This window comes from Barbatula barbatula, assembly GCF_947034865.1.
Source record: "Barbatula barbatula genome assembly, chromosome: 13".
NCBI classification, from domain to species: Eukaryota; Metazoa; Chordata; class Actinopteri; order Cypriniformes; family Nemacheilidae; genus Barbatula; species Barbatula barbatula.
The window spans coordinates 10,398,384-10,470,472 of NC_136776.1; the positions used below are offsets into that span (position 1 = coordinate 10,398,384).

The 72,089-nt window shown below is 38.5% G+C and overlaps 1 protein-coding gene across 7 annotated transcripts; it reads left to right on the plus strand.

The window, feature by feature from the left end:
• Positions 1–13,708: 13,708 nt before the first annotated feature.
• Positions 13,709–56,166, plus strand: ephb3b (eph receptor B3b). Of its 7 annotated transcripts, none has more exons than XM_079471159.1 (16): positions 13,709–14,291; positions 35,461–35,525; positions 38,832–39,504; positions 42,272–42,427; positions 42,651–42,986; positions 45,073–45,197; positions 45,577–45,739; positions 46,065–46,173; positions 46,974–47,026; positions 47,137–47,259; positions 48,267–48,514; positions 48,894–49,109; positions 49,201–49,350; positions 49,574–49,767; positions 51,662–51,817; positions 53,095–56,166. In XM_079471159.1, exons 1-16 carry the CDS (start codon positions 14,228–14,230, stop codon positions 53,201–53,203), a joined length of 2,940 nt encoding a protein of 979 aa, XP_079327285.1. In that variant the 5' UTR covers positions 13,709–14,227; the 3' UTR covers positions 53,204–56,166. The 7 variants fall into 7 exon arrangements, with proteins under 7 accessions (XP_079327285.1, XP_079327282.1, XP_079327284.1 ...); XM_079471156.1 differs by having other exon boundaries at positions 13,731–14,291; positions 47,125–47,346; XM_079471158.1 differs by having other exon boundaries at positions 13,731–14,291; positions 47,125–47,259.
• The last annotated feature ends 15,923 nt before the right edge of the window (positions 56,167–72,089 follow it).

Sequence of the window (72,089 nt, forward strand, 5' to 3'; positions counted from 1 at the left end):
GAGAGCAGAAAATTTACTTGACTAGGGCCAGCAACAGAACACATTAACAACTGCCTATCAACCACACAGAATACCCTGCCAACCGCATAGCATCACTATAGGGGCCACACACAAATACTAGCATAATGGCTGGAATGACTGCAAATAGAAAACATGTATTTCATAGTATGATCACATGTACACATGTGTGCTCATAAAACTTACAGTATGATACTAAATGGATCTTTTAATAAAGAACCATGTCAAACCAGCTAACACACACCCTTGTGCTGTTTTTTAACTCATGGTTGTGCAACAATTACTCAGTGCAGGATAGTTTATAACTCAACTGTTCATTTTGATTATATTAATTATGTTGTAGTTCCAATATTTCAACTATTTCAATTTCAGCTTTTGATTTGTTTCACTTTTTCTGCCAATTACACAAGGATGCATTTGTGGCCACAAATTTAATTAGGACCGGGTGCAGGGAATCTTGGCACCCAAAATGTAATTTTGCTTCCCCGTCCTGAGGATCGGAAGCAGGTGCCACTTTAACCACTTTGAGTGGGCACCTCTCAATTTGGAGGATTACCGCCACAGGCCACCGTTGAACTCGAATTTGAAGGACAGGAAACCCAGTGCACCCAGTGGCCACTCCCATTCACTTCCAAATCTGATGAAACTAATTATCTTTGATCCCCTTTACCAATTTCACTCCATCTCTTATTCCCCAACTACGCCACCCACACATTGGAGATATAGGCTCTTCTAGTTGGCCACCTCAGAAGATTTGACAGTGTAAATATTCAATCTGCTAAAAGTTCAGGAAATAGTGAGAAGCCAGTCAAATGGCAATATCGTCATTGGGTGAACGCCTAGTGGATGACTACAATCCTTGTGGTCTCTTAATAGCTGAACTGATAGAGTCGCTGAGATCCAAATAAAATACTATGTGTGAAATGAATGCGAGTAGGCTAAAAGCCAGATCTCAATTGCAGCTGTAGAAGTTAACATTATATATACACACAAGAATTAAGGAAATACCATGAAAAACCTTATTTGCAATCTACTGTAGGCATGGGCTTAAAAATAACTGCTGTCAACTTGAAAAGAAAAAAAAATCTCCCAAACTGATGACTATTCTCAGGTGTTAGTGAAATATCGCTGTCATTCAGAAACCTTGTATCTCCATATTTTGGGATTTTTCTTTTTTGTCATTAATCATTATTATTAGTCACCCCTTATGTCTATCACTGCATTTTGCAAATATCTAACCAATATAAAGCATTGTGCTTCTTAACTTTGACAACACAGTATGTAATCATTTTAAATGTTTTTCCATTTCCTGAAAAGCAGAGAATTTGGACATACGAGGTTTCAGAAGGATAGTGACGATATTCTAAATAGCCAAGAATAATTAGCCCTAGAACACACTAGCACGTTACGCCACTGCTTCGAATAGAGCCAACAGTGCGTAGCACACAGACAAAATGAACTCCGACCAACATTAAAAAAAAACACTCGACATTGCCTGACAGCCGACCATCTGGTTAGTGTCACAGGATGAAGTTAGAATTAGTCAAGACACAGAACTTTACAATTTTAGCCCTGGAGGGTGGTTTATTGTATATGCAGAGTGTTGTAGATGACTCCCAGAGAGAAGGCCGTCCTCAGTCCGGCAAAGTCATGTGAGTGCTCGTGCTTCAATGTGGTAAGTCGTGGAGACGTTGTGTAGCGCTTTGCGCCGACATGATGTGCAGCGCTTCTGACTACCTGAGTTTGTTTCCCGGCTTCCAATTTCCTCTCTCTCTTCCCATTATTTCCTTTCTCACTCTCCACTGTCCTGTCCATATAAGATGCAAAAGGCCAATATTATTTGTAAATATTTTAAAACATTGTAAGTAATTGTTACAGTAATTTTGACGCATGCTTCCAACTGTTTGCAAATGGTGGCAATAGTTTCCAGCTGCAGAACCACAGCTCCCCAGCAGTTTCTGAACCGCAGCCACAGATTAAAGGAAGTCGTGCCACCAACAGTTTTGAAGTGGGATTTGCTTTTGTTACACACGAACCTTCAAACTTTTAAATAAGGCCAATTTTCAGTTCTTACATGTATAAGTTATAGTAATTAATTATGGGGCAGTACAAAAAGCTTACATACCCTTAATCTTGGGTAATAGGCTTTATGAATGATATTTTCTAAAACTGAGGAGCTGCGGTTCTGAAGCTGGATGTATCTCAATGGGGGTTTCATTTCGGAAAATGTATCAACTCGCCTTGAAGCGAATGCATTTCAGCATTTCCATCAGCACGGTACGCTGAAGTGTAATACACTGTTACTTTGATGTCATGTAATTTAAACTTTTAAACAAATTCTGGGTTAAGAAAAGCCATGATCCAAAAGACAGCCATGCCCTCACGCCAGTGTTATCTTCATTTTAACACCTCATTTTCCATACACAGATGATTGAACGAAAACAACACCCTTAGTCAGGATTATATAGGGCCTGAGCTCATTTTTACTAGTTAGCACCAAGGAGTTGGAAGTATTAACAGGCAGAAGGATAGGATAGTAAGACACTGTCAATAGGGTGTGAAATTCCGACAGAGACCTCCATCTGGCTAATAGCAGGAGACTCGTCAGTGCGTCTGCCCCGCCATGTGGGTTTTCCTCCCCTGAGCAGGGCCTGAGGGTTTATCTGTGGGCACTGTTGCCTATCGCGCCACAGATCCAAAGCCATGACATCCGGAACCACACGAATGACTGCCCGTAGGCACTTAGTTAAAAACAAGGCTTCTTGTCCATTGTAATTGTGAGGTCATTAAACATAAGGTCAGTTAAGTTTCTTCAATTATGGGCACTAATAATCAAGACTTCATTTTCAGGATAAAAAACTATTTGTAGTATACAATGTGACATCTCAAAGAAAAATAATAATCGCTTTGTGTAGCCAGACCTTTGCTTTTCATCAAATGAGCCACCCACTTTGAACAGTAAAAATGGGAAATGACATGAAATAGCAAACGTCAACTGTTTGTTTTGATGTACTTGCTGTTAAGTGGTGGGTAAACCTGAAAAATGATAATCCAAAAATAGAATGAAGTTAAAAGGCACTATGACACAAATCCTAATATACAGCATTATCCATGAGAATTTCAAGAGAAATTTCAGAGACAACATTAAGATGAATATACAGATCTGAAGCCGACTGCAAGACAATCCAAAGTGATAAAACAATTTGTAAAGGAATATTTCAACAAAAAATTTTAATTGTTTCAGCTTTTACACGCCCTTGTGTTATTTCAAACCTGTATTTCAGAACACAGAAGGTGGTATTTTGAAGAATGTTGGTAAGCAAACAACATTGTCCCCCATTGACTTCCACTGAGAAATTTCTCAAAATAAATATTTTTTGTGTTCTGCTGAAGAAAAGGTCATTGTTTTGAATGATATGCGGTTGAATGGTGGAATGATTCTCTGAATGAATCAAACGAATGGGATGATTTACTGCAGAAGGCGTCAGTCTATACAATATATTAAGAAGATATAGCGAGTGCCAATATATTACCTGAAAGTGATATATAATAAAAAAATTTAAGTGATTAGATGATGACAGAATTCTTCGCTGAACAATCCCTTTACAAGGTTTGTTGCAACATTTGCGCTAGATCATCTAAAGGCCTCAAAGGAAACCTCCTAAATGAAGTCTCTCCTAAAGGTTTGATTCTATAAACCTGACAAACTTTTGCAAATTTAGTGGCTAATTATTCATGAAAAATGCTTTTAAACTGATTAACAAAACCATGTGCAACTTTGACTCCAGGAAGTGGATTTTATTTTGGAAAGATTCCTTCACTCTTTTTTTATAATAAATAAATCATCTCAATGCAATTTTTTACTGGGTCATTTCAGCCTGGTGCTGCGATTCATTCTGACGTAAAATAGCTTCTTTCTGCCGTGTAATAGCTAAGGATCTTGCCCTCCAGGCTGAAGATGTTAAACCAATTCACAAAGATTGTGATATAAACATTCATTAATTATCCGCTGAACGCAGTGTTAAAAGATGGGACAGATTCTTGCCCCAAGCTGGCCATCTTGTTTCATTTGAGTTCACTCAATATGAAAAAAATCTATTTGTTTCATCAACTGTGAATTCAATTTGCAGTGTGTTTTAATACAGATACACCTTTGCCCCCAGCACCGAGGAAGGGTTTGTCCTATTCTAATTTGATGAAATGAAAAGAGAGAGAAAGAGCAGGTGAGAGAAAGTGACCTTGATATCAGATCAAGCTTGCACAATTGTGAATTTTTACAAACATGAAACACACTCTAAACAAATAAGGAATTTCTAAAAGGTACTGTTCTAGCCGTAATCTTAGGAAATTTGTCCCAGTGTTGGATTAAGAATAAATCTAACATCACAGGTTTCAATATAGGTCATTTTGATTTTGTTACTTTTTATATTGAATACAACATTACTGTGTAAACTTCACAGAATTTCAACTTCTCTACTGGTATGAATTTCAATCTCAACAACGCAAAACAACTCTGAAAAGTTCACACTTCCTTAAGTAAATTGTCAAATTAGGACCTTTAGGACATGATAGTGTGGACTATGGAAACATACACTTTTAAAAAACATATGTTTTGTCATGTGATTTAGGCTTAGTTGTTTAGGCTGCCCTCCAGTTGTTTTGTCTGTCTCAATTTTGCATAGGAGATATTTTTAATTACCTTTGCAACTTTATAGGATTGTCTAGCAGCCTGAAGAGCAAAAACTCTGTTTTCAGACGAAAACTTATTATTGTGGATAAGGTCTAGTGGGGGGGGGGGGGGGGGCACTTCACACCAACACCCCACCCCCGTCATTCCCACCCTTACAAAGACTATTAGAAAACAGGATTTCAACAGGTTCCTACAACTATCACACTGCATTTGCCAATTTGCAGTTGTTTAATATGTTTTTGTTATTGAGAGCAAACATTGCTGTCGGCACTTGTGGCATTTAATTTGGCTCTATAGTTTGTATGTTGGCAATATGACAAACATTTTATCTTAGACAGATAATGCTTCCAAGCATTTTCTTTTTGCTAAAAATATATTTTTTGGTGACACTTTACTTAACGCCTTTATGTATAATGCATTACAAAGGGATATTAAAGAGTATGATGCATTAAAATTGTTCATCATATGTGTTGTAATACATTAAATCAAATAAATAATGCAAAGTGTAACAATTAATTGATAATTATTCTATTGTTATAATGTATTAACTGCAGTTACAATTATTCATAAGACATTACCATGCATTATACGGTGCATTACAGTCATAATTAAAACATTAAAACTACTTTTATAATGCATTATACAAATATGCCTGAAGTTAATGTTACCTTTTTTTTCATTGTGGTCAAGACAGTTCAGTACCCATCGCATGGCTCAGGGTTGTTGACCTCCACTGACCAATGAGTTATTCACAATTAAGTGAAAAATATCTGAATCTGTGACTGCTATCTTGGAAGCACTTACACAAATTGATGAATAACTAACTTGAAAGAGTTTTTGACAGATTTTTGTGATGTTAAAGAAGTTAGTCTCCACTTATTTAACTGTGGGTGGGCGTGGAAAGTGTCAGAGCGGAAAGCAACCCCATATTTACTCACTGCATGTCAACAGTGAGGAATGCCAAACGCTGAACCATTCAATCTGTCATGTGACATCATACATGTGAACTGGGCCAAAAATATACCATGTGCAACAGCTCAGCAAATACACCCAATCTACCGGGAGAATGATGTATATTCTGAAAAATTTAACTGTATTTGAAGGCCTCTATTTCGTCTTTCAGGCTGGCACAGTATAATAATGTGTGAATTTGTGATTAGTTTTTATATGGCTTTCTTTATAGCTGTTTCTGGTAAGCCTCTTGTGTTTTTAAAGGGGTAAATATTGAATATTAACTGGCAGCTTTAACATAATTACAAGCCTGTATTTCCAAGGATAATGACGACAGAATCTATCTTGAGACCAAATGCAGGAAGTCTCGGTCTGTGGTAATCTAGTGGTGTATATTATCTAGAATTTAGACTAAACAAGGGACCAGGTGAGTTTTAAAAATGCCAGGAGGGAAAAAGCACATATAATGCAGTCCGTCTGCCTGTTGACCATCACAGCCGGGGTTCACTTTGAAATACCAGGTGCTCGCTTGTTGACGCCAGGCATCCTGAGTGTTTACATTTCAGCAAAGGGGCTGAGAGAAACTCCAGACACCCTTGTCATGCCGTTTGTGAGACCTGCAGCAATGCTACACCTTCCCTAAGGTACCACAGAGGGGATGTCTGAAGACAAAAAGGCCACAATGCCCTGAAAGTGATGCTGATCTTATCCAACACGCTGCCAGAAAGAAATGCAAATGACCCCACACAGCTGAGGCTAAGGTTGCAATTGTCACCCACTTGATCTCAGCTTGGGAGGTGAAAGTATGGTTTAGTTCGTGTTTTGTATTTGATGAAATTGTCATCGTCAGTCTCATTTCCATCACCTGTAAGATGTACAAAACAAGACTTGTTCTCTGATTGCTGGTTTGGCTGGTGTTTGCACTTTATGGGTGCGAGTATGTGTGAATTACCTTCTCTCACAAGAATTTTACCCTTTCTTTGGTTGGAGCTCTGTGTCACAACATGCTCCAGTGAGATTTAAACGCTACACGTTCTACAGCTGAGATGAACCACAGTTTCTATTCACAGCAAAAGATTCTCATGAAGGATGAAACATGTGGCTAAATCAATATATATTTAAGAAGGAGTGGCATACCATTTTTCAGACAAATCATGTAGCTATACAAATAGTTGTATGTCCAATTTAATAGGGAAATCCATTATTGACATGGAGAAATACTGATCAGAGAAATTGCTCACTTTACTGACAAAGGGAAATTTGCATTTGCACGTGTCTCCAGACTTGTTAGTGATGGTTAAACCTTGTTATTTGCCAATATAAGCTCGACAGTTATTTACCAACACCTGCGCTATTTTTCTATTGCACTTTCAGTGTGAAGATTCATATATTATATCTCATTCTTTCATATTGGAGCTGTGATCCAGGTAGGAAAGGGTCAAGCATGTGGAACACTGTCTGCATTTCGGTTGCGTTAACCATTGCTCAACATCTCCAGGTGTTTGCTATGAAGTGAATTTTATAAAGATTCATGAGGTCCCAAAACCAATGTGACACTTGCAGAAAAAGAACAACGACAAAGTGTGTAGATGTTTTGTCATGTCAATATAACTTCTTCCTAAGCACATGCATCAGTCAACAGCCCCCTGCTCAGAAGATTCCAAACATCACTCGCATTGAGGGCCTTTGTGCATTCCAGGTTTGAACAAACATCAGAGAGCACTCTGGTTCCCATTACCCATAAGTTCTTGAGCTGAGAAATATGGGTGGTTTCATCACACACTGCACAACAGTAGGGGACCCATGTTAGTGGTAGCTTGCCCCTAATTCAAACCAGACACATTTGTGGCGAGGAGCATAGCAATAAATACTAAAGAGAGCTTTTCACCAAGGTACTTCTAGTATCATTCTCTGCCACTAGACTGCCGTAGCACTGAAAATTTTAAAAACATAAAGCTAATTAAATCGGATCTGCAGAATCGCAAGGGGCTTGAGACAGATGGGCTTTTAATACTCATATTTGTAATGTACTTTTCAGGATGAATAGACCTTTGGATCACCTCAATCCCATAATAACAGAGTGATCGTATCCGCCATGCATTTGAAAATGAAAGTGAATTCCCCCCTGACCCCTAATGGCTTTCTTCCTCTGGGGCTTAAAAGCGGTGTTGTTGACATTGACCTACGGTGATCGACTATTAATAGCCATCGGCACAGTACCGCCGTGGTGCAGCTGGATATGAAGACAGGGTGAAAGGTCAAAAGAGGAGACAGAATGAGACTAGGTAGACTGTTCTTTGTATTTACATTGTCTTCAGATTCTCTAAACAAAATAGTTTGCCATCTGGATGATAGTCGCTATTTGTTATTGTGTTATTAGGTTACGCAATGATTTTACAATAATTTAGTTATTTTTGATCATTGTGCTTTTTGCGAAGGCAATAATAATAATAATAATAATAAATTGAATTTATATAGCGCTTTTCATAACTCAAAGTCGCTTTACAGGTAGCTAGATTATAAGGTAAAGCAAAACTGGACAATACAAGACAAAGCAGAAGAAAACAAGACAAAGCAAAGCAAGATACAGTCACAGACGAAAAGGGGGCTACAGATAGGCAGAGGTGAAGAGATGGGTCTTGAGGCGGGACTGGAAGATGGTGAGGGACTCAGAGGTGCGGATCTCTTGGGGGAGGGAGTTCCAAAGCCTGGGAGCTGCCCTGGAGAAGGCTCTGTCCCCAAAGCTGCGGAGTTTGGACTTGTGGATGCAGAGGAGACCGGCTGAGGTGGATCTGAGGGACCGTGTGGGTTGGTAGGGGGACAGGAGGTCAGTGAGGTATGAGGGGCCAGAAGGTGAAGGGCTTTGTAGGTGAGGACCAGGATTTTGTAGGTGATCCGGTGGGAGATAGGAAGCCAGTGGAGTTGTTTTAGGACTGGAGTGATGTGGTGCCAAGATTTGGAACGGGTGATGAGTCGGGCAGCTGCGTTCTGGACCAGTTGGAGGCGGTTAATGTTGGTAGAGCTGATTCCGAGGAGCAGTGAGTTGCAGTAGTCCAGTCGGGAGGAGATGAAGGCGTGAATGAGTCTTTCAGCAGCGGGGGGTGTGAGAGAGGGTCTGATTTTGGCAATGTTGCGGAGGTGAAAGAAGGAGGTTTTGATGACATGGCGGATGTGGGGCTCAAGGGAGAGGGTGGAATCAAAGATCACGCCAAGGTTTCGGGCCTGGGGAGATGGGGAGACAATGGTGCCGTCAATGGTGAGAGTGGGGTTATTGGTTTTGCCAAGTGTGGATTTGGAGCCAATGAGAAGGAATTCTGTTTTATCACTGTTGAGTTTGAGGAAGTTGTGTTGCATCCAGGTTTTGATAGCTGACAGGCAGGAGTTGATGTGGGAGATGGGAGGATTGAGGGGGGATTTGGTGCTGGAAGGCAAGCACCATTATAACTATTGCTCAAAGTATACAACCCTAACACTTAGTTTTGTACTTTAGCAATGACAAGTCAGACAAAATATATATGTATCACTAGAGAAAGAACCAGAGACATCCAGAAAATATCACATGAAGTGGCAGCCACATAGCAATGCCCTAGCAACTATCAGGAATACCTCAGCAACAGCATAGAAATGCCCTGATGACCACCCAGACTACCCCAGCATCATTCGAATGGCACTACATATTTTTGTAATGCTTACTGTGCAAATATATAACTTTAAATTTAAATCAAACTTAAATATACAAGTATTCAATTATTATAAAAATGTATGTTTTGGTCCACTTTAAAATTATTTATTCATTCATTTACTTATTTTGCCAGAAAAATAGTACTTAGAAAATATTCAGTGTCTGTTGTACCACTGTTGTCTTTGGCATGGTCAGAATGCTCAGGGCAGTTCACAATGCTCAAGGCTGCAATTACATTTTGGTTCTTTGAGACAATGTATTTCTAAAGCCATAAACTTTCTCAAGCCCTATACTTAAAGTGGGTGAAACCTGTCAACCGACATTTCACGCTTATGACCTTATTTACATGAGTCCATTCATGCCAGGTGAATGGACTCATGTATGTTACTTCTTTAGCTATATTTGCGAGGGCCCAAATGTCCTCAGGAACAGTGAAAATCATTACAACCCACTTTTTACTGGTCCTCACCACTGGTCTTTAAATGACTAGATTGCTCATGACGTCATTACACTGAAGCTACCGCGCCACCACTTTGGTATGTCCAAATACTCCATTAAATGGATAGGGAGTCATCATATATTAATGATAAAACAGTAACTTACCAGTCCATGTTTTATATCTAGAGTCTCACAGTACATGATGACAAAGCAAACGTCTTAAGCATGTAAATGGTTAATTATTTAAAGTCGGGAATTTTCCCGTCTTATTAGATAAAGTTACGTAAATCTTTATTACAGTAGCGTACATATCAGATCAGCAGACTAACCTCAACATATGACAAATGTGCTTATTCTGAAATCTAAATACAGATAAATACAGTGTCCTTTAAGTCATAAAGCTTTATTTTTAAACATTTACACATATGCCATTACAACAGTTTGCAATACACACTCACCTTCTATACCTCGCTATTCTGCCTAAAATAAACATTAACATTGGAAAAAAACAACAGAAGTAACAATTAATTAAAACACACATGTGAACTAAAAACGTATCACACGCCTAATAAGCTGGAAAAACAGGTTAATTTATAATTAAGATCATAACTTTGACTGTAAGTCAATGCCGCTTTCTGTCACCTGGGCGCGATTGCTTCCGGTGGCTTCACCTCCTGCCATTGGTCTAGCGTTCTAGGTGCAATCCAGTCATTTATATAGATCAGTAGTCCTCACTAAATAAAAGGTTTAAATATTGGTCAAGTCATGTTTTCTTTATATTTTTAGATCTAATGTCTTGCACAAGTGTGTGTGATGGTTACATTTAGGGGTAGGTTTAGTGGATAGAATGTATTATATTTTTCAGGGGAATAATGCTAATTACATAGCTTGCCAACAAAACAATATGCCACACATTGCCAAGTCTACAGGTTTAGCATCTGAGGTAAGACGTAAGAGACAGGGAAATAAAGTAACCATAATAACGGTGCAGCGTGTCAAATTAATGGGGTGTCCATCACCTGGCAATGAATTGTGGCACATCGAGTGCTTCCACTGTTGATTATACTCTGAAAGTCAATTTTCTATAATTCTTTTCCTATGTAGGGTTGCAGGGAGTCCTGGAGCCTATCCCAGTATATCTCAGGCAGACGAGAGGGAAACGCCCTAAACAGGTGGTCAGGCCATCATAGGCCTAACACACACATAGACAGTGATACATTCACGCTCTCACTCACACCCATGGGCAATTTAGAGTCTTCAGTTTAACAGAACTGTGGGGAAAACCGGAGTAACCCAGAGGACACCCACGCTGGCACAGGGAGGACATGCAATTCACCCAAGATGGTCCCTTCGGGTCACCCGAAGCTCAAGCCCAAACCTCTCACTATAAGGAGACAAGTTCTGAGAAAACAGATTTCAGAATATTAAAGGGGTGTATGTGTGCCATTTTCTTGCCCAGAACAGCATTTTCTTCTATCAAAGAACACAGAACAGTCTCAGGTTGGGTACATCCTCTACCCCTAATGCCCTTTTGGTGAAAAACAAGTATGTGTTTCCCAGACTGCAGTAGATCTCAAAATCTTCATAGATGGCACCACCCACCACACTCAGAGCAGACACCTAGAGGAACACAATATTCTTGTGTCCATATCGCATTAGCACTGCTGTTTGTTGGTCCAGCATGAAAGCTGGGGGTAAGCCGAATGGGAGGGGGGATGCGGGGAGCTAGCAGGCAGGCCAACAGTGGAAGGGGATCGGGTGAAAGTTTGAGAAATTTCCACATGTCCGCATAGCAATAAAATGTCTGCCACTTTACTTATTGAGTTTGTAATGAACGCCAGGTGTGCAGTCTGTTTTTTTGTTAGGTACTTCATGGACATTCAACAAAAGGAAAAGAATCCTGCCGTTTGACTAAAAACAGACTTTTTAAGAAACTATTATAAAATATAGAGCACAGCTATTACCGTTCAATGACACAATTAAATCCAACGAACATTCTCTTTAGAGAAAATAACATCAATTAACACTAAAAACAGTTAAGGTAAAAAAAAACATTAATAAAGTACTTGCTAAATCTAAGTTCTATTAGACAACCAGTCTATTAATTTCAATGCATGCAAAGTTAGTCCCTTGAGTTTTGTTTGGTTTAGGATTGACCCCATATTTATTGTTTCATGGAAGTACAAACTACATCAAATTTCAAACCGATCTTTCAACAGTGGAGCAAAGTCAGACTTATAAATAAAAGATATGACAATTCCAAAGTTCTTTCTGATTTGAGAACCTCATAAGTGCTGAAGCAGTCTTGCACTTTTTCATTTAGGCTTTCACTCAACATTACTAACATTAGCATTAAAAAATTATTTCTGATGTAAATCTGCAGTATATTTAATTGGTTATTTAACATTATATATTTATCATGTTAAACAGTTTAACGAAAGTTTAACAAAGTTTAAAGTAACCTAAAAATAATTTGTGGATTTAACCTTATTTATAGTCCCAAGCCCCTAGCCACACTGATTTTTATGAAAAACTAAACATTTTATCAAGTACAAATCACCACAAATTTCTTAAGAAAATACAATTACATTTTTAGTTTGAATAAAGTAGAGTGGTATTGTTACATCACTGATGCAGCTCTAGTTAAAAGTAATGAACTTGTCTTGAATATGTTTAAAACAAGAACCAGAGCTAAAAAACATATTAATTTTATTGGCTATAAGAGCTCAGCTAAAACTGATTTAAGGATATGTGAATGTTTGGGGTAAATCACAGAGCCTGTTGACTAATAGTATATTTATATTTACAGTCTATACTCCATCAGAATAACACCAAGTCCCACTTATGAAAAACAGGTATACATTTCTAGATAACATGGTTTAATGTACATCTAAAAAAATGCCACACAACTTTCTACATCTTAAATGGGGACAAATGAAATCCATAAAGAGTAACTGAACAAAACTTTGTTGCACAGACACTTAAAACAGTACTGCTGAACCCAGCTCATAACAAATAAATCCCATTATTGAAATATACTGTAGACATTAAGTGGAGTTTCTCTTTCAAATGACACATGTATATTGATGCATACTTACTAATCTTTTAGACTGGACTGCAATCTACTTTCTACAGTGACTTTGAATAATTTATGCAATCCCTCAGCTGTTTTACATACACAAACCTTTGACTGCCACAGTATATTTGCAAATGCGAAGCTGACAAAATTCTCATACATTCACAAGCAAATAATCATAGACTTGACCTAAAAAACTCCTGCTAAAATACTCCTGCTAAGTTCAACAAAATTTTCCGAACAGTTGTTTCTGTGTATTTAGTGTAACATCAAAAACTGTATTATACCTTGACAAAATATGTTAAATTTAACACATACTTTATCAGAAGTGGATTTCAGAATTCAGTGACATTTGTAATATAATAACATAATATAATAATGGGATAACAACATAAAAAAGGGAAACTGAATAACAACATGTGACCAAAATTTACTGCAAGAACAATACACTCTTAAAAATAAAGGTTCCAAAAAGTTTCTTTTTTGAACTGTAAAGTGACACAAACGTTTGTCAAACGGTAGGCTTATAAAAAATGTCTCCTTCTAAAAGAGTAACCAAACATTTTGTTTTAATGGCATCGCTGCGAATATGTAGCACGTTAATTTGTATTATGGTAATTCATAAAGACAAGCAGCCTATTTATTAATGCAAAAACTGAACTGTTTTAACGTGTTAAAAAATAAATGTGTTCTGACATAACTGCGAGCTTCAAGAGCCGCAGAGGGGCGCTCTCACCCTTTCGAGCTCGCCAGATGATTTCGGGGGAAGATCCACAAGAATGACTGACAGCTGGTTTTAAGCATAACTCCTCCTACCATACGGCTTTCTCTCTCCGTCTTTAACTCTTTTCTTGGTTTCAGAGCAGCCGATCTTCATTCCAACGCACATGGAAAGGCAGAGGAGCTGCAGCGATCCGGGCTCAGATGGTGAAACTCGCTCAGGGATTTTACGCGTAAAGCCACAATAAGGTGATTTTACGGGACTTACACTGGGACCGCTCTGTTATCGGACTACAACGAAATGCTGTTTGAGGAGCACTTGACATTTAAACAACTATTGTCCGAATAAGGATTTCACAGAGAAACATATTTAAACGGACACGCATGTTTTCCACTAATGAAAAATAAGGAGCGTTCATTCATTGGATAAATTTTAATCCTCCATCAACGCAGTTTCAAATATTTTGCACATCTGCTGTCGGATTACACGGACTCAAAAGTCTATGTGTTGAGAGCGTTGTGTTTGTGGAAATATAGCTGAGAAGAACAGATCTGAAGTTGGAGAAGAAGGTCTCCGAAACTGGACTGAGGGTCTGGGGGATTTAACAATCTCCGATTGGAGCTCCACTTTCATGTCCGAACTCTCTGGTTTATGACAATGGATTATTTGCTGTTTTTATGCAGTTTTTTGCTGCCTCTGTCATCGGCTGTTGAAGGTAAGATATTAAACGCTCTGCTATTCCTCAAAATGGTTTTACGCACCCGATCGATGGACAATCTTTGTGGCACATATTACGGGTCGATTCTTATTGATGCGTATTAAGTATTTGCGCTTTGGTCGCAGTTAATAATAATAATGAGTTTTTTAAAGCATTCAGTTATAAATGCAGCAACATGCGCATTGTCCCATACTTTCCAAAAGCGCAGGGGGTTTGATCTGACCATCAAATGACACCAATACGCATGCAACAATACTGCTGAACGTCTCCCTTATAAGTGTTGTTTATTTTCTTTCACCAAGACAATAGTTTCCGTTCTTCCAAAGGGAAATGTCTCTACGGGGAGTCTCACTTCAGCAGCGTCGGTGTCAGGCTATCCACAAGCTCAACTCCATCAGCGGCGTGTCTTTGTAACGCTGCTGTGCGTGTTTTATTTTCAGACCAATTTGAATGAAGTTTGGCAAATACATTTAAAGCAATAAAGTGATAAAGAATAACATTGTATTGTGTTTGTATATTAAAACCCCGGTTGGCTTTCATTTCGGGCATGTGTTGGCCAATCATGGTACTTCAGTGGTCTCAAAACAGTTTATTTTCGTGCGTCTTAGTCAGAAACAGGATTTATTTATTTAGTAATAATTAAAATCAGTAATGAATTCATTCTGAATCTGGACCCCATTAGTCTTCCAGACCTATTGACACCAATAAATATGAACACGATTGTAATAGATTTTAATTTAGAAAAATAATGTAGATTTATTTTGCCTTTATTATAAAAAATAATAAGCGAAACAATTCTTGAACCCTCTTGTAGTGCTACTATGGCTTTTTGTCTGAGACTCAAAACAACTCCCGGACTATTTAAAACAAAATCTTTCTTTTAAGTTATTTTTGATAATGCACTATTATATAATGTACATATAGCTCTATTAGGCTTTTAGAATTTGATCATAAACCTAAAAAGGCTTACTTTAAAATGTCCTTTCAAAGACCGGGTTACTTTAGCAGGCATTACGTTTGCTTTCTCATAGCAGATTGCTGCTTTATCTTCCTTTTGATTTAATTGTATCTTTTTTAATATGTTAAGTTGATAGAAGGACGTGTTTAAATGATAACAAAATGAATGGTAGGCGGTATACATATTCCTGCTTTAACATGGTAAAAGTCTTACTCCCATTAAACTTCACAATCATTTAGGATTTTGTCCAGGAACTTGTAAAAACTATTTTTTATTGTCTGACAGTTTGTCGTGCGTGTTTCATTTAGAATTTAGTCAGATTTAAGATAGCCTATAACGCATGTTGTTATTAGCCTACAAATGACCATTTTAAAGTGAATTTGCACTAATTTATATTACTCTGAATTTCTTTTGTTCTTAATTCTTGTAGTTTTGAGTGAATTTTGGGCCCTGGTGATTTATATCCCTGTAAGACCCATTTGAATCTCAAATAAATAAAAACTGCAGAATGTAGCATTGTTATGGATTTGAATTACACATCTTATGAATCAAGCCATTACATTTTAGAAAAAAATATCCTCGTTAGCGTGTTATTTTGAGTAGCCTAACTTTGTATGTGGGCGTATAGAGCCATTTCCAGTTTAAGGGCTCAAACATGAATGTGGGCCACCTAACCTCACAAATCAGTGTTAAAATACTAACAAAACACTTGTCCGTCTTTTCTGAGCAATGCCTTAAATATTTTAATTCAATCAGAAAAAACTTTTTTTAAACCGGAGCGCATCAGCCGTCATCGTGTGCTATTGTAGGGATAATGCAAAGGTAAACTCAGTCAAGGCAGAATATACATCTTATTTAGGATATGCCATTTAAGGGCAAACACCATTAACATGAGAAACAGGAAAATAATTACAGAAAACATCCATCGCTGAAAGAGCTGTGCTTTGAGTCGAAATACAAGGCCTTGGGAGAAGATCAAGCAAAAAACATTTAACTCTATTTAGTTGTACACATATGTCGCTTAATATTTAATATAATTTTCCATTAACATTAAATCAGAACAACTACTACTACTATAAATAATAATAAATTATGTGTAGTTACTGTATAGACGTAGAATTTAACCCACAATTATATTAATAAAAAGGCAGTATTGACAAATACAATATTATCATTTTTTTATTTACGATACTTTATTATTATATTTCAAATTTACATCAGAAATCTATATATTATTATTATAAATGACAATTAAAATTATATTGGTAATTATTATAAATGGAAAATAAACATTAATTTGCTGTTAATAATGTAATGTAAATGTAATTAGAGTAGTATTAGTAGCGGTTTAAATGTATTTAGTAGCTTATGCGATTTAATCGTTTTGTAACATTATAGGATAATTATTTATTGATCTGCTGTTCACACATTTTGTAGTCACGGCCTACACTCTTAATGTATTCAGTCAAAGAAAAGCACACCCCTCTATAGTATATTTTTCACAATATTTTCTGTTTTATATTCCATGCCATATAAATAACTTTTTAAATACATGTCAAATTAAAAAGGCTTAAAAAAGACGCAACTAGGTTACACTGTCCACCCAATGCCATATTAGGTTTAATTTGTTTTGTGAATGTCCATAGGTGATCTAAACAAATAAATATTAAACAACAAGTATTTCTAAGGATATATAATAAATATCTAACCAGTCATTCTTAATCTTTATAATAACATGTTTATAATAAAACAGTGTAGTTAGTTTTACCTGACCCCTAAAAAACATTACTTTCATTCCTATAAGTTAATATAGTCAGGTTTATTTCGTCGTGTCAAGTCATATTTTTGCTTGGATAATTCAAATATATTGCTATACCGCTTATTATAATTTGGCATTGTTGCAGTGCAGCTTTACAGTGAAGATAAAATTTTTGTCATGGGGTGATATCTGAATTAAGTTACTTATTTGTATCACAATGTATTTTAGGTTTGGCTTGATCGGTTGCTGTTTCTTTCTATTCCCAGAAGTTTAATAATTTTTGTTAATCGTTTAAAAAAATGCTTATTCTTATTAAAAGAGTTTTGTGTAAGAGGCATTGAAAGGTCATATGTTAAACACAGGGCACGCTGAAAAGATTTCCACTGGCTTTGTTTCAGACCCTTGTAAGGAGCTCACTGGGATCTGTGACTTAATCTTAAAGATGCTATGAAATCCAGACACTCATAAACGCAAAGTGTACCTCAAATGCTCCATCAACGTGAACTAGTTGACATTACTAACCTACATCAGCATTGATAACATTTTGAGCTCAGGACTCTTCTGGCAATAAAACCTGATGGCATTTTCAGCCTGGCAACCAATAATAACCCGCACAGAAGCCAATGTTTAACCAAGAGGTCTGTTAATTGATGAAGAAGTGGACAGGACGCCGACTGGAATGTAGAATTCGCTCTTTTTTTGAGAGTCCACTCAAAAGGGCCATCCTGGCAGCTGACGGAAAAGGCCTTTACAGAAAACTAGGTCTTTGACACTCGCAACAGTGTGAGGAGAGAATGTGTCTAGGCCTGAATAGTGCCAAAATCCCCCTGGTGCTGTCTGCAGCTACTGAAGCGGAATGAGAGAGGGAAATTGAGAGCAAAAGAGAGGCAGAGAGAAGAGGAATTGAGAGAAAGAGAGACATTGGAGCTCGATTTCTGTCTTCAGTTGGTTAGGAGCAAGATGGGTGGCGCGATATATCTGCTTCCAAAATGCCTTTTGAAAAACGGGCGGCATCGCAGAATACCCAAACAAAGTCACATGATGAAAAGCCAGATAAATTTTACTTTTCATTTGAATAGTTTTCCTTCTCAGGCCTCGGCAGAAGATTTGAAGAGGTTTTAAAATTGGCCTTGGACTGCAGGCACAAAAAGGCTCGATGAAATTTATAATCTACAGGAGGAGGACTTCCTCCTTGCTAACAGGAATAACTATGAAAGTTGCAATATTCATGCTACTTTTATGACTGACTTGGGTAATTTAGCGTTTTATGATTACTTAAAGATTGTACTGCCATATACTCGTAAAGTGACAACTGGTGCAACCAGCATTTCGCTTTCATTGCTGACTGAAAGTCTTGTAAATTGGCCACTGTGTAACCCCAATTCTGACATGTTATTAATTTGGGTCACACTTCAGTATAGGCTGCAATTTCCCCCCAATAAACTCTTAATTTTTTGCTTATTAATAGTTAGTAAGGTAGTTGTTATGTTTTGGAATTGGGTAGGATTAGGGATGTAGAATATAGTCATGCAGAATAAGTGCTTCATAAGTACTAATAATTAGCCAATATGCCAATAATAGGCATGCTAATAACAACTAGTTAATATTGAGAATTTCCCCCCATACTAGATTAGATTAGATTAGATTCAACTTACTTGTCATTACACATATACAAGTACAGTGTAACGAAATGTAGTTTAGGTCTAACCAGAAGTGCAGTTAGCAAGTGCAGGATATACAGTTAGAATAAATACAGAATACAATAGTGAGAATATAATACAGTGGGCATGGACTATAAAAATATTTTGCAGTAGGTGTGTTCTATGAAAATATGACAGTAGGTATATACTATGAACAATATATACAGATGACTATATACTATGAACATTAATGTACAGTAGGATATGAACAGATAATAATTTAGACTAAAGATAATAATTTAGACTAAATAATTTATACTGAAGTTTTATCTTAATTTGTTTATGCAACAATTTGCACAAGGAAGCTACAAACAGAGGCAGTTTCATACTTTGTATACATTGAATTGTGAAACCTATTCTATTCATATTTTGACACATAAATTCCACACATACATAGCGAGCCCAGAGGACAGAACTGAGATGATTGATCGTCGCATGTGCTTCATGAGAATCGATTAACTCAAGTTAAATTGAGGAAACTCCGTGTGAGGAAAATCCTGTTCTGATATTTTGCTAGACTATGTTTTATAGGGTAATGTGGCTGAGATGTTTTCATCTAAAGGGACTTACAGTTTATGAAAAAGAAAGTTTTGTTACTCATGATCGTATCTGTCAATTTAAAAACTAGGCTTATATCATTCTTAAAATCAATAAATATCTATAATCCACAACCTTTTAAATAAAACGATATAGTTTACAAATCCAATTTCAACGAGGCGATGTGTGATGTCAGAAACCCTGCAGGAAATGGCTAATGTTAACGTTAAAAATGTCTGCTATGAGCATGTGTGAACGGGTCGGGAGGTTTTAGGACTAATGATGGCTACTAAACTCTATGGTCTAAATACAACCAAGCCTCTGGATTGTTAAAACATGCTCTTAATCTCCACATCTAACGCAGAGAGCCCCAATCCGGGGCCCAAAAGCACATCAGCCCTTTACCCTTTCTGTTAGCCAAATTTGCACTTTTGCACATCTGTTCACTTTATACGAATCATACCATGACTGTGTATTTCTACCCAGATACACTTTTGTCCTGTTTAGCATCCAGTAATGTTAATACAATCTCTCAAGATGGTAAATTAAAAATAGTAAAAATATGACATTTGGCAGACGTCAAATGCAACATGAGCAGATGCTTAAAATACCTTTTGGATTAATTTATTGTATTGTGAACTGGTGTTTAACTGGAATGTTTTTGTTCTTTGCTTGGTTTGCCACCTTTCCATTTGGTGTCTGGAATAAGAGTGACAGAGCTTTGGCAAGGTGTGAATTCAGATACAGTACATGAGAAACTATTTGGTTCATGTTGTAAAAGCACCTGAGGGTGGTTTATTATCTGTTGTGTCTGTGTGAGTATTTTCAATTTAAGCCGACTCATGTAAATCCAAATCAAGTTCACGATATGTGGAGAACATTTATTTTGTAATTTTTTCTATCATTTGGATTTTCCAAAAATACATTAAAACATGTCAGACCCAAGATCACACCAGTATTTAGTTATTACCAAAAACAAACTAAACATAACACCAAACAGTATTGCATGATTTGCCCTTCCAATGAACACTTAATTTCCTCCATCATTCCTTACCAGCTATCTGTACGCCCTATCCATCTTTCTCTTGGCCCTTTCCAAACACCGCATCCAATTTCTGCAGGGTCACCACCCACATCCAATCAGAGTTTCCCTATGAATTAGTGTGACTGATCCATTTATGGCTCGTTGTCAGGCTTGATCGATCACACTTCCATGTCACTTAGCTTTTCTGGCAACTAACCTTTCAAAATGTGCCAAGCCTTCTAAAGATTCATTAGCAGCTGTTTTTATGACTTATTGGTTCCTATTTACTGCCATTCTTCTGAAAGTTATTAGATTGTATCTGAACTGCCTTGGAAAAAAGGTGCTCATCACCTCTCACGCATGGATGAAAAGACATATTTCAGCAGTGACCTCATAACTGCCATTTTCCAGCACAGAAATCCAATGTCAGAGCACCAGAGAAGGGCAGAGGTGATAGATATGTGAGGTATTCTGTGCAACCCCAAGTAACTACTAGCCACAGCCAGTGGCTTATCTGTTATTAAAGTGCCCTCAACCTGAGCTGGATAGATCAGGACATAGGCAAACAAAGGGACAGAGAAAGACTCTTAGAATTGTCCAGCATCCAAAAGGCACTTGGTACAGTATTGGTTGAGCAGTTTGTGTGAAAAGGTGCTGAGTGGAGATACAATGGGAACAGACCGAGGCTGGTCAGATGGGGTTATGAATGCAGTAACATTGAGGCAGAGCTCAGGACAGCGAGAGCAGAGAGTTTTCATCTTATATCTTGGACAGCTGCCACTGACCTTTTTTTGCATCTTAGATTTGACTCGCCCTGCCTGAGAGGAGATCATTGTTTCTGCCCCCCCCCCCCCCCCCTCTGTCTGTCTTTCTACCTATCATTCTTTCTTACGAGGTAGCTGAAGAAAAGTCTTGAAGTGTCCTACAAGGAATATGCAAGATTTTTAATGAATCTGAAAAGCCAATAACCATCAATCAATGGTGGTCTTGAGCCTGCACTTAAGATCAGGCCCTCCTGACAGTTGGAAAGTGGAGAAGATGGTTACAGTCTGCTTACATAAAGAGAAACTCACAGCAAAAATAGTTAGTTTTCCATTTTTATAGACCATGTATGTATGAAACTGTCATTGTTTTCATCTGTATACTCGTATCTAAAGGTACAATAGCATTTAGATGCAAAGAGGCAGTGAAAAGGATGACAACCTGGTGAAAACTGAGATAACAAGAGTGGGAATTTCACAGTCCCTACCCCCAACAGGTGGGTTATATCCAGACAGGGAGGCTACAGACAATGCCCTTCTTTCTGTACTCTGTTTACCATCTTTCTCATCACCTCCCCGTCACATCTTAGGTATACTTTCCCACCATCCCCTCCCTGTTTCCCGGTTTTCTCTGGGCACCTTATGTGTCCACCTCTTATCAGGGAGAGCTCCTAACTGTAGTGTTATTCTATGTGTTATCTTACCAGTGATATCAGAACCCCAGACAATGGGGACAGAGCCTGTTTACCCAACCATTGATAAGATTTGTGTGTAAGATGTGTGTGTTCTTTCTTCACAACTCTATTCTGTCACATTATCCTTTGGGATCAAGTGGTACGTCTATATGCGATGTAAGTCAAGCTCCTGCATGAAAGATTTGAAGTCTCTTGATACCTTGTTGCTCATGGCATTTAAGAAAATCTGAGAGCAGGTCCCTTTCCATGACATCAGAGTAAATAAATGAACCCCATACTGCCGTAATCCCATACATTGCTTGAAGGCGAGTCAAACTGGGGTCTCTAACTAAGAACTAGAGCAACATGGGCATGCCGAAGTGACGCAAACTCTCCTGGGGTGTGAAAGCAAGCATATTGATGTGAAATAGAGCCAGCACTAGAAACAAATTAAAATATCCCATGGCCAGATGGGGATGGTGGACTAAGGGGCCATATTTATATCATGGGTGTTAGAAACACCACGGGGAAACAGCTTCATTGCCACTTTTGCCCAGTTGTATCCTCAGGGAAATAGCCTAAAAGGATGGTGATGATTAGCGATTCAATTTAGCAAGGCATCGGTCAATGCAGCAGTCCAGAAGGCGATGGTTGCTCCCTTTCCATCAAAACAGGTAAGCGATCGAAATATCCAGGGACGAGGTTTCTCTCCCTTGGTTAATTAAGCAGGCAATTTGTCACTGTTCCAACTTATTAAAAAATCTTCTTTTCGATTTGAGACGGCTTGGTCTAAGTGAAGGAGCACTTAAGAGCGATCTATAGTTCAGATTTTTGTCTGCTCAATGACTCAAGATGCTGCAGCAGAATAAAATAACAGTATTATTAAAGAACATCAAGGTGCAGTGTTTACAGATTTTTTTACTGTGAGCTTTATGCCACTTTCATAAATACAGTAAAATTGGAGGGCCATAGTTAAGTTAAGCTAGTGACGTATACTCCAAAAATATGGTTTGCTTGTTTGCATAGAAAAAAAAGACCACATTCTAGAAATGTATATTATAACCATACATACATACATTTCTAAGAAAACAAATGTTTTGATTATTTAGTCTAAGTAAGCACATAACCTCTCACTAGTACAGTATAAAAGTTATTTGTATTGTTCCAAGCTAAGACTTTTTCCAAGAACTTTGGTAACCATCCACGTTGACCTCCATTGTATGGACACCAAAACCATGGAGACATTTGTCAATATATCTGCTAAATATCTATTATGCATAAGAAAGGGTCATGTACAGGTTTTGAATGGGTAAATTAATGATGACAGAATGTTTTATTTTTGGTTAATTATCCCTTTAACATGCCAACTACTTACATTTTTTTTTCTTTCATAACCAGTCTGTTTTCTTATCTACCTTTAGAAAAATGTTTCAGTGTCATCCATCTCCACCAGCCTGTTTTTAACACGTTTACTCATACACCCGTCTTATGAGGAAGACGTAAATAGAGGGGTTTTACAAATATACACTGTATGCTCATCCCATCAGTGATGGGACAATGACTTGTTTCTATGAGTAATCTATGCTGAGGTTCAGTCCACACCCTGAGGTTCTTCTGATGAGCACTTACATATTGAACTCATCGTGCTTGGAGACCACCAAGAGATGTAACATACCTGAAACGCAGAAGGTTACATAATGGTTCCAGGCAGTCAAGGTGTGGTTACAAGGTCTGTAATTAGAGCCGAGGCCACCAAGTTTTCCTGACGAAATGTCTATCTTTGTGTGCGTAGTGGCTTTAGTGGATCTATGTGTATGTGTTCCAGTGTGCAAACAATCCCAAACTTCTCATTATCTGTCAATTGCATCTCTTAGCACCAATAGTTCCTTAATTGAAGGACGTTTTCATAAATAATGTTTTCTGCAACTCTCGTCTTTGTGCCACCTTTGCCATGTGTGGCGTTTGGCTCGCAGGCCTTTCACATTACTGCAAACAAACCACTGCTTATATATGTATACCACAATACACAATCTAATTGGTGCCGTTTATTGGTTCGTTGTTGGTTCAGTGTAGATGTTGTCAAAGCACTGTGTTTGACATATCAGTCAATGATTGACTCAAGATTGTGCTAACTGTCCGTGTCAACTGCACTTCCGTCCTGTATTTCCCATTTCTCCCTGTTGACTCAACTCTATTATCTGGTAAGACCATTCACCTTGATTTCCCAAAGGGCTGCTACTGTCTTTACATAAGAGTCGTGCTGTGTTTTAGTGCCATGTTTCCAGCGACGCACACACTGTTCCTGTATCATTAAATAGTTATTTCTGCTGGAAATGCCACACATATCCAAACTTGATTTAAATATCACATAAACAAAGTGTTTTTGACCATATTGCAATAATAAACTGTAAAAAATCGAATCTTTTTTAAATAAAACTCTGTCAGCTGGGCACCAGAAATTGTTAAAATACTGTAAAATAACCGTTTCCCTGTAAAATAACATGGTTTGCCCATTTTCTTGTAAATTTGCGGTGTTTTCTGTTGATGTATGTCTTTTTTGCCTTTAAAATGGAAAATCTGTAAAAAATATCAAAACAGTTCTTTAAAATTATGTTTTTTTAGTTGTTAATTGAGGCTGGCTTATATATATTTGAGTGAACTATCCCTTTATTAATATATATATACATATTATTGTTTATTCACCCTCATCATGTTCCAAACCTTCTGCAGAACACAAAATAAGATATTTTTAAGAACTCTAGTAACCAAACAACAGGGGCCCCTGTTGAATCCTCCATCTCAAACTCCCTCCCTCCTTCTCACCCTCTACTGAGACCCATAAATCAATGAAGCTCAGTAGCCTGTTGGGGGTTTACCGTCTGTAGGGGGTATTGGTGGCCCAGGCTCCCCAGCCACTGGCTTTAGTTACACATCAATGAAGGGTGAATAATACATTAGTCAGCCCCTGACAGTACAGCTCTTGTCAGGCAGGCAGACAGAGTCTCCCCCGGCCCTTCATCAGCGCATCTGTGCTATAATCAGTCTCTGGAGATGTACCTCATCTTGGTCTACCTCTCTCCCACCTGATTCACTTAGGGTGTATGCAAATATTATGTTATTTTAACGCTTGCAATGGGGGGTTAAGCATACGTTGTCTGTAAAGAAGATGGAGTATGAGCGTAGCTCATGAAAGAGGTTTCAGCACTGTCCAGGTGCTTCAAGTGACTTGAGCTTCAAGTGACACCATAAAGTCTTAGTTACAAGTTTGATGCAGGAGGAACATGTGCTGACCAAGGTTGGGTAGCAGGGGCAGCAGAGTTAAATTGTGATGGCATATATAATCCTAGAACCAGTCTGATTTAAATTCAGAGACGTTCATGTGTCTAGCCCACCCCATTACAAAAACATACACACTCTCCCTCCAAATATATCAACGCTTTTATTTAATTGTTCAGAGACATCTAAACCCCTGGCCATATGGGCAACCCTAGAATTGGATGTCAACCGTTCTATCAACCTTCTCCAGCATAATTGCCCAGAAATGACCTTCCATCACTAATACCTTCTGTCACAAACTGTGAGTCAATTTGCAGTAAGCGAAATGCTTAAGTGCACGATCGTGCCACCGCCAATGACCCAGACGCCCGTGTGTGCTAATCAGGCGGTTGTTGCTTTTTTAATCAACAACCAGAAGTCAGGGGTGGAGCCTGCTTAGAATCGGACGGTCACGTCTAGCAAATAAGTGGCATACAGTGTGCCAGTTTGTGCGTCTGTGTGATAAAGAGTCCATTTAAAGAGGTCTAACGAGTCAAGTTATTACCACGTCCAAGTGTGGGATTAATTAACTGAACGGGAATTTGGAACCCGGCAGATGAGATCTTGCAGAATGGCGTGCAGAGAATCATAATGAATTAAATATATTTGCTGTTGCCAGAATCAGCAAGCACCTGGGATCTGGCTAATTTTTACACTTGACATGTAACTGTATATACAAGTTTAGTATTAACTTTGTGATTGTTTATTAAAGGGATAGTTCACCCGAAAATACAAATTCTGTCATTATTTACTTACCAAATGGTTCCAAATCTGTACACATGTCTTTGTTCTGATGACTACGAAGAAAGATATTTGAAAGAATGCTCATATCCAAACAGACCTTGGAACCCATTCACTACCAAAGTGGGAATTTGTTTTTGTTCTGTTGAACACAAAAAAATACATTTTAGAGAATGTAGGACACCAAACAGTTCTGGGGCACTTTTGACTACCATTGTAATTGTTCATACTATTATACTATTGTAGCTAGTCAGTGGGGTACAAGAACTGCTTGGTTACAAGCATTCATCCAAATATCTTTGAGTAACTATGACAGAATTTTCATTTTTGGATAAACTGTCCCTTTAAGACAGACATAGTTGCCCGATAGTTATTACAATCCTACAGACAGTAATTCTACAGTGAATATTAAAGCTTTTAATACATTTCTATTAAAAGTCTCCACTGTTTGTTTTTAATTTATGTTTTATGTATTTTCTGTAAAGCTGCTTTGCAAAAATGAAAAATTGTAAAGAGGGCTACAGAAGGGGGGGTGACTAAAAAGTAGAAAATTGGTTATGAGAGCATTGAAAATGTTAGCATGGGCCATATATGTTTCTGTTGAGGTGTTTCTAAAGTGCTAGAGTCTGTTAGCCAGAAGGAGTCTTTGATCTTTATGAAACCACAATGAATGAACATAAAAATGATAGTGTCCCTTTCACTCAGGAGAGCTCCCAAACCAACCTAACCACACTGAAGTCATCGGTCTCATTCAGAGCCCCTGCGTAGGCGTGTGTTTGTGCATGTATTTGTTGGCTCGACAGTCACAAAGGCCCTACCTAACCGCATTCCTGCTGGTTACTGCCTAACCTTTCTTTGTTGTTGCGGCCCTGACCTGAATCAGCCAATGATTGGGTAGGTAAACATTAACAAGCAGCTCTGGGCATAATGAGCTAACGTGAGAAGAGCTAGTCGAAAAGATCTGCACCGCCTCAGGCTAGTCCGTCACATGTGGTGAGAAATGTAAAAGAAAGTAAGACCAAAAAACGTCAGATAATAACTTCTATTACGCTGTGGTGAGCTGGAGCCATTAGACATGTTTTCTTTGTTCAAGCAGGTAAACCACAACATATCCTGATAATTAGCATGTAGCGCGGAAGCCAAAACTGAGGTATGGATTTGCTCTCATGTCAGTTGTTCTGCAGTAGTTGCCAATGCCAATATGTGATGGCGGTGGGGAAGGCTAACTGGAAGCTAGCATGGTTCTGCTGTAGCAGTTAGTGTTTCCAGCGTAAGAAATTAAAAGGAATCTATCTCAACCTCACTGGCAACCACAGACAGTATAGTTGAAACATTATAAAGCGATCGAAAGCCACTGGAATGCCGGAAATGTGGACCACATCAGTTCAGTAGCTGCCGACAAACAGCTGTCCCATGATGTGAAGCAGAAATATCTTATTATATTTAACAGTCATTAGAGGTTACCGTATTTCCTTGGCAAAATGATGTTTGACTGATGACTATATCAAGAAAACTCTACCTAATATCCTATAACTAATATGTTGGTTTGATTTTTCTGCACTCATTATTTTTCAGGTTTATGACAGGCTCAAATCTTTGACATCATCCCAACTAGTCCTGTAAACATTTTATCTAAAGATTACAAAAGAGAGAAAATGTGGGGTTTCGGGGGACACCACACTCTGAAGTACCTCCTCAGTGTTATACCACGGCAAACAGCTCTGGGTGGTCCCCGGGGATAATGCTATTACCATATATTTAGCCTGGATGTCTGCTGGATGCCTCAGCAGAGGTATAATGAATGTGTCAAAGGTAGCAGGCTGTTGGAGAGATGGAGACAAGTCCCTGGACAGCATCTAGAGCAGACAGTTCTTCTCTGCAGCTGACAGGCAAGGCCAGTGGGCAGCTCTGTGCCAAAATACCTTTATAATGAACCTGGAATGGTTAAGTCAGGAGTGGTTCTTGCCCTGTTCTTGGCTTTGACTACAAAACACAATGAGCTATGAGGAAATACACAGGTATTTCCAAAAACAGCGCATCGAGAACATTGAGGGAGGATATATTTTGCATTTTTTATTTCAAATTATTATTGTTTTGAAACAAGATAATGATGATAGCTCACGCTAATTGTCCAACGCCAGCATGCCATTATGTGCAGTGTTTGGAAGGTGTTTGTGTACCCCGCTAACTATATCACTAGGAACTTTTAGATGCCCTTCACCCTATTGCTTAATGAACACACAGCGCAGTGGATTCTCCTCTTTACATAGAAGGGATCTCCTCCATACACAAAAATAAATAAACTAATGAACATCCATCATTCTATCTAATACTGTAAATGATACCAGTGTCCTACAGTCCTTTTTGATTTATGTAAAGAACATCTTCAGTACAGTTCATAACACACTGTTGCTACCAGGTGCCAGATTTTGCGACGTGGTTTGACTGAGATCTGAGTTGTGGGTAACGAGGCATTGAGCTCTATTGAGCGTGGAGACATATTTCAGGCAGTTTCAAAAAGACCTTTTCAGTCGCATTGGCAGACTTGCATTCCTGGCAGTTTATTACAGCCAGAGTAGAATTTCAACCAGAACGAGAAAATCTATCAAAATACAGTTATCATTATTATAGCCTTTTTATGTCTTTCGCTTGAGGAAAAGAAGATGTGTTTGACAATTGGTTAAAATGTGCTTATACCAAGCTGAGCCAATGGTAGGATTCGTCACGCTCGCTGGATTGCAATTTTCCTCACTTATTTCAAGAATGCAGACTCTATTCATTTTTTACACGACTTCGGGGCTTTAGATTTATTTTTAGGAAAAACAAAGCAGCATCACTTTTCAAAGTGATTCTAAAAGAAGTGATTCTCCTACAGCTAGAATAATGAACTATATACTATTAAATTGTATAAAATTTATTTTTGTATAATATAATATAAATGTTTATTCTGATTATATAACTCTTTTATTCGTTCTCTTTACCTCTTATCCCTTTTGGGATCATGAGGAGTGCTCTCCACTGACAGTAATGGAGACCTTGGCTTTGTAAGATAGACCAACAGATAGACATACAAACAGAAAAGGGAAAAAAGAGGTTCTAAAGATATAAGGGAATGATGGAGAATGGAGTGCATGGACAGGCTGTGATCAGCGAGGCCTGTCAAAATACTTCCTGTTGACTGATTCACCATCAGACGCTGGGGATAGGAGTCAGAGAATCAGAAATCTTTACAAAGAGAGATAGCAAGTAAAGTTGCCTGCAGCCCCGAATTTATACTTAATATGATGGAAAAGCTGAAACCCAGAATTTCACTGTGAATGTGAATTTGTTTTACTTGCTGTGCACTTCTATTAACAATTCTAGTATTTAACTTTGCGCCTGTATCATGAAGAATCCCATGATGCACCTAGTGGAATTGATTGTATAAAAGTTAAAATAAATATTTGATTGACAATTTGACAGTAACTGTTTTGCTCCTACATAAGTTCTTCCATTTGTGTTAATTCATAGCTTGGATTTTTGCAAAATGATTTAAAAGAAGTGAGTAATGACTAAGTATGTAGTTTATTGTGTTTCAAAGTTTTTTTATGATTGTTGTATACAAAGTAAAAAAAAACTTAGAAGCGTCAGATGCTTAGTTCTCATGAACAATCTCACGACCATCTGTGATGCCTAAACACGATGGTGGGTTGTATTTTGTAATCACATGTTCTGATTCATACTGTATATTATGTTGGCTGTCATTTTGTGCTCAGGAAACCGCAAACATCACATCATAAAAGTCCATCTGTCTATCTCTCTGATCAACAAAACACTGTCATTAAATTCTGTGTAACAATACATAAAGCCTCAACTGAATACGTCATAGTTTCAGTGTTTTGACGGAAGAATGTTTGCTTTGTGCCCAGAATAATACCTCTGAAAATAAATAAAAGAGTGTATTAATTGATTATATTCACGTAGTGATGTGAGTTGAATGAACAGCTCCCATTTGGAGTGAAATCTGTAATCGAATCAGCATTTGATATCAGAATACGCCGACGTGTTAGCTTAAGTGCTCATTAATAGCTGATCATGCTTTATCGCTGTCTCAGAGCATCTTGTGTCCTGTCTAGCCACAACAGTGTAACTGGTGTGGGCTATTGTGACTCTTTGACTAAGTGCTTTGGGGGACGTGCACTGAATTCATGGGGATTGGCCATAATGCATTGCAACTGCTCGGTTGTTCGGTTGCAGAGGGGGTGCTGAGAAGGTCTCCCTGGGTTAAACGGATGACAGGATCCCCCGGCTTCTTTAGCCCACACAGTCACAATGGCATGGATATGCTAGCTTGGACACAATATTCGACACTCAGAACACATACTTGCTAGGACACCTGGTTAGCAGACAGTTGCCTCAGGGGCTCCCTGTTCATTAGATTGACTCTGCTCTGTAATTAAAGGCCTTGGAAAAAAAAGGAAATAGAAAGAATGAAAAGGTAGGAGGTGGAATGCCCATTTCTCAGGCAGAGCAGGAACCTGAACAGATGGAAGCTCGGTTTATCCTAGTGTGTAGGACCTACGGCGTAGTTTTTATTTATACTTCTGCGTCGTTGTCCGCGTCGACAGGCAATGACCACTAGGCGTTGTGTCTATGCACGTTTTGCTTGTGTAACCAAGACGAGAGCCGAAGAAGGAGCAGCTCATTTGAGAAGCAGGAGCAGTGATAGCTGCAAGTAAATAGTCACTTTTGTTGCAGCTTGAGATGTTTAATACAGACGAACAAACAAACTTTTACATTGAGGTGAGGCGTTGTTAAATTTTTGGAGAGGTGCGCATCAGGATATGGTGTAGGTCCCACACACGTTTATAAACTGAGCTTTACACTCATATACGCCACCAGACAGGCCTTTAATATTCATCACTGAGCCTCAGTATGAACCCTACACGCTTGTCTTTGTGCGGTCTGGGGTGTGGCTACTGCAAGGGACTCCATTCGACCAAAGCAAACCGGCAAATTTTTCACCATCCAAAAATTGGCTTCCAAATCAGGCCCCCTGAGACCTGGAAGCCCACAGTCTTCTAAAGTCCTTCGCAGATATGATTAACACAACAAACAAAAATGATGCTTGCGATCTTTGCCTCCTCCCTGTCACGTGCTGTCATTATATGAGTATCAAGTGATTTGCACTATAGGGTGTAAGAAAATTTTTCAACATTTCAGCACCTCTCAGATATTAAATAAAACAGAGATTGTTCTACTTTCTCGTGTCTGAAATTACTGTAAAAGAAGTTCCCAGGGAACAAACATACTGATAAAATGTATACAGTATGTAAGTTGCCTTGGATAAATATGTCTTCCAAATGCATGAATGTAAATGATTGCTAATTGTTAACTTGCACAGTTGAAAGCCTTTTACTAGCGTGACATCATTACAAAACACTGGCAAAATAAAATGACAGAAATATCTGTACCTGACACTTTTATAAAGTCACAAGCTGGAAATTGTTGTTTAAGTTACGGATATTCTGCAGCATTACTTCGGTAGCATTGACAGTGGACCTTGTTAGTACATAAAAGGTCAAAAGAGAGAGTGACAGCCATTGTGCTATGACTGACAGCAAGTGGACGGATTGGGATGAGGCGTCTCCTTTCATTGAATTCCCATGGAGGATTCAGGGTGTTGGAGATCCAGGCACCTACATCAAAAACCGTCAACCAATTAGAGATTGCACACCAGCTCCCCAAAAGCAACCCTCTCTTCTAATCACCACACTCCAGTGTAGTACAAAAGCCCAGCCCGCTCACCACATTTCAATCTAAATAGATTCCCCCCTCCTTCTTCCCTCCAACCTCTTTCAACATCTTTCCCTGTAACCCCCTCCACACACACACACACACACACACACACACTTTATGCCGGCTTCAACTAACCCCCCAAGAGCTAATAAAAGCAGTAACAAAAGCGCATACAGAGCAATCAGTCTAATAGCTTTAATAAGTTTAATGCAGTGTTTTCCTCATACTGTTGACACATCTGTGTGTTGGGAGGCAAAACAGAGCTCAAGTGTTTGGAGACACAGAAAATGAGGTTGTGCCATGTCTGGCCCCCCTTTCGCAGAAGGACACAATAAGGACTCCTAGCTTGAGATGCCAGTCTAAATGTTGTTTGCAAACAGGGAACTATTTTAGAAATACTCGGTATAAAGGAACAATAAAACATTTATGTTTATCTATTCAATAAAAAGAAATAATTACACAAGATGTAAGTGCAAGTGAGTTAAAAAAACATAAAATAACCAGATTAAACAATGCTACATTTGCTAAACTATGCTGTTGTGCCAAACAATGCAAAAACTTGCCATTACGTACATATTGAATGTTATAAGCAATTTACAGTGACTGCTGTTTATACATGAAAAGTAAAAAAATAAATTTCAAAAAATTTTTTTGTATTCTTCGAGGTAAAATTGTTGTCTGGCAAATCGAACAGATTATATTGTTTTTTGCACATTTTCTGTTGCTATCTGGGTCTAAGGTGGCTAAGCAATAAACAACTTAAACAAAAAGTAATAGCTTACGCTGAAAAACAGTTGGCCTGAAATCTTGTGGTAATCTCTCACCTGTCTGCCCACACAGCTCTGAGTCAGTTTCTAAATCCAGTGAAGACTCTTTGTATCAATAGAGGTGGTTTTGTTCACATAGCCTTCTTTTTCAAGAAAGATTCCCTACTGGAACAAAGGCATATTTTAATGTGCATGTAAATCCACAGAATGCATGTGTTTTTGTGTGTTGTTTCAGAGAAACAACTGTTTGTCTGCCTTTCTCTGTTATTAAGCCTGCTCTGTCATTAGTGGATTAGAATGTAAGGCCTGACCTTTCTTACATAAATATGTGTGTGCACGAGTCTGTTTTTACATGCAACTCAGAGACTATGAATTTGCCATTGAATATGTTTATGTATTTGCACGTGTGTGTTTAGTGTATCAACAATGAATAATCATTTAATCATTTACTCATGTTTTGATACTTCCGTTTTATTCTTCTAAACATCCGGCAATTAAATCATTTCCTCTACAGTCAAAAATATTATTTTAACAAAGTTCATATCTTAACTATTAAGATGATAACAAGCAAAACACATGCTTTATTGATTATTAGTTATTGATCAAGTTGTTCAAATATCATACAACTATAAAATAACAATCAATCAATAATGTCAAATTACATTTATTCATTTTAGCAGAGGCTTTTAATCGAAGTGACTTACAGTTACAACTAGCAAAATACAACATACGGTTTTTAAAAGGCAATAATCACAATAAGTCCCATAATACAAAGCTTTACACACTGAGTATATGTTTTATTTATTTATTAAACATTATGTATTATAATGTTTAATGATGTTATGTAAGTTATTTATGTTTTTTAAAGCAGACACAACACAATGTTTACAAAAAGAGGTGATTTTTATAGTGTTTTAATTTACTTTTAACATGTACTTCAGGGTTTTATAGTTTGAAAAGCAATTTGAAAATTTCATGACAGTTAAGTAAACAAGGGTGAATAAAACAAACCTTTTATGGCTGTTAATTTATGCGTCAATTCTCATGTTTCACAAACGTTCTGCCTCACCAATTCAAGTTTATATAGTGTGCTTCATGTGCCTGGGTTTATGGTTTAAAGTTTGACTGTTTCACTCTCAAACACCGTTTACAAGTTTCGAAACGATGGCAGGTTGTACTCGGAACAGATTTTTCTCAGAGCGTGTTTAAGGACTAGTCTGTCAGGTTTCAGCAGGACCCATAATTCTTAGTTTTTTTCTCCAGAGGAAAAACAGGATATAAACCATTGGCTCACTGTTGCTAGAACAAAACTTTCCCTGTGTGGAGCCATTTTAACTGTACCAAAATTCGGCCGTGGGTCGTAATGGAGGCTCCGTATCGCTGTCGGCTCCATGCTGGAGCCTGAATGAATTGTCGCATAGAGGGCACTGCCCCTCGGCCCCCTGACTGCAGCAGCATGGGATGAATGGTGGGTCGCCCTCTGCTGCGTTTTCTCTCTTGCATTTAGTCAGGACTGCTTCCTCATCTAAAAGCACGCTCAGCTGACACAATGCTCGGCTTTGCTGTTTTTCAGTGCAGCTTACAAATTGGAAACAAAACAGAAGCCCGCAGAACACTCTGAGTCAGTTGCCGGTCGCTTATAAACGTTTCACCTATTTCTCTGAGTCAGAACTGAGACTTAGAAACACACACATTCATTTTTGTTCTGTTTTCTTTGGTTTTGCTTTGCATTTTTTCGCACCAGTACCTACAGTACATGTCATTTTTCAAGTCGATCCTGGCAGCTGACTTCTTTTTAAACCATGAAAGCATTGGAAGAGTGTTTAAATGTAAGCGGGCCAGTCCATCAATGACAAGGTATGACACAACGGGTGTCATTGGTTGGTGACATCCCAACAGGACATCGATAATGAATTCCAAGTCGCCAAAACAGAGAGCGAGAGAGAGAGATCTGTTTTATGTGTTTGAGAAAACAGTAAGCTTGATTATGTTTAGGATATTAATTGAGCGGCTGCAAGCGCTAAGCGAATAATCCATGTCACTGCGTGTAGATGACAGGCACGTCACATGTTCTGTGAAGTCTTATGCATAACTTTGCATGATTTTTTTCGGACAGTTACTTTCTTTAAAAGCTGAATGTAACCCACAAAGGTCTTGTTTTAGCACGCTTGATTGACCACCATTGTGGTTTGGGACACATCGGCCCAGATTAGCGTTTACGCTACAAATGAGATGTGTTTACACTTGCATTTAGTGTCCAGTTGTAATAGGATTACCTGTGACAGATATTAAATGTGAAAATGAGCTCAGGCTTCTACTCATTTTGGAGTGCAAAAAGGACATTTGTATTAAAAAAAAACGTTTTTGCACCCTAATATATGATTTTGCTATTTAAATCAGTCCCATCCATGCCTTTTGGTAAAACGTAGCTGCAATGCGCAATTGTAGCAGTCGGCTGTAAATAAACCGTCAAAGCAGGAGGCAGAAGGTAAAATGGTTGTCTCAATGTGTTTGCCATCTACGCCAAGTGAGTGTGCTTTCATTATAATAAAGACAGAGAACTGCACATATGGCTGGTGGGAAGAAAATTGAAGAACAGAACAAAACAGACAGACTGTCCCATATTGGGTATTGAGGAAATTGTGCAGATCTTCCTTTGTGAGTTTTATGGTGTCGTTCCAGAACTCCTTTGCTCTGTTATATATCCTCTTGAGTTTTACAGCTGCTAGCTTAAGGGTGCGTGTGTTTTTTGTGTGCGTGTACATTCGGGAAGGGGAGCAGGTTGTCTTTCAAAAACACTTAGCTTTCCTTTCCCACCCTGCAAATACACGGTTAATTAAATCTAATTAGAGGAGGGCTGTCATAAATCTTTGACAATGCCTTCTGGATCACCCACAAAGCTGTTTTCCCTTTCCACCATCTTTTCACTGCTGATTAGCATGATAGTGTTTCTCAGTTCCTGCGCCCATGAATGTACCTCAAAATGCATTCATATCTATTAACAATATGGACAGTGACAGTTATATGTTGCTTTACACCTTTTGTACAGCGTGAAATCAATTCTTTCATTTTAGCCTTTAAATTCATGATACTTTTCCTATTGCCTGCTGTTATGGCTGAAATGATATTGAAATATCATTGTTTGTCTGCAGAAACACTGATGGACACCAAATGGGCCACGACTGAACTTGCCTGGACTTCCCATCCTGAAACTGGGGTGAGTTTCTTGTTTTGTGTGTTTATTTTGGAGCCAATTACTTATATACAGTTCTTTCTGCAGTCGCAACAGAGGGTACAGATCACAAGAACATGTCCAGTTGATGAAACCAAAATGAAACTTATTAATTTTGATCAGATTTCCACTATTATAAAAGCTGAGTCTCACTTGACGTCTATTAAAAATACATTTAAAATACCATGTATAACATAATGTATAATGAAAAAAGCTATTTCCTAATCAAATGCTATTAGAATTGGCTGAGTTACGGTACTTTGTGTGAAACACAGGAAGTTCTAAGTTAAATCAGATAACAGCAAAACCTAGATCAAATTTCAACCGTCTCACAATTATTCTCTGGAAGTGAAATTTGTGCACACAAGCCTTTGACCATAACAGCAAAAGTATATTTTGCTCATCTTTGACAAAAACCACACACTGTTACCTTTTATTTCTTCTTTTGCTTATATTCATCTAATAGCCTTTAATTTAACTGTGTTGCATCTGCCCCCTTTCTGCCTTCGGTCACACCGTCCCAGCTGTTGCACACACCCCTCCCTGTAACCTTTACTTCCGAGTAACTTAGCACCAATGTGCCGAGGCAGAAGAGCAGACCTGGTGACACAAATCAGCCACAATCTCTCTTTCCCCGTCCATATATTATTCTTGTAAATATCCCTCCCCACTGCCATTAAAGCAATAAAACTCCCACTAGCACAATGGGTATCAGCACAGCCCACTTTACACCCCAACAGATGCCTCCATTCAGCCCAGCTTTTTCCCTTCTGCACCCCGTCATGCACGTGGCTATAGGTTTCACCCAATCCGCCCCGCTATAGTTTAAGACCGACAGGAAAATATGTTACCAGTGATACATCTCACTGGCAGCTTTATTTGAAGTCTCGAAAAGAAACATTCCCCTCAATGAGGTAAATCTCACAAAACACCCAGGTTGCATTTCAACCCAAATTATAAGAACAAAGTAATACATTGCATAAAGAAAATGAAACCTACAGTCATTTTAGGAATGTTATGATGTTGTACATAAAGCACGTTTTACCAAACAATTTTTGTTAACTAACATATATGAAAATAGGTACATGAAAAAAAAAATGCAGCTGTACAGTATATTCTATGCTTCATTTTCTTATATTCAAGACATATTTATTCTTATGTTTCTAAATTAGTTTTCATTATTTTGGAGTGAGTTATGACCCAGTCGTATTCTTGACCGGTTTTGCAAGTCACCTACTGATTTAGTTGGCACAGCTACACATATCTCTCGTCTGTTCGTGTTACACAAAATTGTATGGTATGTCGCGCCTAGAAAACTGCAATGGGAACCTTGCCCAGATAATCATAAAAGTGGGGGTAAAAAGTTGGAATAAATTCCAGCATGGTTAAGCGTTTCTTATTTCTTCTTTCCCATTTAATCTGCCTCTATTAGTCATCAGCCAGGCAACTATAATGAGACCCATAAACAGATAAATACTGTGTCTGCATTAAGACTGTAAAGGAAAAAAAAACATGCTGACATTGATAAACACACCGAACGGCTGATTACTCAAAGATCAACAAACCAAGACAGAGAGCACTTATGCACTATATGTATTTATATAATTCGCATTTAAAGTCACACAGCATCTCCATCTAAAAGTAAATTCATTAGCTCTCTCTGACTGAAGGGGGAAAATACGGAGTGTGTTTACCTATTCATCAAGTAAAATTGATGAATGGGAACTGAACTTCTTTCCTGCATCCTATTTAACACATTAATCAAGGAAAGAGGAAAGTTTGCTGTCAGGTATTGGTGCTCTGTAATCCCCAGACTCAGTCAACGCCGGCGCAATGCGTGGGGCTGCTTCCTCAGCTCCCTGCTTTTCTTTTTCAGCAATTTATTCCATGGAAGTAAATGCCCATTTACACCTCATTCTTTCTTGTGTCCGATTGACCTGGTGCAGGTTATTGATCCTTGCACCTCTGTGTGTGGAGAGACTGTGATAAAGCAGAGATTTCTGGAAGCTCTGTCTGCCTCAGGCCCCTGGGGCCCTGTAGGGATGAATGGCCTGTCCGCACCACATCCATTTTGCTGTGTTAATTAAAGCCTTCAATTCGATACACAGTCTGTTATGGTCTGATCAACAAATCTCTAGATGCTTTGCTAGTTTTTGTTTTTGGCCTCTTATTTATTTATTTATCATTGACACATGCTTTGTTTGTTTAAGCGACAGTGTTCAAATTGACGGAGAGATGATTGGCTGTCCATTTCACTGCCTATATTGCCATTGGTAGCCAAATTGCATTTGTGTTTATTTGCATGAAGTAAAATTTGATTCTACCTCTTTGCATCTGCAATGGTTGCCACCACTCATTTTTCATGATATCAGCAACTGAATCACTGTCAGTGTGAATGACTCTTATTTTAAAGACACAAGGATAAGAGGTGCAACATAATGCATTTTTAAATACCACTATGGCAATAAACCATTTATGGAAAAAAGCTACCAATATTCTCCAAAGAAATAGAGATAGTGTTATACATTTTTATAACACAATGTTAGTTTTTTTTAATCCTGTATATAACGTGGAAAATGTTTAGTAAGTGGATTGTATTTAGCGTATTGCTACACATGAATACAATGTAATCATGATGTTGTAATTGAACGGTAATTGATTGTGAAGTGATGCAGAGAGCACACGGCACTCAAGGTAGGAGGTAAACATTTACTCGTTGTTTTGTTCGATGGAGTTCTGACACTCCATGGTAATTTTGATAAATTTGCAAGGCGGCTTTCCTCATTGAACTGGCAAACGCAGATGAAAGACCAGCGTGCTGCTCTCCGCTTAATGGCGCTATGCATGTGTGTAATTGAAAAGGCACAAACCAAAAAGCCCCAAATTTAATTTCCCCTCTCTTTCATCCACCCCATTCACTCTTTCTCGGCGTGTTGCCTCTGTTATATTGTTTCTTGAGCTCTGTTCCTGTAGTGTGTGGAACTGTAGCTACGAAAGAGCAATTTATTCCCTGACGTACCTCTGTGCAGTATAAAACTTCAGAAGTTAACTTCTAAAGCTCTAGAAAACATAAAAATGAGAATGGTTTCATTTATACGACTGGCAATAAAACGTATTGTACTGTAGGCTACTCTATAGATAAAAAACGTGTTATTGCTATTGCACCATATTATAAATGCTACCTCTTCTGTAGACATTAAGTCACATGGTGACCATACAGTATATGTTGTTGTATATCTATGACTTAAAGTGGTATCTCTTTTCTGTTTACCTCTTTTACCTTTTTCACAGTGGGAGGAAGTAAGTGGTTACGACGATGCGATGAACCCCATTCGAACATACCAAGTGTGCAATGTTCGTGAGCTTAACCAGAACAACTGGCTTCGCAGTGACTTCATTCCTCGCAAGGACGTTCTCCGTGTGTATGTGGAGATGAAATTCACTGTACGAGACTGCAACAGTATTCCCAACATTCCAGGATCCTGTAAAGAGACATTCAATCTGTTTTACTACGAGTCCGACTCAGATTCAGCCACCGCCACCAGTCCGTTTTGGATGGAGAACCCTTACGTTAAGGTGGACACAATTGCTCCTGATGAGAGCTTTTCTATGTTGGAATCCGGCCGGGTTAATACTAAAATCCGCAGCTTTGGTCCACTTTCCAAGGCTGGCTTCTACCTGGCCTTCCAAGACTTGGGTGCTTGCATGTCTTTAATCTCTGTCCGTGTGTTCTACAAAAAGTGTTCCACAACAATTGCCCATTTTGCAGTCTTCCCCGAGACAGCAACAGGAGCTGAAGCCACCTCGCTAGTCATCGCCCCCGGCACTTGTGTGCATAATGCTGTGGAAGTGTCCGTCCCTCTCAAACTCTACTGCAATGGAGATGGAGAATGGATGGTTCCTGTAGGTGCCTGCACATGCATGGCTGGTTTCGAGCCTACAGTTAAGGATTCACAGTGTCAAGGTGAGTGCTGATATATCGTTCTCACTGTGCAGTGTTTTCCCAGTATCACATTAAGCCACATGGACAAATCATCCTATTTTTATTGAGGTTGTTTGGCCTAACAGCAAATTTGGATATTCGACCTTGATTAAGGCAGAGCCAATGAATAAGTAAAACAGTCCGTATGTCTATCAGAGTGAAACATTTTGCTGAGAGAAAAGGAGGCGTCTTAATGAAAAACATATCAGGTTCAGGCTGAAGGGAATTGAGCTTGCGTGTAACATAGCCACGGTGAAAGTGAGCAGAGCGGACAGCGGGAGGTCAAGGGTCAAATGGAGAGCCGTGAGTGAGAGCAGACCAGGAATCGATTTTCGGACCAAGGGCAAGAGCTGCCGTGAAACATTAATGAAGAGTGTGAGATGGAGAGAAAAGTAACCCTGACAGATAAGGCATCAGAAGTTAAAGGCCAGAAAGAGACACTTTGTTCCAACACATTAGAAGAACTACAAAGACTGAAGAATAAACCTCTGGGGTAAAGAACTAAGTTAAGTGGCAAACAAAATAGCTTTCCTGTAGCTCAGTGGTAAGATAATTGTGTTAACAACGCAAGGTTGTGGGTTCGAGCCCAGGGGATTGCAGATACCTATGTAAAATGTATAGGATAATGCAATGTAAGTTGCTTTGGATAGAAGTGTCTGCCAAATGCCTAAATGTAAGTATTAAACAGCACTGCTCTGTCAACCACCCACTACAACATCCCTGCATTGTGGCAACGAGATTTACTAGGGCAAGCGCCATTTACAGTTTGCTTAAGAAATTTTAATATCTAGTTGTCAAAATAATGAAACACTTTTCTAAAGCTGCCAATTTCATATTAAGCATATTTAACCGTGGGGAAAAGTGGGCAATCCTTAGAAATGTGCTGCCTTACAGTACAGTTAAAAACCCATTTGTTTGCTTGTGGCGGCTCAAGGTGAAAGCCCTGGCGGCTGAGTCCTGATAAAACGTTCTCTAATCAAGCCAACCGGAAACTAAAGGAGGGATAAATCTCTGTCAACTCTTGCTCTCTCTCTCTCTCTCTCTCTCTCTCTCTCTCTCTCTCTCGCGCGCCTTCATCTGAAGGCCACTGGTCTCATTAATACCCTGCCAGAGTACAGTTTGGACATTCACATGAATATTAATCTGAGAGCGCTCCATACTCAGTTCTTGCTTCTGACTTCCAATTTGCACACAAATTCTAATCACTCCCTTAAGCTCTATGTTCTTCTCTCAATGAGGGAGGCAGCCGGGAAGGTTTGGGCAATAGAGTGTGCTAGAGAAAGTGCACAGAGATTTGCATTTCTTTCTTTTGCATTTCTTTCACCTCTCTGCTCTGTCAGGAGTGCTGCTGGAGGTGAGGATGAAAGAAAAGGGCTGACTTCTTACCTTCTAGGAAGCGATTAATCAGCACTTTCAGCCCTTCAGAAAACGGCACGACTTTTTTTGAACAGGGAATTTTGAGCAGTTTTTCATGCAGAATACAAGCTAGATGGTCTCATTTGTCTCTCAAAGACTTAGTTGATTGACGTAGATTTAAAATACGAGGAAAAACACAGAGACTCATTAATCTCCAAAGCGATGTGTTACGTGTGATAAACTTATTCGTCACGCTTTATCTTTATCTCTGCATGATTCATTTCCTAAGTTCCTTCCTCACTAGCTGCTACTCCTCTGGACGCTTTTGATTAATGGTTGAACAAACAAGCTCCTGGTTAACTAAGTTAACACAGTTTCCCTTCACTAATGGAGCCTTGTGTCAATATTGCACATTCTGAGAACGAGAACTTGGAAAGTGACCTCAGGATCATCATGGTGGTTTGTTCTGCTTTGCACGCAATCAGTTAAGAAACCAGATGTTCAAACGGACTCCTTAAAAACACAACAGGTTTTATTTGCCATCCCACAGAGGCTACTGATAAAATGACTGGAAACTGGCAATCATACAACATGCCGGCTTTTAATAAATATAAAATTGGGCCTTTTATCACTTAAGAAGAGAGTTTGGGTGACATTCAGAGCGGAAAGATCACAATGCCATTGTGAACACTCCACGTTTATCAGAGGTGCGGTAATAATGTGTACACAAGCTCTGTAAACTGTGGCCGATCTCCACAAAGGCCAAAGACCTGTGAATGAAACGCTAATCTTTGTATTTCTAAGATAACCGATTACACTTTCCCTGTACCCTTCAATATGCTTTGTTTGGCTTGGAGAAACATTTCCTGTTGTACAGCATCGACATTTGCCGTGTTTGAGTATCGATTGAAGGAGTTCATTTTAAAGAGTGCTTTCAAGACTTTGGAACTAACAGCCATGTGTTTGTAATTGAAGTTGACAGTTAGCATACGCGCGTGGGGTTTATGGGCCTGAGTATGTTGTTGGAACTCGTCTAGTCATGAGGGGGTTATTTCCCGAGGGGAAAGCAACAGCAAATTAACATTGCCAAACAAATACGTAAGCAAGAACCTGTGTGCCTTTATACTTCACAATGGCAAGATTGCAGGAATCAAGATGGAAAGGATAAGCCCATGTGCAAGAGGGTTGAATTAATGTAAGGATCACATTTTTACAATCCCTTAAATTCTACTCACAGCTTTGTAACAAAACACTACAAATTTTCACACTGCACAATTTGAAACTTTAGATGAATACATGATACCTTAACAATGTCATAATTGTACAGTTCTCAAGCTACAGTTGTGTTTATCTGTGATAGTAAAAGTTTTTTATATTGTTCTTTTCTTGTCAGCTTGCAGTCCAGGCACTTTTAAGTCCAAACAAGGTGAGGGATTCTGCTCGCCATGTCCACCCAACAGTCGGACAAGTTCTGGAGCCGCAAGCATTTGTTCCTGCCAGAACGGCTTCTATCGAGCAGACAATGACTCACCTGAGTCAGGATGCACTAGTGAGTAACTTTATACTCAAACCCTAATCTTCACTTTCCATGCCATCATTTTGACATTAGTTCACCAATTTACTTTACCGGGATTAGTTTGCAAAAATATCATTTTATTCAGCTGTATATCACTCTTTTTTCTGTCACACTAAAAAATGTAATTCCCACGTTGAAGAGCACTGGCATATCTTGTTTGTTTTGATGTTAAAATAAGAAATGAATTTTTTTGCAGCTGTCCCCTCAGCTCCACGCAACGTCATCTCCAGTGTGAACGAAACATCACTGGTGCTTGAGTGGAGCGAGCCCCGTGACCAAGGTGGCAGAGATGACCTTCTTTACAATGTTATCTGTAAGAAGTGTCTGCCCGAGCGTGGTACCTGCACCCGGTGTGATGACAATGTGGACATCTCTCCCCGGCACCTTGGGCTGACCGAGAGACATGTGACTGTCAGAAACCTTCAGGCTCACACCCAGTACAGCTTTGAGATTCAGGCCGTCAACGGAGTCTCCAACAAGAGTCCGTATACACCCCAGTGTGCATCTGTTAACATCACCACCAACCAGGCTGGTAAGTTTAATGGGTTTACTTGCTGGGAAATTAAGATGGTAACTGGTTTCCAAATGGTCCAAGTTATTCATGGTTTTGTAGATAAATTGTCATTGTACAAAAAACACTTACAAAACAAAAATATATGGAAATATATTGTAAAATATAATGAAATATATTAAATAATACATTTCCATGTATTGAAACCAAGGCCTTATATTTTTATATATGAATAGGAGCTATTTATTCTATATTGTAATGTTGTAATATATAAACCACGTACTATTTCCTAAATATTTTTAAATATGTATCACTGATATAATATATTGAAATGTAATAAATTGAAAGCTTATTTAAAAAATATATATATTTGTGCATAAGGACAACTCGAGCCGGTTTGACCAGATAGCAGCTTGTTAGTTTTTTGGTCAATTAGCTAACCAACCATGTGTTGGAAAGCAAAGATAGCAACTTAAGCTGGATTTTCCAGCAGCATTTAATACATTTTCTCTTCCATGAGTTCTTTCAAAAAAGGATATTGAAAGACTCTTTCTTTACATCCTCTCTGGCTCGAAATAGCAAAGCATAATGGTTTTAAATAGGATACTTCTAACCCACGACACTCTACCCAAAGAGCTCAGCCCACAGAACGTATCAACACCAGAGAGCAATGCTACAATTTTCAATAGCTAAAATATGTAAAATATAAGTGTGTTTTGATAGCGAGATGTGGAGATGCATTAACTTTCATGCCTACAGCCTCTGATTGTGTTAGCATAGGTTTGAATTGAACACTGGACTTCTCAGGGTCACGCACCCTTAGCTATGCATACATTTAATCCTTTCTTTAGCTAACACTCTGTGTTAGAACCTAGCTACAAGCATGTTTGCTATCAGCGATTGTTCACCGGCATTGTAATATAACCTGATCTTTTATTACGCCTGGGTCAACCTTGGGGTGACACGTTCACCCACATAGCATCCCATCCCCATGGTTCCAGAACTCAGGAGGGTCTTTGATCAGATTATCTAGCCATTATCCCAGGGCTGTGCCTAAATAGTCATCCACCATTTAAGACAAAAAATAAATATGGGTGACCAGCCCTAGTGGCGTCATGGTTACTTCCACTGTCTCCGCAGGATGAGGCCCCTTAATCCCGGGTTGAGAGTAGGCAGGCAGGCTGCCCAGGGAGCATTGTCTTCAGGGTGTGCATTTTTTTAGCAAAGCCTGGGTTAGGAGGTTGATGGTGGGATGGGGGGAGAGTTTGCTTTTGAGGAGGACTGAAAAAAAGAAGGCAGAATAATAAAGAACTACGAGCAAAAGATCAAAGAACCAGACCTTGGGATTAAAATGTTTTTAACAAGTGAGGAAGAGAGACAGAGGCAAAGCAGAAAAGTTGGCAATGAGAGGTACTGTAGTGTGCGAACAGGACTTGATAAAATCAGAAACCTGAGATGCCAACATCAACCCTGAGGACAAATGAGGACAGTACGGATTATGTAAAGCTAGGTGTTAAAATAGGTGAGGTGCTACAGAAGCACGCACAAGTAACAAGTTCAGGTCAAATTTCAGCTAAAAAACACACAAATAAATATCTTATTTAATTTCATTAATATAATACTCTAGGCAAAAAAGACATATTGTAAGCAAAATACCAAAACAAACTTGAGTGGTTATAGGTGTGTGCATTACTTAACATGTTTACATGAGCGTTTATGTTCTATAGTAAGTGGTAAGGACTGCATCTGCCAGATACTAAGAGGCTATCCACACAGAGAATGTTTTAGCTGTATACGTAAAGATTTTGTATCACACCAACACAAAGCCATGAAAAGGGCAAAAAGATTTGATAGGTAAAGCTCAGGCTTTATGTGGATGTGGCCTAAGCCTTCCGGTTTGTCTGTCATAGCACCTTTCACATAGGACTTAAAGGTGTATTCTGTAGTATAGAGGCAGGTGCCCTGAAAGCTCAAGATGGACAAGCAGCTCTTTCTGATACTTACACTACAAAGCAGCTATTTGGTAATCCTGAATATGATCACAATCTGAATAAATTTGAATTCCAGCTTTCATTTAAATAGGATTTCTCACATTTTCCCCACATAGCTCCCTCTTCAGTTCCTACTGTCCTCCTGATGGGGGCCTCAGCCAACACGATGAGTCTCTCCTGGCTCCCGCCTGAAAAACCAAATGGCATCATCTTGGATTACGAGATTAAATACCATGAGAAGGTAAGGACCAATGCAAGTCAATGAAGCGAAGGGCATTCCATCACAATTCCACCGCTGTCATCCTTTGCTCTATACATAATCGTTCATCCTGACAACAGCATCAACCCTTTCTCTCTCTCCCTCTCTCTCACTCTCTCTCTTGCGTACCCTAACACTCTCCTCCTTTGCTCCTTCTTCAATTCAACTCTCTCCTTTGAGCGCTGATACCACGAGGCAGTCAGTGCTTGGCAGGGATGGAGGCTGTAGGATTTAGAGGAGAAGAAAGGGCCGGGCATATCTGCAGTGTGTTTGATGTGTACTGACAGATTAAACCAGAGCTGCCAGACGCTTTTGGGTACTGGCTGGTTTTATATGGCTTGTTTTATCACTGTTCCCGCAGGACCAGGGAGAAGCTATTGCCCACACGATGACTGCCCAGCGCAGCTCGGCACGTATTGAGGGTTTGAAGCCCGGCACAACGTATGTGGTGCAGGTTCGGGCCCGAACAGTGGCAGGGTATGGCCGATACAGCAGCCCCTCCGACTTCAGCTCCAACCACCAAGGTGTGTAAACCATATATTCCAATAAATGTTTATAAAGATAATTTTTTTTTATTTGCCACATTGGTGTTCATTCAACAACCATGTGAATTCCATTGTAACCTGCCATCATTAGGCACAGATTTAATTTAGGATAAAATGTAAAACCATGTGTGCAGAATTATAAGCATATCAAGCATCAATGCAAATAAAATAAATTTTCTTTTTATTCTTGAAATATTTCACGAGGAGAAATGTTATAAACAGATTTGACGAATACTGTACCCCTAAATTGAACATTTAGCACTTTTACATTTTTTTATCTATGGGTTTCTTTACATGCACATAGCTGATTCAGACAAGACGCTACAGGAACAGTTACCTCTTATTGTGGGCTCTCTGACGGCTGGCCTGGTTTTTATCATCGTTGTTGTTGTCATAGCAATAGTTTGCCTCAGGTAAGGAGTTCAACAATTTTATTTAATATATATATTATTAATATTAATTAATATTTGCAGTTTTGGATGATCTTGGAAACTGTAGCCATTAGTCTCAGATGTTCTTGTGCTTTATATTACATTTCCTGCTGTATCTCTCTTCTTGATCATTGGCACTCTCCATCTAGTGGCCACCTTTCATTGCCACAGTTCAGAGGAGGGCAGCTGTTTATTTAAACCCTTATCATGCAGAAATTCTCAATTTCCACCCTCTTTACTTCTAATCAGAATAGTGTGTCTCAGCATCTTAACTTGCCTCCAATTGAAAAAAATGTAGGCCTTGGCATATTCCGGAACCACATTTGAATTGGAAATGAGATTCAAATCACCAGCGGGTATTATTGGCCCGGTTACCAGTTAGACAACAAAGGAACCACATTAACATGTACTATGAGGGGGGCTGGGTTTGTTGCACTTTCATTGCATTTAATAGACAGATAGTGGAAAATGTGTGGAAGAAGGAATTAAAAGACTAGGTGGAATTAGCGATTCCTTGACATATTAAATAAGAACAGGAGGGCTTAGACTGCTACTGTTTTTTATGCCTTACTGTCTTCTATTCGGTCAACTGAAGTGACACACATCTCTTGAGGCTAAATATGTTGTTCTCATAATTTGCTTGTCATCCCCCTTCTTTAATTGACCTCAATTTATGTCCTTAAAGGGGGCTGGCTGCAAAGAAATACAGGTCCAATCAAAATGCTTATTTTGCAACAGCTTGTGAGGAAATCATAACTGAATGTATGATCTTTGGTTCACAGAAAGCAACGCAATGGCTCCGAATCAGAATACACAGAAAAACTGCAACAATACAGTAAGTCTCTAGATATTTTACATGGTCTGTTCTGACTTTCTGTGCTTTCTATATTCTGTATTATGACAGTGTGATTCATATGGCTATTCAAACTATTGAATCCCCTATAGTCACCCCGGGAATGAAGGTCTACATTGACCCTTTCACCTATGAGGACCCTAATGAGGCCATCCGCGAGTTTGCCAAAGAGATTGACGTTTCCTGTGTGAAAATCGAGGAGGTCATTGGTGCAGGTAACCAACAACATAAGCTCCTGAGCAACAGGGGGAAGACAGCTAGGCACACCCAGGCCATACCTTTAGAGGACTTCACTCCAAGCGGTACTTCAAACACCTCAACCCGCTAAAAAACCCAACCTTTGCACCTTACTTATGTCTCTAACGGCTTTACTTACAAGATGGAGCTTCTGGGGTTATCTTCAGAGCTAACTATAGAGCTGCCTTTCCTGCTACTGCCCTCTGTTAACTCACCAAACCTGATGGAAACCTGCCAGAAAACTAATTGTCCTCCTGACCTGATGACCTGTTAACCTCTCTATCCATGGTTGTCCTTCCTGCCCTTGAGACCACTTACCTTTTTATCTTGATTGTAATATTAGCTATAGAGTAGAGGAATGTAGTGAATAATAATCATTTTTAAAAGCAAAAGCAGCCAAACTTGAGGAGCCCCATGCCAGAAAACAACAAATAAGGCTTTTAACATCTAGCACTGCTGCCTGAACCCATTGCTTCCTAGCTTCAGCTAAAGTGACAAACCCCTACCATGTCCTTCCCTATCCCCTCTTACACCTATGTCTTCTGTTCACTCTCTGACACTTCTGTCTAGAGCACAGACACAAGCCGTCCAACCCCCCCAAACTTCTGTCCCCACCTAATTTCACCCCTACCACCCTTTCTCCCTCCAGACGCTAAGATCCCCTCTCCCTGACCTTTGCCCCTTCTATTCTTGCCTTACTTCTTCCATTTCCTTTTTTGTACCACAACCCCAGCAACTTTCCAAGAGCTTTTGCCATTAAAGCATTTTTGACCCCCTTGCCCCTTCCCCCGCCCCTGGATACACTCCAATAGCACCACCTTTAGCTATGGCTTCTCTTGCTGTCTCCCCCCGCTTCCCCCCGGCTCCTTGATTTTAACCAGTAATTCTCCCTCTCCCCTTTCTCTTCCACACTCCTCCACTCTTCCCTTTCCTCTCTCCACTCCACCCTTTCTTCCTCTTTCTCGTCTGTCCTCTGCTCATATAGGAGAGTTTGGAGAAGTATGCCGTGGGCGTCTCAAGCTCCCTGGACGTCGTGAGATCATTGTTGCCATCAAGACTCTGAAGGCAGGCTACACTGAGCGCCAGAGGAGAGACTTTCTGAGTGAGGCTAGCATCATGGGCCAATTTGACCATCCCAATATTATACGCTTAGAAGGGGTGGTTACTAGAAGCCGGCCAGTCATGATTGTCACAGAGTTCATGGAGAATGGAGCACTGGATTCTTTTCTCCGGGTGAGAGATCCCAGTAGTCATAATAATGTTACAGTAATATTTCATGCTTGGGTTTCTGTAGCAGAAGATTGTGTAATTGCAAGTATTTTTTAAAGGAAATGATGTACTTCATAAAATGTTACTCCACAATCTAATTCCCTACCTTCACAGCAATATAACACAAGGATCAGCTTTCTAATAAAATGTTCTTACATAACCACTTGATACAAACTTCCTAAATCATCTAAGTGGCTATAATAGACAGTGTAGCTGCTATCTGTGACATTCAGACATGAATCAGTTGTCACATGAGTCAGATCGGGAACGTTAAAAACACACTGAGAGTATTGAGGGATGACTTGTTATGAATGAGATGGTGATTCCTCCGCTCTTCCAACAGCTAAATGATGGCCAGTTCACTGTCATCCAGCTAGTCGGGATGTTGAGAGGCATTGCAGCTGGCATGAAATATTTGTCCGACATGAACTACGTCCACCGAGACCTGGCTGCACGTAACATCCTAGTCAACAGTAACCTGGTATGCAAGGTGTCTGATTTTGGCCTTTCTCGCTTTTTGGAGGACGATCCCACTGATCCCACGTACACCAGCTCACTGGTTAGCAATCATTTAATGTCTCAATATGTATAGCAGTTTAAAATGACTGGCCTATAACTGGGATTAAAAATCTGTAAATTGACATCTGTAGGGAGGAAAGATCCCTATTCGCTGGACGGCTCCTGAGGCCATTGCTTACAGGAAGTTCACTTCAGCCAGTGACGTGTGGAGTTATGGCATCGTCATGTGGGAGGTGATGTCATACGGCGAGCGCCCATACTGGGACATGAGCAACCAAGATGTGAGTTTTTATTGCCTCTACTATTTATTGTGACTTAACCATTAGGGATGGGTCACAATGGTCAATTTGGTGCACAACAGTTCCCTCTTCAATTATGGAATGGTTTATCTGGATTTTCTTTTCGTGTTTGTAGTAGTGTGATGAGTGTGCCGTGCTGTAGCTGTTAGACAGTCTGCACTGTAAAACCCTATTGAGGTGTTCTAATTCATTTTTCCTTCCATAGGTGATAAATGCCGTTGAGCAGGATTACCGGCTGCCTCCACCCATGGACTGCCCCACTGCCTTGCACCAACTCATGTTAGACTGCTGGGTTAAAGAAAGAAATTTGAGACCCAAGTTCTCCCAGATTGTCAACACCCTGGACAAACTTATTCGCAATGCCGCCAGCCTTAAGGTGGTCACCAGCACACATTCTGGGTAAGGGCTCGCATATTTCTGTCAGGTTCAATACAGTCAAAAATGATTGACTATTAGCATACATTTTACAATGGCGGTATGATTCTGTTCTGGGCAAAACACTCCGTGCCCATCCATGCAGCCAGCATGAACATGAGCATTGAATGCAGTGATAATCCCACTCAGGGTAAACAGAACAGAACAAGAACATGTCATTGGTTCTTAATGACATTTAAGTGTAACACATAATGTAAAGTAATATAGACTGTGAAAAGAAATAACAGTTGAGTCCCAATTGAAAATGTGAGGTGGAGCTGGGGATGATGGGAAAGTTACGGATTGCAGCTTTAATTGCATTGCAAGTTACTTTGGAGAAATTTTGCTTAAATATAATAGTTGGCCTTTTAACATTAGCTTCTACACTAAGTAAGCTTTATAAATACTCTGAAACACTGGAAACCAGACTCAGTGAGTCAAAGTCAATAAATTCGGCCATAGTCACAGAGGCATTTGAATTAAAAGATAATCAATTTAAGATTATTTTCAATTGACAAACAATATTATAAGATAGGAAACTGAAGTTATGTAAATTAAGATGACCTAGAGTCAATAAAACATTTGGGATAAATGCACCATCACAAGGCTATCGATCGGTTTGCCTGAGATGCTTGCTTTGGTCTACACTTACTATAGTCTGTTTTGTTAAAAAGACCACAAAGTTATATGTGGGTTCTTATTGGGAATTGACCCACCTCAGGGCATTAGCTTAAGGGCTGCATCTCTTGGGGAAGGGCCATTGACAGTTGGGAACTTAAGGGAGCCAATACGCCAAAGATCAGAGGATATAGGAAGAGTAATTAGTCAATGTAATGCAAAGTCAGGAATTGTTTTAATTAGCAAGTAACAAGTTAAAAGGGCCAGTTGAGAGGTGACCCCCCTGCCGGGCGCAATGAAAGAACAGTGACAGTGGCTGCTGTTTGATGCATTCCTACTAAACTGGGATTGTTTTGCTACAATTTACATTAGAGAAACAATGACAGTTTCTGTACATCTTGAATTAAGAGTAATTTAGTTATGCATAGACTCGTCATTTGGTGTCCCTGCACGTTTCTCCCATGATGCACTACAATCTAAGACGTGAGAGCCGGGCCATCTCTAACAATGCTCTATTAAGAAAAGTTGCCTTGCAGGTTAATGACCACAAACCCTTCAGCCCTAAAGGCAGCTTATTAAAAATCACTCTTCCTATCCATCTACAGACCTTCTCCTCAATAGAGGCTCTGTTCTGTCCTTATTAACTTCTTTCTTCTACTTTTAATTGTTAATTAGTCCAATAGCATCAAAAGACAGTGAGGTTCAGCGGAGCAAAGAGCTTGCATGCAGCAAATTTTGCATCACTGTACCCACTGCACAAGCTTTATCGTTGTCGTTTTTAAGACCCAAATTTGGACAGATCAGATCTGGGCTCTGTTGGTTTTAGTCTAACCCATCTACAATTTGTTGGAAGAGTGATGCTTTTGTGCATAACATTGAATGTAGTTGTGCAACTAGAACATGTTTCAGAATCAACATCCTTTTCGGTTACAGGTCAGGGGGAAATTTAGTATTGTTTAATAGTAATGTTGATCCACCTTCTTATTCTGCAGACATGATACATATCAAGCCAAGTGTTTTTGCTGTGTCAAACCAATCCACACCCTCCGAGCCTTACTCTGAGGAGCACCCATAGCTTCTTTGAAGTTCTCTCAGATGGGCCTTTGCATGTCTCTGGCCAGTAAGCCACGGTGGCACGTTCAGGCCCTTCAGGACACGAGAGGTTGTGGTGGGGGATTTGGGGGTGAGGTTTCGGTGGTGGAGGCCTGGCGTGACCTAACCCTCGCTCTCTTTTTATCTCCACTCCTCTCTTTTTCTGTAGGGCCTCCCAGCCACTTCTAGATCGCTGTATGCCTGACTACACTACGTTCACCACTGTGGGTGACTGGCTGGACGCCATCAAGATGAGCCGCTACAGTGACAACTTCCTCAATGCAGGCTTCGCATCCTTCGACCTGGTAGCCCAGATGACCTCCGAGTGAGTGGCCGGTCCTTAGTCTAAATTGTTCTCTTTGTTTTATGTGGACACACAAAAGCTCATAATAAGGTATTTGCAGATAAGTCACATCAACATCCCCCAATACGTCTTAATAAGTCCCAAGGGCAGGGCCATTCAGTTTGGTCATGGAAGACCACTGTCCTATTGAATGTAGTTCCAACTCTTCTTTAATACACCTGTGCAATTGTTTTTAAATAGTGTGTGAGATCTCAGGACAGTTGCTGAGTGGAGCTGAATATCAACATGTCTGGGACAGAATATTAAATGCCATCAGTTATTAGAAGGGTTTAAGCATGTTCTCTTCATCTCATGCTTTTAATTCACTGTAACATTTAATCCACAGAAAATGTCATGAACAAAGAACCTTACAAAGGTCATTGTCCAGAAGGGAAATAAAGGATTTGTCAGTATGTTAAATGTCTAGGTAGATGTGAAGAGAGCAGTTAAGATCAAATAAACTAATAATGGAAAAAATTATAAATTCATCATACCTATTAAAGTTTAATAAAGGATGGAAGCAGCAGTAATTTGTTTCAATTTGGCAATTTGACAGAAAGACCAGTCGGTGGTTTTCTCCTGCTCTTAATGACTAGTAATTCTCCTAATGGGCTCCATTTATTATCATTTTATACACCATTGTTGCCTTGATGGGGCCAACAGTGGGAAAAGAGAGAAAACACATTTATGTCGTGTGAAATTACTCAGCTTTTGCCATGTGCTCTTACAGATAGGGGGCTCTCCAAAAGCGGTCCGTCTTCTCAGCTTATCAGAAGTTATAGCAAGATTTCTAGCCTCGCATATAGCGTTGTGAACTAAAACTTGGTGTATGGATTGGATTTCCTTAGCCATGAAGGACACAAGATTTTCTCCTCTTTATCACAAAGCCTGTGGTACTTTTTTACCATACTCACTGTACAGTGTAATGACCGTCTGTCTGTTGTGCGGTGAAATATGAAGTGTCTGAGGTTCAACTAGTAATTCTTTCTAACCATGCTGTGTAAAATTTGACATATGGTTGCCTAAGGTGCTAAAACTAGCAAATAATTGACCAACCTTTGACCTCCTGTCTGAGAATTGGCTTTCTAGCACAAACTTATCTCGTGTTTAGCCAAAGGGTGGGGCATCTCTATTTGAACAACCTAGCAACAATTTGTTCACCTGTCTTTATTCCCACGAGAGTTTATTCCTTAGCTCCACTCTGTTTTTGAATGTATTTTGTGTAATATCTGTTTTTCCTTTGTTGTCGTTTTCTACAGAGATCTACTTCGGATAGGTGTGACATTAGCCGGCCACCAAAAGAAGATTCTCGGAAGCATTCAAGACATGAGACTTCAAATGAACCAAACGTTGCCCGTCCAGGTCTGAGTTATGGCAGGCCGCAGAACTGTTCTAAAGAGGACGAACCCTAAAGTGGACGAACCCTGATGCCTGATCATCTCTGCTAATCGGATGAAACTGGCTTGCAGTGCCTCGGACAACCATTTCTTTTCCATTATCCTGTTTTCCTGTAACGACTGCATTATTTTACACCCGACAGGATTAGATACGATTATTTTGTACTTGTTTTTAAGAACAGAGAGAAAAGTCTATATCCCATGCATGTCTCACAAGGCTCCGGTGTGGGGTTGCGTTTGCATGCGTGCGTGTGTGTGATCTTTTCTTCAGTGAGGCTGGCTGGGACACACCCTATCACGAAAGCCTCCCATAATGCATTTCTCCCTAAAAAGGATTCTGAGGGCGGACTCTCCTGAATGAACGCTGACGATGGATGAGATACTCCTCTAATAGTACCGTAACTTGAAAACACATGGAAATAAACTGAATAGTGTGAATATATGTTCACTGGACACGTTTGCGCAGAAATCCCTCCAATGCTAGCAGATGTTTTATTGTGTGTGTGATTTTGTGCATATTCCCCATCTTCATATTGAAGATGTTTTATTTAAAGGCACATGCCTCAAACCGATAAAAGGGAGAGCCACAGGCAGGGGAAGAACGATCTCAGATGCCACAGGAACGGAATACGAGGACAATGCATTTGTCCACTAGGTTTAAACTGACAGAAGGACTTCCTTTAATATACCTGGTGAACTCAGGATGCTCAGCTGCGTTTATCACTAGATGATTTCCATTTTATTTCTCTTTCTTTACTCAGTTTTAGTTTCTGTTACATGTTGAGTTGACATTAGCAATTCATCAATTATTATATCAGGATTCCTTAGCAGTTGGGACGGAGGTTTGTGATAACTACACTGCTAAAAAGCTGTTTCTTCTTAAGTATTTACCATGTTTTACTAGTAAAATATCTAAGCATCCTTATAGCAAGGTTTCTGTAAAGCTAAATTAATAAACATCATCAACAATATATGAAAAATTAAATCCAATACGTGAAAGTGTTCATACCCAATTGGCATGTTTTTAACCTTAAATCCGAGACAGAAGTTAGTGGCTGCACTGTATCGAAGCACATTTATTCTTTTAAGGATGTTTCGACTTTTTACTTGAAAACAAGATAAAAATCTGATTAGGAAAAAACAAGTGTTTAAACTGTAAATCACTGGCCAACGTGCATCTGTGTGTTTGAATGTGGATGTGTGTACGTTTGTGTGTCTATGTGTAAGAATTATGCACACAATTTCTGTATATGACATGAAAACTAAGGCATAACATGAATTGTGACAAAGAGCTGTAGTTTATATTTATATTCAGTATATACAAATTTGAAATTTAATTTAATTTTAATTTCCCAAGGTCAAAAGATTGAATTAATTTTAATCACTTTTTAAACAAACAATTTAATTAAAAATATTTTAATTAATTTGACGCTGCATTCAGTATGTTGGCATTCATGCAACACCTTTAAACAAACTGAAAAGAAAACAGACATAAAAGAACAATAGACACATTGTTAAAACATTTGGCATGGTGTCATGAAAAAGTGTTGCTGCGGTGGAATAACGATTACAGAGGAAGTTCATTGAAATTGTTGTAAAAGAAATGAATAGGTGTTGAACATATAATAAATGTGGGGCAGATCCAGGGTAAATCTCTGCTATATTAAAGATAAGCCTTTCCGTCACCATCACAAAGCATGATTGTACCGATTCTCAGAGATAAAGTTCACGCACCAAACGTTTTGTTCACATTTCCAGGACATCCGAGGGCGTTTTCCAATGAGATATTTTGCTAGAATGGTGATTCGCTGGAGTTTATGTGACAAAGCAGGAGACATAATACAATTTTTTGCAGTTATTGTCTTCCACATAGTTTCCTGACCCTAGTCAATGCAGTTTATTAGTTTTGCACAAATATTATACATTATATTTATAAATGCTACGTCTAGTAGATTAAAACCGATCACAAAGTGTCTGGTCTTGTTTCATCATAGAGAGCCAGTGTGTTTGCAGCTTGAGACGGATGACTTTTTTAAATGGTTTTATGTTCTGGTCTGCTGAAATTAGTTATGTGAAAAGCAAAACAAGAAGTTTCATAAGTTAAGAACTTTGTGTGTCAAAGTTTTCAAAGAATATCATTAACAAAAACTTTGTAAGAACCTGTGGTTGGCTGAATCATACTAAAGATAGTCTGCACAGTAGCCTAACCTGTTTTTTTCAGTCATTTTAATCATTTGAAAGATCCCGTGTGCCTCTTTTTTTCCCAAGAGATCCAGGTAATATAAACGTATGAAGTGCTTTCTTTTGGTCAAAATTTTATAAAGGAAAACATCCTTAAGGATGTTATGGATCTTAAGATGTTTGGCTTTATATTCGTGTTACCCCTTTCCTAAAATTTAATGTCTGCACTGCTACAAACTTACAGTGCCGTAAACTCTGCTGCTTTTGTCACATTCGATTAATCTGAAAGTGTAATCTCTCATAACCGGATATGAATGTGTGAATGTTTGTGTGTGGTAGTGTTTGGGTAAGGTGCTACTGTCTTTTTTTTTTACTGAAGCAATTTTAGAACAGAACTTGCATGATTTTGGTTCAATACATTTGTGCCAATGGTCTCCCAACATCATCTCTATCTTCCTCTCCTCTCATGTCCCTCTACAATATCCAATATGTTTTTTTTTCTGAGCTACTATTTTATAATAAAATCAAGCAAACATTTTTTTAAGCAGTTAAGACTTATCATTACATCACAAAATCAGCAAAGTGTCTTCTGAGTGCTGTACTTGTATTGAGAGAAGCAACCATTTCATGATTATTTCTTTTTTTTCAAAAAGCATTGAGATGTATTTAATGGTAAAGACAAACAAACAACAATTAAATAATGCATTCTTGTAGAAATATTTTTAAAAAAAAACTTTTGCAATTAAATTATTTAAGAAAATACACGTGTTTGCTGTGTGTGAATTTTTGAGTTTTTACATGTCTAATACCTAGCTTCAATCTTTTTGTCTGTTGTTGTAGTTCATTGTCTGGTTAAGTGCTACATTTTCCAGACATGTTGAGGCCACAGATTCCTACCTAATTGAAAAGCCTGAGGATTTTAAAGACCGTCCTGTGTCTATAAAGTGTTGTGCTATGTGTTGGAGAGGGAGCTTTGATCTTTTACAGGTCTTTACATTTTTTATGCCTTGCAGACAAGACTCTTGTGAGAATGTAGAGATCATGTGCTCCTCAGACTGCGAACACTGACATATAACCACAATTTTTTTTTAAAGTATTTTATCAGATGAAAGTGATTTTAGTAGATGAACTCGGTTCCCCTTGGGTTCAGGTTACAGCAGAGCAAACATAGGTCTAATTCATCACATTTGACATCCATACGGGTCCAAACGATTTTGCTAAATTGTGAACGGTGCATTCGTTTTTTAGGTTTCAAATGGTAAAACAATAGTCTAATGTTGTCAAATGCCTTTCTTTCCGAAAGTGTTTTTTTGTTTTTTAAGCATTAACATAAATTTTAAGTATGGTTCAAGTAGCATCCCAAAAAATGTAAAAGGGGCACTGAATGTGTCAAATGAATTCAAGCTCTGTGTGCAGTGGATAGCAGTACTAGCAGATATGTTCAGAAGTCCTTTAATGCAGGATTACAGGATAGCTGCCTGCACTGAATGGAGAAAGATGCATAAAAAATCTTACCAAACCCAAGTCTGCAACCGTTCCTCAGGCCCTATTTGATAATAAATTCAGTTAAGCAAGCCCTGACAGATATCATGAGGCAAGAATGTGATGACACAGTGCTTGTATTGTGTGCTATCTCTTCAATTTGCAATGGCAACCAGCCGCTGTCAGTGGCTGCGGTGAAAACCGTGACATTACAGCGGCTGGCACTCACACAAGAGCTGTTGTCAGATTGGAAAAGGAAACCAAGGTGTTTCCAAGTGGGATAACCACACGTTCAATATGGCAAAATGTTTTGACAACACCAGACGAGAAACGCCATAAAATGATGAACCTTTGGTGCACAGGTTTTCTGTGTTTACAGATGCTTCTTAAACTGACACGTTTGCGCAGAAATCCCTCCAATGCTAGCAGATGTTTTATTGTGTGTGTGATTTTTGTGTGTGTGAATCTATTTTGCTCATGCTAGGGTCTATGGCATATTTTACAAAGTTGCAAAGCAACTTTACAGAAAATACGTTTCAGCAGTAGACAAGAAAAACTGCGTGGAAATAAAGAAAAGAAAAATAAATGCACTGTGTTTTGCTTGAAGAAACGATCATTACAGCTTTACAAAGTTAACGAAACAAGAGAGACAGAGCAGCCCTTCACCTACATCAGCAAAGCCTTTCTATATGTTCTTTCCTCTTATTCCCATCAGACTTGCCTTGTTCTCCACCCACTCCTTTCCCCCTCACCCTGCTTTCAACCTCACCCATCTCCTTAGCTCTAATCCCTTTTTCTTTTCTGCCTGGCGCAGAGGTTCGGCTAATTGGTCACGTCTGTGCCGCGACACAGGGACCTGACATAATTGTTGGACAAATAGTGTGCCGTTTAGCATCAGGCCTGTCGCGGCTAAGCAACATGCAGTCAGCAACTGACTGTGAATGCTAATTACAGGCCCAGTGCCGCAGTGTTTAATTGGAAGTAGGTTCCCATAAGATCACCAGTGTTTCTGTGTGCATATGTGTAGCGTGTACTTTAGAGGAGGACGAATGTTCACTATGTTCACAGACTTTATTCACAGCTGGGGCCAATGGCAAGACCGAGGAGACAAATGTGTACGACTCAGTAAACAAAAATAAAGTAATCTATATCGTTGTGAGTTCTGTTTATTTTCGAGTGGATATTTGTTCAACAACTTAGTCACAAATCAACAGCGTTATATGCACTACATAACATTAATGTTTCAGATTGCTGACTATGACCTGTTGTAATCACAAAGGTCTTACTAGGGGACTATTAAAATTAGCCTTTTTAATTTCTCATTTCATTTCTTTGGTTCTACACATTCATAAAGCATTATATGACTTCTGTTAATCTTATCTAATCGCAATGTATTACACAGGTAAACTACGTAAGTTTCACTAGTTTTGCGACATTATAACAAGATGACGATCCAGTACATTTTTGACAAAGTACAAAAAAGGCCTAAGGGTTTAGCTAAGCAGAGATTTCTAGATAGTAGGCTTTTTTCCTTTCAGACTTTGTGGTAGGCCATGCTGCACTTTCTCCACAACGTCAGAAAGGATTATTCCATTCCAAACTCCAACCCCCAAAAGAAATGCTGTTCGCCTTGACTGATCCATCCAAAATGGCAGCCTGAATTGACATTGGTGCAACAAGCAAGCCTTTGTTGAGGTTTTTGTGTGCAGCTGCGTGTCTCAAGCCGGATTAGTCTGCCACATACTGCCTCTGTCATTTCTTAAACAATATATTAATTATGATCTATCTTAAAGTTTGAAACTTGTCGAGGGGGGTATTTCTAAATGCTGTAATGTCATTTATACTATGTGAGTACATACTGATTGAAATTATTGCTGATAAAGACCTTCAGTGCAGAGGAAAAAAGTTGTTCGACAACCGACCTTGAGAACTAGAGTGCTACTTTAAAGTTTCAAAACAGTGATAACAAAAATTAAAATTCATATCTATTACAAAACTAAAAGTATGTTTTGGTATGCATTAAATATTGTCTGTGCTATTGACATGAATGCTATCTCGAATTATGGGGTTTACTGACAATTTAGGCGGGCTCTTTGACTAGAGCTAGAAAACATCCACCTGTAGACGGTTTTAAAGTGACAACATTAGAGGAGTTCCTTAACTTTCTGTACACATTCACAAACAAAAAAATGCCTGTAGATTATTTTTGCAAAAGAAAACGAGATGGAAGATTACTTGGCAATACTTTTGGATTTAGACTGCGATACCAAGCTCAACCACTAGATGTAAATGTCACATACAGTTTCTTTAAATGCGACCAAACTACATGACCCATTCGACAAATTGTTTATTTAATAAAATGAACATACAGCTAAATTTGATAAATCTTTTTTTTAATACAATTATTATAAAATAAAGTATCATACAAATGAATATTAATTTTATTATTGTTATTTTAATTTGCATTTCATTGCAAGCATGTGCGCCTTAAAATCCAGTTTTATGTTCACTGTAAAAAAAACTCAGCTGAGAAGCTGCCTTAAATCTTTAAGTTAAATCAAATTAGTCAATTGAACTTAAATTTGATTGGAACTGAATTTAAGTTCAATTGACTCATACAGCTAATTTGGTTTAACTTAAAGATTTGATGTGCGAAGAATCATGTTGCTAAGCAACATGTTTTTTAAGATGTGGGCATTCATTTTGTCTTGCTATGTTTCTTGCTATGCTAGTTTCGCCACCTGACCAGCACAATGAAAGATGACCTTGAGATATGTGGCAGAATGCTGTTCTGTTTTTACACAACTTTTTGCCGATGGAAAAGGTTGGGTTGAGGAGGTCCAGTCTGCACCTGAAATCTAATTAATTGAGTGTTGATATTTATCATACAATTTTGCAGACGTGTGATTATTTCCCTGACTTGGAAGTAACTGAAGTGTCCTCTCACCTGTCCTCAAGGGGTAAAAGGAATAGCAGAGACCACCAAATATGAACTACATTAAATACTAAAGAAAATACTAAAAATACTAAAGATGACCATAATTTTAATAATAATGTGATAAAATCCCATCAGTTAGGGGCCTTTGTGGTCTAATAGTTATCGAATAGTTAACCTTAAATCAACCTTAAAGAAGCAGGTTCAAGTAAATTCACTTTGTAAAGTGTACAAATTCAGCTTTCACTTTTATTAAACTCATATTTCTACAATTATTGTGCTTTCTAGTATTATATTAATATACATTTACCAACATAAATATTGTTACAATAACAAATCAGCTTTTCCTCTCTTGTACATATTATATATTTCATATATAAAAGGTGCCCTTGTTACAGTGTAGTTTAATATTTACATAAGTAAATAGTGAGTAATAATAATTAAATACATGTACTTACCATATGGGTTAGGATTAGGGTGTGGTGTAGGGTTAGATACTGTACATGGAATTTTGCACAATTTATGGTAAATTCTATGGTAAATACATGTTACCTGCTTACCATCAAGATTGGCTGCACTGTGGGCCTGCAGATGCAGCTTGTTACTCTTGCGATAGTGAGAGGTGTGTGTTTATTTGTTCAAGGCATTTAGTGATGGATGTTATTTAAATGGTCGATATAATGCTGGATTTGGAGATTGTTTGAAGCTGATAGATGGCAAAAAATGCCGGACATGAACCGCATGCATTCGTTCCCTTATCCCCTCCCGCACAGGTTGAATGTTCTGAAATAATCTTATAGCTGTATCTCTCTTTTATAAATGTGTCAAACTAAAGACTCCACGCATATTTAAAGGGTGCGATGCTATTGTGTAAGTACTCAGGATGAACATGATTAACATAAACAACTTTCTGAGTTATGGTCACTTTAACAATTAGCTTAGATTGTTACGGCAAATTAATTGTATTATTTTTTTCAGTTTCTTGATGCTTTCATTTTATTTAATAGAAGATAATTGCAAACTTTGCCCACTATAATAAAATTGTATTACAAGTAACAGAATTTTGTTTACTATATGTTATTACAATAATTTATGTGCGCTAAAAACTACACACCTGACTCTTTCAATTTAACTAGAATCTATGCACCGATTTCCTTAAGGAGTTCACTGCCTATTGTGTTAAAATAGTATAAAATTGGAATATATTATTTATCAGCGTGTTATTATTTTAAATTATTCAGAAAATAAAGATATTTTTTAACAGTGCTTATTAATAATTCAAATTATAACTTATAATTTAAAAAACAAGAACAGGTGGACTACCATGACCTTTGCTTTTTTGGTCGGTGTGAAAAATATTTGATTTTGTTTTTCTAACACTAAGTGACATCCAAACAAAGGCGATAACAGTGGGGGGCTTTAGGATTGTGTGCTAACATTTTTGCAGCCGTTTGAATTAGAGTGGGAGGTGTTTTTGTGTGCAACAAAGTGTCACCTCATTACGCCTCACGCTTTATCTTTTTCGACCGTCGCTGACCTGTAAACACGGTAAGCTTTCAGAAGAACAAAGACCCAGGTAGAATTAAGACCTTCACAGGAAATTAACACGTTTAGCATGAACACTCATTTATTGAATGAGGTTGAACGTAGATTGTGTTTAGCGATTTGCCGCCATTAATAATGCTTATGATAACATGCTCCTATCGGTCAACTTCAATGTTCTTGTTCTCGGAGTCTGTCTCAGCACATATGATTGGACCAGAATGGTTGCAACGTGACCCCGCCCATGGCTAGACTCTGATATAACTACAAGTGGGGTCATAGAAAGGACAACGCCCGCATGTTGTTTTATGGAAAAAAATATATGTCAAAGACAAATGTATGACAAAAATTCTGTCAAGAATCTGCCAAATAAAGTATTAATATTTTTACAATGCAACAATTGTTTTGCCAAGAAAATAAATTGTGATTTTTAACTGTTTAAAGGGTCTGGCCTGAAACACTGTTTGTAAAGACCCCTGTACATGTCTAAACAATTATCCCGAGTACATTGAACTCGAAACATCACATTGCCAGTTGGCCCTGTGACCCTGTTTTGATATTGTTTCCAAACCTAACCAATGATAACCACACAATTTGCATATTGTAGATGTTCTTACCTGAGTATACTTCCCTAATGCCTACTACCCATCGATAGCATCGCATCAATTGGAACTTCCTGTTGATTCTTTAGCAGCATTCCTAGTCTTCTAATGGGGAAACAGCCTACACACACACACGCACTGGACATGTTAAAAGTACCAATGCGAAAGTAGTTGATGCTATAATTAAATAATATATAGTAGCCTACCAGTGTACAGAGGACCACTTCATTCAACATGACTGGGAGACCGGTGCCTTCAACCATTTATATACTATATACGTATATATATATATATATATATATATAATACAATTCTTAATACAATGCAAATCGAAATGTTATGTATGATTCTATTATAAAGTACAATATGCCTTGACTTGAGTCAAGTCATGTCAAGTCAACTTTATTTATATAGCGATTTTCATTGTTACAAAGCAGCTGTACATATTGACTACAAGCAAAACATATAAAGTTATACAGGTAAAAACAAAAAAACAGTGAAAACACGGACACACTGTATATATAGTTATAATATTTGTACAAATGAGGACGTCCCCAAATGGAGGTTTTGCTCAGGTTTGGGTGCAAAATTGTCCCCAAAAAATTGTTAGGTAGTCCACCACACACAGGCAAACACAGCAGATAACCCCCTTCCTATTTCACACTCAGGTAATGAGGTTTCTCTGCCCAGTTGAATTGATTTGACGGCGAGTCTGACACCGATTATGTTAATGTCGCTTTTTGCCGTATGAAAACCAGGCCATGTTTTTTTACTTCTGCACCAACTGCTTTGCTCACGCCTATTTATCTGTCTGTCTTTCTCTCCCCTCGTCTGTTTTGATCCTCGTCTGTGCCAACAGCACTAAATCCACACAGCCACCAGAACCGACTGAGAGGTCAGAGATGGTTCATATCTTCCAGAAATAGTTTAATTGGTGCGATCCAGTAACTGTGTGTATCTGTATGTGTCTGTTTCTCTCTGATATCTTGCAAATTCTACCTCTCTTTTTCTCCAGCAGTCAAATACATGACTGAGGGAATTAATCGTCTGTTCTTGCATATTCCTTCATGCGTTTTCTCTATTTACTGCTCCTCTTCAGAGCCATTATACGGGTGTTGTAAGGAGAATCTGCGGATTGCATTCGAAGTATCGAGGCTCAGGAAGTTTGTCACTACCTCTGATCAAGGTTATAGACGTGGCTCTGTATCTAGCTTATGTATTAAAGACAGAATGCAAATTTTTTCCTTAAAAAAAACACTGTGCATGTTAACCGAAAGAAACCTTCTAAGGTGTCTTTACATGAATGCTTTAATCCAAAGTGGTTTAAAGTGTCACTTTGCAAAGCCATGTCTGGTTAGATCAAAACTATGTTTGCATAGATTTTAATGGAATAATGACTTTTGACTTCATTGATCCATCTGGACATAATACTGTGTTAAAGTGAAATTTACAGAAAATGTACACCTTATAAAGTTTTTATAAGAAACGGTCAATAAATAGTCCTTAATAGTTATTTTTTTTATTTTGTAACATATTGTTATATGATATGAAAACGCACTTTATAGAGCCATCGATAAACCAATCATACAGACAATAGCTTAAACAAATAGCATTGCTAATGTACATTCTATAAAACATATGCAATGATACCACATGGTCTATAATACGTTGTATTTCATATTTTTGCTGTTTTTATTAATTAATTTTCCTGTTCTACAATGTGTTTTCTGTCCAGTTGCTTCATAACAATGCAAAGTTGTGAAAAGTGCTGTGGAACAAAATGTAAATTGAATTGATTAAATAGCTGTGTGTTAGGAACAGATCAATATTTATGATAAAAAGGAGACCCATGGCACTTTTTTTGTAATTGTGCAACACTACATCACCAGTCCTCATACACTTCCTTCACTTCCAAACCCAATATGAGTAGTGACAGAATTAAAATTTTTGGTCAGCTTTTTCTTTTAGTTCTGCGAGCAGCATACAAAATGCGAAAAGAGAGAAGAAATGGAGATGGAGCTCTCGATGATGAATAGGTTTCAGTCAAGACTAAACTGGGTTTGACCATGTAATTGCGCTGAAGAAACCCCAGGCAGTTGTCAAAGCGACTGAAAACTAAGAACTTAATTTCCATGAATAAAAAATTATTTCACCTTGAAAATGTTATATTCACGTGACCTTAAATTTAATCTGCATCCACTTTCAGGTAGCAGATCAGTTTTTGAGACTGTGTGTGTGTTGGAGGGGGGCTGCTCCCTCGGTTGCCCCTGCTGTTGAAGCCAGAAATTCATTCAGCTGTATATGTTGAAGCAAAACGAAAATATTCATGACCAGGGAGACTAACCCTCCGAACTTAACAGCTTTACTTATCAAACACATTGACTGGCCGCCACAGTAAACTGAAAAACAAAACACATACTGCATGGTTTCTAAAATGCTTTAACTCTTAATGTTTTTAATTTTACACACAAGGATTTTGTAAAACTAAATCTATTGATAGAAATGCTTGAATGTTAACTTTAAACATTTCAAAATGTTAGATGAAAAATGTACCAATAAACAATACTGTATGTTCATGCAAGTAGATATTGAAAATGCTACACAACATATCCTACAAATTCACAGAAACAAATTTTTTTTATAAATCTGCTGGGTTATAAATCTGTGATTTCTACCCTACTGTGGTGTAACCATTATGTTGTGACTTTTACATTCACACTATCTAAAAGGTCAATGACTGGTCATGCTTTTTCAAAAATATTTTAATTGGTCAAAAAACAAATGTGTGTTTAGTACTGTGTGTGTCTTGGCTTACAGAGGATTTTTTAGTCCTAAAGGGAACTAGGGAAACATTTCTGTCTCTTAGAATGATTAAAAAATGTCCATAAAACGTTATTATGCATATACTTTATTAGCTTTAAATGTTTTAATTGCATCTCGTTTTAGAGCTTTGATTTACCACCATGATAAAATTCGGGATCAATTTATATGCAGTATTTATGTGAACAATTGATATGCTTTCATGACAAAGGATGAACCCCACAAAGCTCTCATTACAATCCTGACAGCCATTTTTAGAATAATTGCCTTTTTTTTGGCTTTTTAGGTAGTTATGACATTACAATTTAAGACAGTTTTGAGGTAGGAATTTAAAACCAACACACACAACCACTGCCAGAGAACACACATGTTTCTATGCTGTAGAACACACAGGTCCCACAGTATAGTTACTGAGATATAGTCACACTAATTTTGACAGCACTGCATAATTCACATGTTTTGGCCAGAATCCATTGGTTTTCTTTTATTTCATTGAGGCACAAAGGGCCTGTTCAAAATCGCTGCTACCACAAAAACGGTTATGTCTAAGAGCAGCAGGCGGAAAGCTGAGGTCGCGGCCCAACAGAAGATGTGTCGCTCGGGTCGCCAGCCATAGGACGTCAATTTGACCTCTGCTGAGAAGACGCCACTGGAACGGCGCATTCACACAGCGGGATGTCGTGTTCTCTCTCTTGCCAACACCCGAGCCCTGCTGTGGCCTAACGCAACCTCTGCCTCCTCTACTGACACGTGCTAACACCCTGCTTAATGCTGGTCCCGGTGCATGTCGAGACAAGACTTCCTGTCACCGCACAGCTGTTCACCGGAGCGGAAACAAAATCAACATACACTCTCGATCTTCATTTTGTGATGTAACTAAATTCATAGGTGCGTATGACTCAGTTTATCTCAAACGTTTGGGATTATTGTGCGTTATACCTATTTTCAGTTACAAATTTGGGAATCATGTGGTTTAATTGGTAGCTGATGACACGATCACAGAGATAAGAATGTAATGATCTAAGCACTAGGGCATGACTGAGGTGTCATGTAAACGTAGAGTACAGGGTTTACCATAAGTTTTAAAGAGAAAACACAAAAATAAACATATTGAACATGTTTTCATTAAGTCTTTTTGATCTAAAATCTATGTTACTTTGAGCCTCTTTACTATTTCATAAATTTATTGTAAAGGATTCATTAGTCCCATTAATCCCAAACTAAAAATTTCACATTCTTTTTGTCCAAACATTTTTATTTTTCAGCCCTCTCCATCAACCCCATGTCATTCAGAGACTTCTGTTCACCATCCAATTAAGTCTCGATGGATAACATCAAAGAGCCTCACAATTTTTTTTTCTCATTGAACATCTTTTCTTTCGCTTTGAAATGGGCCTACATTAGATTACCAAAGTAAAATGTGTTACAGACGCCTTTTTATGTTGATGCTAAATGGGTCATGTCATGAGGAATCATATTCCTTGATCATTTGGGAAAAAAGACCTTGTAACTTTCCAAACTCAAAACTGGAGAGAGGGAAAAAGGTCATTGCACTGACATAAAACTGTTCACTATTAACACTTAATGCAGATGTATCACAGTGATCACAAACTTGTCTGCCCAGTCATAACGAAGAGTCATGACAGTAAATTATTGAAGACTTCATCAAATCTTGTGATGTTTCTAGCTTTACATTGCAGCTTGCACATATTTCTAAAGACTGCCACAGTTCAAATGTACATTTGTAAATCTCCATTATGATCCGATAAGTTTCACTGAATGAGTCACGAATATTAGCATGATGTACTTCAAACTTACAAAAAGAAACCTCCTATTCATAATATTTTTCCTGGTATAAATAACTAGAATGGTACCATAAATGCAGTATATATATCTTGCGCTAGCGCACTGTGCAGGAAACGCTTCGATGATCGCATTAGGTATGCGTTAATGAGGGCAGCAAATATCATTATAGTGCTGTTTGCTGATTAAGTGGCAAAATTTTTTAGCCCACTAATTTAACAACCTGCAATATGACAGGAAATGACCAACCGACCTTAGCGTGAGTAAATCTCCACAATATTCCTGGACAACCTCATTGACCTGAACGAAGAAGACTTACTGTAGCTGCTGTATGGAATAAAACACGATTAATGATTTCAATTACGCCGGACCTTCTCACATTTACTGGCCTGATGTTGCAGCTGTGGTCACGTAGAAGAATTCATCGACTTTCACATGGTTTTATAAAGGCCATTATTCAGTGCGGTGGAGTTGATTGTACGGGCTCTGTCTGTATCTTTTTTGCTTCTCTCTGATATCTTTACACACGCCTTCTTCTGCCTTAGTCCTTAGTCGTTAACATACTTCTGAGGTTTCAGGGTTTAGAAGAGATATAAAGATGCTGTAGTCAGGTTAAACCGTATGTAGAAGGAGACAGAGAAAAGGACACATCTATTAGACTGTGTAAGGCTTAGCTGTTGAATCCATGCAATTTGAAATTGGATGTGCAACCTATTTTAATGTCTGAAATTTTGTGAGTAAAGGAAATTATGTACGAATCAGGCTTTGATATGGTGATGTAACGCCAGCATCTTGCAAAAAACTAACAAACACATTTTACCCTAAAATCAAGAGATTTGTTATACAGTATTGTGGAACCAGGAGCAAAATCTGAAAATGATTACGATTTCCATTCTACTTTCCTTGGTTTATAATGATGTTTTGTATTTTTTGTATCCCAGTTGCCCTGTTCACTATACAGTACATGCTTTCATGTGTTCTCTTCATCTTCTTTACTAAATGGTGTCTTTGTTACTACATGTGCTTTAAAGTGAAGGTTTCTTTATTGTCTTACTTGGCAACTCTTAACATGAGTACTTGTTGAATGACTAAGCATATTTGTATTGCCATTTCAATTTCTAAAGCAGGTTTGAAAAGATGTTATTGAAGTTTAAATGTTAGTGACTGAATAACAAAAACCTCTGTGGGTAAGTGCGGTTTGCTTGGCAGTGGCATTGATGACTATTCACTAAACCTAGCTGGATTTCAACATTAGTATAGACCGACTCAACTGCTTCACTCTATCATTCAATGTGGGACAACTACATTGAACAATCATTATGGCTAAAAAGCAGGTGTCTATACTTGTGCCAACCTTCAAAGACCGTAAGGGGGCTTTGATGTGTTTGACGTTTCTGATACATGTTCAATTGTATGACGTTTGTTGAAAATAATACAAATAAAATGATGCCAAATGTGTGAGAGGATTCTTTCCTTTCTCATTATCTTTTAAGCCAACAGACCAGATAAAACCTGAGCTGCACAGCTATAAGGGGGTAATCTTTAGTAGCTTTTTAAGCCAGTTTTTACACTGTAAACAAAACAGAAGGTTTGCTTGTAGGGCTGCACGATTAATAAAAGGTAAAATTGGGATATGACCTCAAAGGCCCTCAGTTTCATACCAAAATAAAAGCGTGAGGGCTTCTGTTTGGAGCTTGAATGGGCTTCCTCTTTACTGGGCCCAATGGAGGGGTTATACTATAGAGTACATCAGTGTCCTCTTGTGACATTCTTATTCTCAAATATTTCTCATCAATTTACCCAAATTTACATTATTTTTCAAATCTACATTTATTTTATACCTCCACACTCTTCATGTATTTTAACCATTATCTCTTTTGTTTCTATTTCAATTTCAAAAGAAACATCTGAGATTAAATCTAAATAAAACACAACTGAGAACTCCACCAAATCTCCCAAACTGTGAACATGCTACCTCAGAGCAATAAGATTTTCTTTGGGGTCATTATGTCCAAGGTTTGCTATTATTGATGTAAGAAAATTTTTGAGGGTGAGGGAATGTTTCATTGTTTCATTAAATGAACTTTAAGGAACCTTAAAACTGCTCGAAACTTTCTGATGAAAACAAAAGCCTTTATTAACAGAAACATCAGTCTGTTTGAAATTATAATAAAATAAATATGCTGGAACTTTGATAATGGAAACAAAAGAAGATCAAACGACTGTATGCGAAAGCCACAAGCGAATGATCCTGGTTTAACATTCCGGAGAGAGCGTGCTGTGCTGGATTTGGACACCGTGTGAGTGTTTGTCGCTCGGCTGCGACTCAAAGCAGATGCTTAGCAGACGTCTCTGTGTCTTGACAGCCGCTGAGTGCTTGTGGGAAAACAGTGATGGTAGATCTTGGACGAGAGGAGAAACAGACAGCTTCAGGAATTTGAAAACGTCAGCTTTTCATATTCTACTTTATTTCTGTTAGCATCCCTACACTGAATTAGTTAGTGTAAGCATCAAAGAGCAAGTACCGTGACTCTTCAAAAAAAGCAATAGATAAAACATTATATCAGACACCCAGAGGGGCATCTGCTCTCCACCAATCAGCAGTCGCAAATATAGAATAAAGCGCTTCTCCATTCAAACCTCTATCTTTCTCTCTTTGAGCTGCGAGAAAGAAAAGAGCAGGAGGGATATGGTTCAAAAGGCCATTCAGGACTGGAAGAGTGTTGCTAAACAGGATTAAGAATTTACAGAATGAAATAAACACCACCCTAATGAATGGGGGGGATGGGGGTAACGGAGGAGGGGGCTCTGTATGTCGAGTGATGTAAAACAAAGGCCAGATTAACCATCTGTGGGGTTTGGTGTGCCATTGCGATTAACAAGCTTAGGCTTCATCGGCGAATGTTTGCACAGAGTTAGGCCTTATGAGGATGAATGGAAGCAGGTTGTGCTTGCAAAAAATGACACGTCCATTTTACATACCCTCCCCCTGCAGCGTGTCACTGTATGTGCTGCCAAAACCCTCAAGCGCGCAGTTCAATTCAATCTCATTCAACAGACACAGGAAAAAGCCTTTTGTTCTGCTTGTTCTGTCACTCTCTTTAAGGGACAGAGAAGGCACAGAAAATGATAGAATGAATCAAGATTGCAAAATTATACAAACCAGACTTGAGCGAATCACCTGCATGAGCACCTCAACACAATGTCTCAGAACTTTGTCTGCTGACAAACTGTCAGTTGCTTCAATGTAAGTCTTTAGAGGACCAAGCTACAAATTGACTTAGAAATCTTCATGTTTTTTGTCAGACTATGAGTTTATTATAATGCAACCGCTCGCATTTGGACTATTTAGTTATGTTAATATGCTAGCTATACTATCTGTAAAGATAATTCATAACAGTAAAAAACGTTAGCTAATTGAAGTGTGCTATGGCCCAGATTTTTACGTATATAAAATTCTGTATCTAATGTCAAAACCATTCTCCATCTCAAATCAGTTCCTATCACCCACTGTGGAATGTCAGGTTCTATACTCAAACCATTTAATATACACATGCCATTAGAATTAAGCTTGTTAGCTTAAACGGGTTAGATAATGACTAAGCTAGTTTAAGCATTTTGCAGTCAATTACCATCGTATGGAAACAATGTTAAGAGCGTTGGTCTCGGGGCTGCAGGGGAATAATTGTGATTGATGAAACGATGGCAAAACCATTTTTCTTCTTCAATGGACATTGTATGAGGGAAATCAGGTCACATCCTTGTCGTTTTTGTGTCTAAAATGGAATTACAATTTACCATTGATTTATGTGAAAATATTTAGGTTGGTGAGATTTTTTTTACGTTTATTCGTTAAGCAGACATAATTAAAGTTTCATGACCCCTTCCGCCTATTTTCTGTCATCGGAACAGGCTGTGCCAGTTTCAGGTACATAAGCACTGTACCTACAAAACTTTATATGTGAATTACATCGATTATGACAACTCCACATCCTGATGTATGTCACATTATTGTTCATCAAGACTGTTGTTAAGCAAACGTGTGTTTATAAATTCAATGGCACATCAATGGCATCATTTCCGAATGAGTTAATTTCAAGAAAATTGGTTTCTAAAAGGTAAACTATGTTCAGTACATCACTCTACTTACACAATAATATGTAAAGAATCCTTTATAAATGTTTAATTAAAGCCACAATATGGAAGAATTTTGTTATGAAATATCCCAAAATCGCTTACACAGTGTGATATTTTTCATGCAGTTGTATACTTACAATATCCCAAATGTTACCAAGAATGTGCATATCCAGATCCAATGTATAACTGTTTTAAACACGTAAAACTGTGTAGCATTACGCTACCATATCAATTGACAAAGTCGAATATCATTCGCGGGCTAACATTCCACGTTTCTTGCAAGCTAATTCACTACGATTACATAAAATATCATATAAATATAATTCATTAATTTCCTCGTCCATGAACATGGTGGGCGATCTCCATAAACCTCTGGATGGTGAAAACGACATGTCTCATAATTCCATGCGTTAGGTGATGTCAACTGTGTCTTATTGCGCATGCATGGAGTGTTCAGGATTATGGGTAATGTAGTATCTCATAACAGAGTCATGTTCACTTAACATCAAGAAATGCACCTCATTTTAATAGATTAAGAGATAAACAACGAAGGACTTATTTTAGTGAGGAAGCGGTGGTAGGCCAATGCAAACTATGGCATCAAAATGGTACTTTTCAGGAGCTTAAAAAGAGAAAAGCAGAGAAGGAAAAGCAAGCTCAAAATAAAGGTACGTTCTGCTCTAAAACACCTTTGTTTACTGTGTTCCACTTAAAAAAAAACACTTCTACACGTAAAACATTTTATTGTCATCTTTGTGTGTTTTATTTTCACTTAAAATGCAGTGCTATGACAATTTTTACACTAGTGGGCCCATATTTATGGTCTTATCTAGGGCCTTACAACCCCACGAGCCAGCCCTGGTTATAGCCAATGCACCCTTATTGGCATTCACACATGATAGTTGTTGTAGCGAATGTACAGAGACATTATCTTCAGTGCTGGATTCACAATTTGAGTGTTGTTTTGGAACAGAAAGTCTTATTCTCACTCTACTAATCCTGTCGGCCGGATTTTCTTCAGCAACATTTGCACAAAAGACTTGGATGAGGCCTTTGGCAACTTCGTGTTTTCTTCTCATTAGGTTGCCTGGCTTGTAAATTTGCTAATAGACTAAGTGTCGTTTGCTCAGGATGATTATTCTGCTGTTGCTGTGAGGCAGATCAGTGGGAGGATCTTCTTGTTTGGCCATTAAAGGACAGAGTCTAGTTTAATTAATCACCAAGGCTCCATACACACAGTTTAATGCAGCTGTGAACATCTCATAGGGATTAAAATTTGGCCGTAACAAGTTTCTCAAATACACTGTCGTTGCCTGGGGTAAATTTATATAATTGATTGCTGACGGATCTACAAG

Bases quoted from the DNA above. Each gene is read 5' to 3' on its own strand.
- ephb3b (XM_079471156.1), top strand. From the start codon at position 14,228: ATGACAATGGATTATTTGCTGTTTTTATGCAGTTTTTTGCTGCCTCTG. The intron at 14,292-35,460 runs GTAAGATATTAA...GTTTGTCTGCAG, and splicing joins TCTGTCATCGGCTGTTGAAG to AAACACTGATGGACACCAAA. The intron at 47,347-48,266 runs GTACTTCAAACA...CTGCTCATATAG, and splicing joins AGAGGACTTCACTCCAAGCG to GAGAGTTTGGAGAAGTATGC.